We start from the raw sequence: 72,089 nt of genomic DNA on the forward strand, positions 1-72,089 counted from the left end.
GTGGTCGACCAGATCGAATGCTGCAGAAAGGTCGAGTAGGAGGAGGAGGGCAGGTTTGCCTGTGTCCATTATTTTAGTAATTTGATTTTTTAAATCTAGAAGAGCAGATTCAGTCCCATGGCCTTTGCGGAAACCTGACTGTCTTTTGCCTAGGATGGTGTTGGTTTCCAGGAAGTGTTGGATTTGATTGTGTGCGGCTTTGTCTAGGATTTTAAGGAGAAAGGGGACGGTGGTGATGGGGCGATAGTTGTTAGGGGAGGAAGGATCGAGAGAGGGTTTTTTTAGGAGCGGGCGGACCCAGGCTTCTTTTAGGCATTGTGGTACACTTCCAGATGCGAAAGAGGCATTGATAAAAGCCGTGATGATGGGGGTGAGGTATTCTGCGCACTCTTTGATTACGGAGGGTGGGCAGATATCCCCTTTGCATGTGGAGGGTTTGATTTTTTTAAGGAGGTCCTAGACTTCCGTCTCTGAGACTTCTCTGAAGGCAAAAAGGGGTGTTTGTGAAGGAGAGTTGTAGGTGAGAGGTATGGGCGGGCAGGTGGGGGTGTTGAGAGCTTTGCGTTGGGAGGCTATTTTGTCTTGGAGTAATTTAACTTTGTTGAGGAGAGCAGCCTGGATGCCTGTACACCATGCTTCATCCTTGAAGATTTCGTCTGGGCTGGAGGCTGGTGTGGTGAGTTCTTTGAATATGGAGAAAATTTCTCTTGATTTGGAACTGGCATTAGTGATTCTCTGGTTGTAGGATTCGGATTTAGCAAGGAATATGGCTTTTTTGTAGGTCAGAGAGATCTCTTTAAAGTCATTAAGCGAGGATTGGTTAGGCGCTGCTTGCCACCTGGATAGGGCTTTGCGTTTCTTAGTGCGTAGGACGGATAGTTCTCAGTGAACCAGGAATTGCAGTGTATTGATTTTTTCCCTTTTTTTTCTTCTAGCGGGGCAATGAAATCGATGGCTTGAGTGAGTGTGCTGGAGTAGATGTTGGCTAGAGATGTAGGGTCAAGGGGGAATGGATGCTTGAGTTGCGGGGTATCAAGGAGAGGGGCGAGGTTGGCAGCAGTGAGTTTTTTGGAGCTTCTTACTTTAGCGGGTGGGGCATGAGTTAAGGTTTTATGAGTGGGCGTGGTAGGAATGGTGAATTGGATGAGGTGATGGTCCGTCCAAGGAAGGGCTGAGATGGAGGTAATTGCAGATGAGCAGTTGTGATCAGCTAGCGCTGTGAGTGGGTGCAGTAATTTTGTGTTCGAACCCCATGTTAGATAATTCTTTGGCTAAATTTGCGGCTGCTTTGTCCTTCAGGTCAGCTAAGCCAAGATTAATGTCCCCTAGAAGGATGCTTTTGGTGGTGCTTTTGAGGTTGTTGCCTATGTTTTGGAGGAGTTGCTTTTGGTAGTCAAGGGGAGATCCTGGTGGTCTGTAGGTGATAAAGAAGTTTATGGTGCAATTAGGTGAAAGGGCTACTTTGGCAGTGAGGAGATCGGGGTTATTGTCCCATTGTTGATTACACATTCTTATGGAGAGGGTGTCCTTAAAGATGAGGGCGACGCTGCCACCAATTTTTAAGTTTTTACGGTCCTGTCTAAGGATGGTATAGTTTTCAGGGAGAGCGAGGTGAATGGAAGGACTGGAGGCTTCATGGAGCCAGGTTTCGGAAATGGCAAGTATGTCGAGGTTGTGGGTGGTGATAAGGTCATTGATTTCAATGGCATGGGCATGGACAGAGCGCGCGTTGATGAGAGCGCATCTTAAGTTTGGATGTAGAGTGTGTGTGTTAGTGGTGCTGGGGGAGGGCGGTGTGAATTTGGGTGTGTGAGGCTTGGGCGTGGCACATGCAGTGTGATGCGAGCTAAGGTAGTGAGCGTGGTCAGGGAAGGAAGTCTGGGCGGCTGAAGTATGGATGCGAGAGCTGAGTCTGTAGTTCCTAAGGAGTGTGGAGTACTGCGGAGAGTAAGGAGGTGTTTGGTGCGAGTTCTTAGTCTACAGAGCCTGAGGTGGAGTGGGTGGTGTCCGACCGGATCGGTAAGGAGGTTGAATGTGGGATGGAGTGCATATGACGGTGTGTTGTGTATGAGATCAGATGGTGGGGTAGGGCAAAGGTGGGCATGTTGGTCTGGGTGCGCATGCAGCATGTTGCAGGTGGCCAGAAAGGAGAGGGATGTGAGAAAGATGGAAAAAGTGGAAGGGAGGTATTTAGGCGCTTTGGGGTGTGGGCTAGGGGGCTGCATTGGTAAACAAGAGATGTACAGGTAGGTGGGCAAAAACACTGTTGGTCAGATCACAAAGTAAATCAGGGCAGTTTGGGGCAGTCAATATCACAAAAGAGCAATTTGACCAAGGGGCACAACACTACTGAAATGTGGTCTGTGGGCAACCATAGGGCACAATGCAATTCTAAACTGGTCTGTAGGCGACCATAGGGCACAACACAACTGAAATGTGGTCTGTGGGCGACCATAGGGCACAATGCAATTCTAAACTGGTCTGTAGGCGACCATGGGGCACAACACAACTGAAATGTGGTCTGTGGGCGACCATAGGGCACAATGCAATTCTAAACTGGTCTGTAGGCGACCATGGGGCACAACACAACTGAAATGTGGTCTGTGGGCGACCATAGGGCACAATACAATTCTAAACTGGTCTGTAGGTGACCATGGGGCACAATTCACTTGTGGGTTACCGTGAGGCACAACACCAGGCATAGCATGAACCATATAACGATCAAAAAGCACAACATAGGACAATGGGTGTCTGATCCAGGGCATGGGGCATAGCACGTGACAGGGGTAACAGGGGAGCACTACTGTAGCTAGTTATAGCATAGCAGTTTAACAGTAACAGTACTCACGTGGATTAATGTCCAGTATATATACGATCATCCGCGTTCAGTGCATTAAAAAAGTTTTTCCTTAATGCAGAGTTTGCCTGTGAACTTTGCGTGGGGAATCAGGGGTCTATCAGTAACAGTAGCTCCCCGGAGCGAACAGGGGCAAACAGGGCAGACGGCCTTATGTTGGCCTTGGGTGGCTGCCGGCTTCCGCCTGCCGGCGGATGTGTGGGCTTAAAAGCAGCCTACACACCGTTGCTAGGCAACGTGTAATGCCAAGCCTCGCTTTCGGGCCGCATCGCGCCCGACATTTTGTTTTTTTTAAAAAATGTCGGCGCGCGTGTTTCTAGGGGCGCAGGAGGCGGTTGGGGCTTCTGTGCTGATTTGCCCAGGGGGAGCAAATGGCCAGATGCAGGGGGGTGCCCAGGGGGGGCAGATGGCAGAAATCTTCTGCGGATCCTGTGAGGGGAACACGCCGCCTCCGTCAAGTCGGGAGGTCTCCGCTGAGATCCTGGACGTCCTGCGGTCCTGGACGGTGGTAGGGGGCTCCTGCCCTCTCCACGTCGATGGGGGTCTGAGGGGGGCAAACAGGGCAGATGGCCTTATGTTGGCCTTGGGTGGCCGCCGGCTTCCGCCTGCCGGCGGATGTGTGGGCTTAAAAGCAGCCTACACACCATTGCTAGGCAACGTGTAATGCCAAGCCTCACTTCCGGGCCGCATCGCGCCCGACATTTTGTTTTTTTTAAAAAATGTCGGCGCGCGTGTTTCTAGGGGCGCAGGAGGCGGTTGGGGCTTCTGTGCTGATGTGCCCAGGGGGAGCAGATGGCCAGATGCAGGGGGTCCCCAGGGGGGGCAGATGGCAGCAATCTTCTGCGGATCCTGTGAGGGGAACACGCCGCCTCCGTCGAGTCGGGAGGTCTCCGCTGGGATCCTGGACGTCCTGCGGTCCTGGACGGTGGTGGGGGGCTCCTGCCCTCTCCACGTCGATGGGGGTCTCAGGGATCGGTCGGATGGCTGGCTCAGGCGTCTCTCTCGGCGTCGCCGTTGACCGTCTCCGCCTGCTGCTGTGAACGGCAACGTACGCACCCAGGTGGCAGGGTGAGGTCACTCAATGCTGGGGGGGCAGCGGCACTGTCGGCACTGGGCTGGCTGACGCAGTGCCAGTGGTGGCAGTGCAAGTTGCCTCTGGCTCTACCTGCGCCCTCTGGTTGTGTACCACAGTGCCACTGCAGCTGCCTGCAGACAGTGCGTGCCGGACCAGTGCCAATGCCCAGCCTGAGGCGGCAGGCCCAGACACTGCTCAACAAGCAGCAATAGCCAAGAACTTTGGTTTTCAGGCAGGGGTCGGGGGGGGCGCTGGCACTGCCTGCTGCGGACGGTGTGCGTTGAGGACAGTCTGCTGGACCGGCTTGGCTGCTGGGCTGGGCTTGCCTGCTGCTGCTTCACTCTGTGTCGACTTGAGTGGTTGTGGTGGGCTGGCCGGCTGGCCTTGCTGGCTGTGGCTGCTATGCTGCTGGCCCGAGTCGTCGTCGTGGGCCTCACCAAAAAAATGAGCGGGTCCACAAAATAGTGACGAGGTATGAAAGGAGTTAGTTGACGGAATGGGGCATTGGAGAGATCCATTTCAGAACTCCCTTTGCACAATGACAAGAGCGCAGCTGGAGTTGTGTAATGGATAAATTACAGAATAACTGCATACAATAATTATCCCATGTTTTGTTCAGTAGATGCAGGTTGCACTTCCCAAAACACGCAATTAAATAAATAATACACAGAAGTGCCTTTTAGTTTATGAAAAGTACAATACCACCCGACGTAGATATGCTTGCTGCCCTCTATTACCAGGACAAGGCAACTGTACAGGTCGAGAAGAATAGACAAGGCTGGAATATTCAAATTAACTCCCAGAACAGCCCAGACTCCTCGGGCCAAGAGTAGTCCACCTTCACACACTACTATAAGCATACCCAGAAATGCAATAGCAAGACTCAAGCACTACCAGGAAGCCCATCCTAGAGTGTTGCTAACAGAGGAGCCATGGAGCAAAGCTCACTGTCAAATTGATGTGCCCATATTTCCTCCAAGTTTTCACGTCTATAGAAACTGGCCCTTTGTGTAGCCATCCGGAACCTATCAGAAAAAGTAGAACGGTAAGTATAAGAGTTTTTTTCCTCCTGTTTTTGTATGCATGTGGTCGAAATATCCAGGCTCACAATGACACCTGGCGGGCGGGGGTTGACTTTAAATCCCTGACCACTGCTGGAACGGAGACATGCTCATGTCCTAAGGCTTAAACATTTTGCACAAATGACAAGCCTAGGTACTCTGAAACTACTACAGTGGTGATTTGTCGCAGTATTTTGTAACAGAACATAAAGAAAAAACAGAAAATGTTGGCAACATGAAAATGGAAAATGTTCACATTTTTAAGGCGGTTAAAAAAAAGGGAAATATACATTTCTGACATACAGATAATCCTGACTGTTGTTACTAAAAGGCCTTCTAAGGGTACAAGCTCACCAAATCACCATGTATCTTTCATGCAAGTCTGTTTTGGAGATTGGAGCACATCCGCTTCAGTTTTAGACACTTTCTCTGCACTTTGGCTGGCTGGGGTGTCCCTCCGAGATGATCTTTGCGTGCATTGGTGTTCATGTTGGTGGCTTGCAACATGCAATATTCCCTCCTTGCTCCTTGGTTCTGTGAGGAGACCTTATTGTAGTAATCAAAGCATTGAAACATAAAACCCCACAGGGTTGGTAAACTGGCACAGCACAGAGGCACCCTTTTTGTTGTACATAGACCTCAGCCTTTCACACAGTCTAATGAACACAGACTGCATGGTTAACTCACGGTGCATGTTGTCACTATAGATGTCTATGTACTACTACAGTTTGATAGCCTACTCACTCTGAAATAAAATAGAGCCTAGCATGACATGGCCAGGTTTATCATGCTAGCTTAACCTTATGTTACCAACAATATTCACACACACACGCACTATAATTGACTACACCCCTCAGAGTTACCATTCTGGATTTTTACATGGGGTACAACATATTTTATATTAGTTTATATGTTATTGTTTGAAGCATGGACCTAGTGTGAGTGCAGCAGACCGCTTAACAGTAGTGCAGCAGTGTGAGTTGCGGTCTATTCGTCAGTCTGTGTGTCCTTTGGGATTAGTCCTCGATTCGGTATTGTTGAAAAAGACACATTTTCAGAGATTTCTGAAATTGGAGAACTGTGCGGGCATTCCCAGCCGGTATCAGGATCGAGGTCCAGAGGATGGGTGCGTGACAAGAGAAGAGTTGTGTACGGGTCCTCCCTTTGCAGACGGGTTGTGGTTTGAGCCGGTTAATCGATTTGCTGGGCGAGGAGCGTGTGCACCAGATATGTGAAGCTTTATCCACTAGTTATGCTGGTGTGCTACTCACAACTGCTTTGTAGAGGAAACATGCAGGATTAGACACCATCCTGACTTGGATAGGAAGCCAGTGTAGCTTGCGTAGGACAATGGTTATTGGGTCAAATGTCCATGCTATCACTGCTTTTAGAGGAGCAAAGTGATCGTCTCAAAGCCCTGCAGGCAGGCAGTTTTAATTTTAAGAAAGATGGAGATTTGGAGCCAGGCCGTTCAGAGAGATTCCAGGGAAAATAAGCCACCAAACGTCAAGGATTTTCCAAGTACATTCCAGAGCCTCTGATGTATTCATTGAAAACACAGCCCAATTATCACTACGTATTAGGACAAATCTGTCTCCTCCTTTTCGCAAACTGAGGTCCAGCTCACAGGGCTGACATGCACTCATGTTATCACAAAATATTCCCCCCACCCCCTGCTGAATCCCTCCCTCCCTGTACTTGTAGCATCCCTCACTCCCTTTGCCATGCTTTATCTCCCCCTCACTGATTTTCTTTCCTCCAGCTGAGTCATGTCTGGCTACCCTGGGCAAAGTCACTGTAGGCCACCTGTCAGACATGCAAAGGTGCTATGAAACCACCAAGATGGTTACATGGTACAGAAGAAGAGCATATTAACATAGCTTAAGTCATGTCTCTGATAACAGAAAGACAATACAATGGTTTCCTGTGGCCTCTTGAAAGAACTTTAACATAGTCATAACAGTATAAATCAGAGTCTTCCTCAACTTTATCAACACAAATCTAAGTCGCATGACCCCACGTTGCTCATTTTCTCTGAACTAACTCAGTTTTCATGTTGTTAGGAAAGGAAACGGGGCTTCCAAATTCAGACAGGAATTATCTACACCACACGTTTATTGAAGTTAGCCAGGGGGTAACCTTGCTCATATTCTAAGAATTATCAGTGCCATCAAATACCCATAATTCAGAATCCGGTCTCCATCTTCTCGCGGGCTGTGACTTTCAACAGTTCCTGGAAACTTTGGTGCACTCATTCACGATGTGACAATTGGTGTCATATGTGATGTCCCCACTCGGGGTTTACCAACTAAATGGTGACAGGTGAAAAAAGGGAGGTCAGTACACTGGGTGCCCCTTCCTTACCAATCATGCAGACACCTGCAAAATGACTAATTTCTCTTTCTTAATGTTCAATACAAAAAAATATACAAGATACTTTTTTCAATGGATGCATATTTACTGTGAAAAATACATTTAACTAGGTATGTAGCAAGAATCTTCATTGTTTTTTTTATAACTCCGCAAGCATCTTCATTTTAACCAGATACTGTTTTCCTACAAGACTCATTAACATTCTGCTAAATGCACTCCCACAACTATGATTTGATTTTAATTAGCTTAGATGTGTTTCAGAATGATTCCCATCAACCTTTAAATGTCAATGAGCTTCCCAGAAGGAAAGCGGATGATGAGACGTATTATTATGATGTTTCTTTTGTTGGTCCAGCGTGCCAGTGGCAGACACAGTAATATGAACGCTCTTCATACACTGTGGTCAATAACGCTGCTCACAGTTGCACGTCTTTGCTCTAGCATAAACATTTTAAAAAACTATGAAAAATAACATTGTGTCTAACATTTGCTGCTGAGGACATCTGTAAAATGCATCTCAATGTCAAATTCAGCTTAAGAGGTTTAGGACATTTCGTAAAAAAAGGATGCCATACATGCACAGTAGTCTCTACCTACCCTGACCTTTTCTAGTGCATTGATGTTTTCCACCAGAGCACAATTAGCGGAAATTACGGCAAGGCCTGCTGGGAAAGGCCTGCTGATTTTCAGGCAGTAGAGTTCTATACATTTTTCCTTAGGGAGTGACTTGAGAAAAGACATGTTTTAAGGTATTTTTTAAATAACAGAAATATAATATCACGGTTTTCTTTAGTGCGTTATGTTGGATTGCCCTGTATCCAAGCACTGTTATAATAATTGTTATTATAAGTAATTTCAAGAATACTCAATATATTGACCTCGGAAGGCTAAAAAAGGGGATGGTCTCATTGCAGGAGATTTGATGAAGCTCAATCCCTTACATTTTCTGAGCCGGATTTTGCCGCAAATATATGTGGGGGTGGGCAAATGTAATAATTAAGGTGAGGAGTTTAAAAGGGGGCTCCAGAGGGGTTCTCGCCTATATTTGTGACCAATTGGCTTCAAAGAAAAAAGAATCTATGGATTTGGATTCAACCAAATCTCCTTGATGATATGACATTAAACCCTAAAACGCAGAATTGGACGAGCTGGTAGTCAAATTAACAAGGTAAGAGAAGAGAGCTTAACCTGGGTGCGTCATATCCAAATGTCAACAACGTTCTATCACAGTCCTAAATATTTCAACATATACTTCCCTTCTCTTCGAAAGTTAATTGGAAACAGGATGCTTGATTTGGCTTTTTAGTCACTTCACAAGCACACAGAAAATCCATTTAGGTCAATTTCATGAAAAGGACATTTAAAAAGGTATACATATAGTTAGATGATTGTATACTTATTAGTGCACAGAAGGTACTGCTAACATTCCGGAAAGCCCTATGCGAGATGTAGAATTAATAAACACTAAAACAACTGACATTAAATAGGAAGCATGATTCTTCATAATCAGACTGTTTGCTGCTGCAGTTTCATTTAAACACATATTTGGAGATCTCAAAAAAATGTGTTCTCTGGTATGACTAAAGACAAGAAGGAGTGATTTCGAAATCACCTACATTTAACCTGGTTATTACCCAGACACAGTTCAATGATAACTGAGTGTACGCGCACGTGTGCATTCTCAAATGCTTCATCTCTATTACTTTATGCCTGATGCAGAGTACTACTATCAGGGACGATATGAAGATCAATCACCACACTGCAACAAAGCGCTCAACAGATACTTTTTGTTCTTTCCCATTGTTTTGACCCACGAGCCGTCTTTCCAAGATGGTAGGCGGCTTACCAAGCACCCGAGTGCCTGGTGCTATGCCATCATTGGCTGAAGCCACTCATTCAGCAGCCAATCGACATGCCGACAGGCTTGGCCGGCCCTCCTCCAAAGGCCCTATCCTGGTCCCGTTCCACTATCCTTCTCCCTTCTTTCTCCTATGCTCCTGAGAGGAAGCAGCGTTGGAATGCCTCAGAACCTCGACCCTGGTCATCGGGTGACCCTGGTATCCCTCACTCTACCATTGAACGGAAGGTAATCCCCCCCCCCTGGGCACCTGAAGTTACGCTCTCAAATGCTTCATCTTCTATTACTTTATGCCTGATGCAAAATACTACTATCAGGGACTGGCGACATGGAGATCACCGTGCTGCAACAAAGCGCTCGCCAGATACTTTACGTTCTTTTCCATTGTTTTGACCCACAAGCCACCTTTCCAAGATGGCGACCCACCTACAGAGCACCGGAGTGCCAGGTGCTATGCAATCATTGGCCGAAGCCCTTTATTTAGCAGACAGTCCACATGCTGGAAGGCTTGGCCAGCCCTCCTCCAAAGGCCCAATCCTGGCCCCATTCCACTATCCTTCTCCCTTCTTTCTCCTATGCTCCTGAGAGGAAGCAGCAGTGAGCAGTGGGCTACCTCAACACCTCGACCCTAGCCATCGGGTGACCCTGGTATCCCTCACTCTACCATGGAACAGAAGGTAACCCCCCCCCCCCGGGCCCCTGAAGGTACGCACACGTGTGCGCTCTTAAATGCTTCATCTTCTATTACTTTATGCCTTATGCAAAGTACTACTAACAGGGACTGGCGACATGAGGATCACAACGTTGCAACAAAGCGCTCGCCAGATACTTTTCGTTCTTTCCCATTGTTTTGACCCACGAGCCACCTTTACAAGATGGTGGGCTGCTTACAGAGCACTGGAGTGCCTGGTGCTATGCCATCATTGGCTGAAGCCACTCATTTAGCAGCCGATCCACATGCCGGCAGGCTTGGCCGGTCCTCCTTCAAAGGCCCGATCCTAAGGCCCCTTTTTGCTCCCTGTCAACTACAGGTACGCTGGTGAGTGTTCCCCCCCACACCCCATTTGGTCGCCTGTGCTGCTGAATGTGCCCCCCCCACCCCCTTGCTTGCCTGTGCTGTTGAGTGTGCCTCACACCACCCTTTGGTCACCTGTGCTGTTGAGTGATCTCCCTACCCACCGTTTGGCTGCCTGTGCTGCTGAATGTGCCTCCACTCCCTCTTTGGTGTGCCCCCACCATCCCTGTGGTCACCTGTGCTGCTGAATGTGCCCCCACCCACCCTTTGGTTGCCTGTGCTCTTGAGTGTGTCCCCAACCCCCCTTTGGGTTGCATGTGCTGCTGAATTTGCCCCCACAACCTTGATCGCCGGTGCTGCTGAATATACCCCTTTTGGTCGCCTGTGCTGCTGAATGTGCCCCCACCCCACTTTGGTCACCTGTGCTGCTGAATGTGCCCCCCCTTGGTCGCCTGTGCTGCTGAATGTGCCCCCCACTCCCATTTGGTCACCTCAGATGTTAAGTGTCCCCCCATTGGTCACCTGTGCTGCTGAATGTGCCCCCCTTGGGTGCCTGTGCTGCTGAATGTGCTGCTCCCTTGGTCACCTGTGCTGCTGAATGTGTCCCCCTTTGGTTGCCTGTGTTGTTGAGTTTGCCCCCCCTTTGGTTGCCTGTGCTGTTGAGTGTGCCCCCCAAACTCCTTTGGTTACCTGTGCTGCTGAATGTGCCCCCCCTTGGTCGACTGTGCTAATGAATGTGCCCCCCACACCCTTTCGGTCACCTGTGCTGCTGGGTGTGCCCCTACCCCTTCTTACTGCTCTCGCTGCCCTCCCACACTCCCCTCCTCCCTCTCTTCTTGCCTGATTATGCATTCTTGTTAATTGTTGTATTGTATCTACTTTCTGTTGTCGCCCTGAAGCATGCGTAGGCACCATGCATTTGCCCACTTATTTGACTTTACAGCTGAGTGATGCTGCCACCCTGCAACATGGGGTAGGCACCATGTACTTGCCCACTGATTTAACTTTACATCTGCGTGATGATGCCACCCTGCAACATGGGGTAGGCACCATGTATTTGCCTATTGCTGGACTTCTTCGCATTTGTGTGCTGCTTCCGCCCTGCAACATGGGGTAGGCACCATATACTCGGCCATTGATTTGACTTTTTGCACTGTGAGATGCTGCTGCCCTGCAACATGGGTAGGCAACATCTATTTTTCTATGGCAATGAATGTGATCACCCTGTACCTATCTTTTGCACTTTGCATATGATGTATTACCCCTGCATGCTCCACGATGTTGTAATTCATCACTCACACTTCCTTTACTGTAACCTGAAGCATTGAAACTAAGTTCAAGTGCCTAGATACCTCAGGGTGTTGCACACTATACAAATAAACAAACAAACAAACTGCATGTTTGACATGGAAACACGTTTTAGTCTTGTTGAAGGGAATATTTTCTCTCATGCATATACGCAAAGAATGAGTAACACCAGGGGATGCATTCTTAGGTTTATGTGTTTTGGACGACCCTCCAAATGGTTGATTTTTTTCCCAATTACATTTTACCATTTTTTACCACCAAAAATTGAACGTGGGTTGGGATCAAGCAATATTGGGTGGGGTAGGGTGGTGGTGGTGGTGTGGGGATGCAGGGGATCTCCTTCATCACCCGCATTATGTGGTAAAAAATTCTAGGATACAAAAAGTGAACATAAAATGGGCCAGTTAAAATTCGATTAAAACACATAAAACCACACCCACACAAGATCCTTTTGAGCGTGCATTTTAATCTTTCGTATTAATTGGCTATACACCATAGCACTTAGCATTATCATGCTATTAGTCTATATAGTCATAATGGACAGATACACTGTACACACATTACAGGAGTTCCGAAGCATTTGAGCTCAAATGCAGGGCATTGTGGTGGCCCGCCTCCGGTCACCGGGGCAGGCCACTGATGGTGTCCGGATCACTCGACCGGTCAGACACCCTGGGGGCATACAGCGAACCTCGGGTAGGGGACACCCTGCAATGTCCGGATCACCGGACCAGAACTCACCAGTTCGGGGTTCACCCCAGTGCTGGAAGCCGCGGCTGCCAGTGCATGTGGCCCGCGCTGCTGAATCACGCCGCGATCACGCGGCAACAGTCACACAAAGAACTGACACAGACACGAGTTGCCACTTCCTAGGGCTCTGCTGCACTGCCTTGTCGTGCCAGCAGAGCCCCTTTTATTAGAGAGGTGTCATGACGATGTCATGACGCTCTCTCGTGTGAAAACACTAGACCCACACATAACATTCCTCCTTTATTATAACAGCAAAAATTACAAGATTCTACAAAACAGCAACCCTATACGGGGTATAAACATGGCGCATTCCAATCCGTGCACCAATTCTAATCCTACAGAACCACGGCAAGCATTGGGTGCATTCCAGTTCGGGCACCACCTCCTAACTAGTTAGCCCTGCAACTTTAAACACTGCAACAACAGGTGTGTTCCAGTCGTCACGCCACGGGCCCGACAGCGGGCTGTTTCCACCTCCAACTATTCCAGGATCGAACTGTCTGTCAGCGCCGCCGCAGGAAAAGAAGAATACGTTCTCTTCATCCTCCTCCTCTGTGAGATCATACCACCCCCTCGTCTGGTCTTTAGCCACTTGGACAGCTGACACTTGGGATCTTCTTCCCTGCGATCCCCTTCAACTCACATCCCCTTGGTGTCCCCCCATGCTGGCCGGCATCGGGGTGAGGCACACCCGTGCAAAGTGATCCACCTTCCTGCACCTCCTCCAGATGTGTCCCTTAGCTGGGCAGTCCTGCGGATATGAAAGGTCCAGCCCGCACTGAGGGCATATGGTGGCGCCGGGGTCTCTCTGTGGCCAATCCCCTCTCCTCATCGGCCTACCTTCTTGTCACTTGCCAACTGCTGCCACCTCCTCCAGCTTGATCCATTGCATGGGGGCCTCCAACTTGAGGTGTTGCCTGGAGAAGTCCATGGCCGATGCCCGCATCTCCGCCAGCTCCTGGGCCCGTCCAAGTGCCAATATGCGTTTGAGGGTTAGCGCTGGGTACCTCAGGACTTGTTTGCACAGCTTTGAAGAGCTGCAGCCGTAGATGATCTGCGACCTGATCTCATCCTCCTCAAAGTTGGCCAGCGCACAGGACACAGCAATGCCCCACAGTTTTCCTTGAAATGCATCGAGACTCTCCCGTTCCTTCTGTTTCGCGCACCTCAACCGGAATCGTTTGTAGTCCCTGTTGACCATGAGTCTGAAATATTCATTCAGGGCTGCAACGGCCACGCCATAGGACTGGTCAACAGACTGTAGGATCCTAAACAGCCTCTGGACAGGTCCTAAACTGGCGGGAGCACCCACCACGTCAAACTGAGGTAATGGCGCCAGCTGCACTCCTTGTCGACGTGCCACCCCGTTTTCGTCGTCTGACATGATGAGTGCTTACTAACTGCCGGTGGCTCTCAGGCTATCTGCCCCCTTGCGGATGTCTTTGAGGGCACACAAGCACTCGTGGTTGGAGCCGCTGCCCTTGGCGTCTGGGCAGATGCAGAACCCCAGAGGGGTTAATGACAGACCTTTGTGGAAGGGAGAAAAAAAAACAACCGTTGTTCTCCCCTCCCCCTTCATTTTCTGTTGGCCTATTGTGGAAATGGAGAGAATAGGATCAAATGTTATTAATATTTTTTTCTCTCTCCCTTGCTGTCATGCATGGGCTGCCCTTTGTACCTTCTCAGCCGGGGCCAGCTTCCTCATATGTTCAATGCAGTTCACTGCTGCGGCCCAGATCCACAGGCCACACCCCTTTACTTTGTCTCTGGGGCTTGCAATGATGAGGCCACGCCCACTGCAGGCCACACTATGGGCAAGATGAGATTATTTGAATTATCCACTCCTTTTGCTGTTTTCACCCATTGCAGCCCGGGTCTTGATGTTGTGTGCTCACCTCTCCACACTCCGGCGGGATGCTGACACAAACACTCCTTTGTCTCCCCTCGTCGGGGAAAGCCGCTGAGGCCACGCCTCCCTTTCAGGCCCAAACTCGGCCCAGAGCAAAGCGTCACCCCGAGCAGCCCGGGTCTTGATGGGGTCCGCCTGCTCTTTGCGGAGTCTTGCAGGTGATGATTTCCGCCCCCTTTCTTTGCCTTGGGGCTGGGTGGTGGCTAATGCTGCAGGCCCTTGTCGCAGATCACGCCACAGCCTCTTCTCTGCTGCAGGTAATGCTCTCTCTTCATTACCTTTCCGGCAGCCCGCCTCGCTGTGCGGCCCACGCTGCCTGGCTGTAGGTGCACACGTGGCTCTTTCGCTGTGCCTCTTCCCCACGAGGGAAAAGAAAAACCTCGGGGGGCTGCACACAGACGTGCACAGGGCGAGACTCCTCATCACCAATGAGGTGGGGCACCCAGCGTACCTCGAGCAGGGGACACCTTGCAATGTCCAGATCACCGGACCAGAACTCACCAGTTCGGGGTACACCCCAGTGCTGGCAGCCGCGGCTCCCCGTGCACGTGGGATGTGCTGCTGAATCAGGCCGCGATCACACCTCAACAGTCACCCAAAGAACTGACTCAGACACAAGTTGCCGCTTCCTGGGGCTCTGCTGCACTGCCTTGTGCGTGCCAGCAGAGCCCCTTTTATTAGAGAGGCGTTATGACGATGTCATGACGCTCTCTCGTGTGAAAACACTAGACCCACACATAACAGGCATGCAGAATATCAGTTGTGATATATGCACACTCTTTTTAAAGCACGAATGTTCAAGGTATCAGATTGTATGATGGAAGTGGGTAGTAATTTGTCAAAATCATTAGGTCATTAGGTTTATAGGCATTCAGCATTTCCTCCTCAGCACTTACTGCCCATGCCCATTATTATTGCGCGGCAGAGAAAAAAGATGCCACACTGCCAAGCAATAGAATGTTTGTGAAGATTGTATGTTCTGGCCTCTGAAAGTACAACTGCAAAACCCATGCACCTTCTATTGGCACCGGTCTCGGACATGCACCACCGCCCCCCAATTCTTTTGGATCTGCTGTTCTGTGGACACACTCTGCCAGCTTCCTCTTCTTTGGGATACCACAACACATGTTCTCTTCTAGGGTCTGCTCCTCCTCTCTCTGATGTGGTGATGGTGGGAAGAGGCATTTCAGACCCTCGTCCCCCGCTAGCACTTCATCAGCCATTAGTAAGCTGTGGAAGGAAAAGGATGGATCCGTTTCAGTACTTGCCCTCTGATCTCAGAAAAAGGGGTTGCAAGGGCAGTACCTGGTGTGCCAATAGAGTAACCTGGGGTCCTGGCTGTTCCTTCTGACTGCACACAAAGGAAGTAGCCTACTTGTGACGTCTGAACTTGACAGGAGATGATTATGCTAATGCAGACTGAAATGGACATTCTGAGGGTTGTTCTCTTCTTCTCCCCAACTATCGTGAAATGTGGAGTTTCTAAGAAAATGTCACACTAGGATTAAGATCCAGTGAAATTCTGTTCGATGGTTGATCTTAGATGAAAAGTAAACATCCTTTAATGTTTGTTGACTTCATATTTTTCCAAAAATGTCAGTCAAGGACCAGGTTGACTGCAAAGAATTCCTAAATCTGGGAATTCGAAATATGCAATTATTGGAGTTTAATAATGTGTTCTTTGATTTGAACTATAGAAAGAGATTCTGCGTGTGAACATATTAATGTTGTTATAGTAATCAAACAGATTGTCTGAATCGACACCATGCCATATGTGGCAGTACTGTCTACATTTAAAGGTTAATTTGGTGTTTGTGAATCACCAGGTGTGTGCCATTTGGAGCCACCTGGCACATATGGAAAAAACATAACTGGGATTTCAAATGGCTGTCCCATCTTCAATGGCGTCTGTAAACAAGCATGAATGTATTTATGTATGAAGGTATGTGATTTATTCCAGCTAGACGGCAACAGAACAATGTACACAAAAAGGGTGGAAAATGCATGACAGACAGACAAGGTCAGCAGTGCGAGGGGTGGTTGAACAGGGGAGGGAACATGCTTTCGAATTATCTCCAGCCAGTCCCAATTCTCACGCTGAAGAGTAATACAGTATGAATGTATGACAAGCTGCACAGCCTAGACGTTTGAAGGAGTTTGTTCCCAGACTAAAAGCCATTTGAAACCTGATAGCATCATGTGGGGTTGTGACATGTACTGCACCCATGTGTCTAGTCTGCAGGTGCCCCAGAGTAGCCCTCGTAAAAGGAATCACTGGATTCTGGAATGTCCTCTGAAGTCCGTGTCTGTTCTCATTCTCAAATATTGGGCCAGCAGAGATGGTGCGGCCTCCAGCAGAGATGATGCATGCTACTGACACTTCCTGGTTCATCTTGAGGGGCTGAGCACATTGTATTTATGTATTTATTTACATACAGGAGGAACAATGCTCTTTTGATATTTATTTATAATAGATAAGAAATCAGATGTGACAGGAAGCAGAGAGCTTCTTACAATGGGGTAGGTTTGGGGACATTCTGACCAGGTTGGGTTGGGGAGCAAATGGCACAGTCAGCGATGACATTACATACATGGACATAAATGGATTAAGGACAACCAATAATGGACATATATAAGTGCAGTTAGGTGGTACGGCCAGCTGCGTTCAGGATGTAACCATCATGGGTGAAGTGCTAGATTGAAGACAGAGGAAGCGAGAGGCTGAGGCGGGCAGAGGCGAGGGAAACATGCAAGCTAGTAGGCAGATGAGAGGTTAGTTAAGAGGGTAACTCATAGGGGAGGAGGTAGGCTTTTAGTATGCTTTTGGGCACATCTGTGTGGACTGTTTCTCTAGGTCCAGGGGAAGAGAATTCCATGCAAGTGGAGCAAGAAGAGAGAAAGAGTGGAAGCGAGAAGATGCACAAGGAGGGCAAGGAGCCACAAGGGTAGTCGAGGAGGTTTAGCAGAGATTACGAGAAAGCTTATAGAGTTGGATAAAGAAGACTAGATAAAGTGGTGCCTTACTGTGGATAGATTTGTGAACCAGGGCAAGAAATGTAAATCTGGGCTTATTTTGTACCATCAGACATCCATCCTGGTGATAGTACGAGAAAGTAGGTGTAAAGTGAGGGAGTTCAAAAAGAGTCATTGTAGTGAAGGCAATGATCTTGTCGAGAGGACAGAAAGCATAGTTAAGGAGACCAAAGAGGTTGCTGGCACAGTAGTCCAGTTTAGAGAAGAAAAGAGTGGTTACGAGATGCTTGGTGGTGTTGAAAGTAAAGAGGTGCCTGATTTATCTAATATTTAGGAGGTTGAGGCGAGATGTTGTTCCAGTTTTGGAGATAAAAGTAGGGAAGGTGTAAGAACGGTCATAGATGATGCCGACGTTTCTAGCTGAATTAGAACATGAGAACCCCTACCAAACCTGCTTTCAATATGTTGTCCCTTATAAATGGACTTAAACTGATTTCCCGTTATGTTGACTGCTGAGTTCACCAACATATTTTTTGCACAGATCCAGGACACATAGTTGGAAGATGCTCAGCATGGAAGCAGAGTACAGCAACAGAAAATGTTCTGTCTAGGTACAAGTAACAGCATAAGGAAATTAACTCTGTTTCAGTTGAGGTGGTCACATCAGAATGAAGTTAACTCTGATTCAGGTTCAGAAGAGGTGTTTTGTCTGGGAGCACTGTACAGGTACAGATGGCATTGTAGTTGATTTCCCACGAGTCTTACGCTAAAGAGGACATGGCGTTAAAGCACATAGGGCACATAGTGTGTCATCACTCATATCAGAGATGGCTGTTGAATTTTGTAACTTGCGGGGCAATCATACTTTTGTCAATATGCCACTTCACACTGATGCAGGAATTGTCAAATGGCACTTAACATTGCACAACGTCTAGAACCATTATAACGCCCCCAGAATTTCTGCACAGCTCTTTATCTTCAAAACAGTCCCATATGCCAGCTACCCTTCAGGTCATTGTGCATTACCTCAGATCATTGTACAATACAAGGTACTCCTTTTCCACTTTACTGTAAATTGCCTTAGAAGTGTCTTATGTCACATTACATTAAACATGTAATTGGCAATGCCATTTAGCATTGCTTCCGAAAGTGTCACATGCTATTTTAGCTTTCTACCAGAAGCATACTGCACTTTTCTGGAAATATGCCTGACCCATGCATGAGTGATTGTAGATTCTTTCAAAATGCAATGGCAAAACAATGCGACATATGTTTGATTAGAGTGCAAGAGAAACCTGAAACCTCTGGTTATGTGTACAAACAGATTTGCACAGGACATACACATTTCCTCAGGCATATTTAAGAGGTAGGGCTTGTAACTCAAAATGGTAGACTATGCACGTTTGATGTCACCTGGTGACACTGTACTACAACATTTCACATGAGGATGGAAAGGATGGAATAGATGCAGGCCCGATATTCCTGCAAACTGCAACAGCAAGACAGACACCCTATCCAGAGCCCTGACACATCTCATGAGGTACTTAGTTACATACAACAATGTCTGCTTCAATGTAAAAGACCAGAATGACCATGAGCACAGCAATTGAACCCCATTATGCAAACATTTTCATGGAAGACCTCGAGCATAATATTTTAAAGCAGCAACTTCAGAAACCATTAATGTACAATCGAAGACAATTTCATGATTTGGCTAGACGGAGAGGATTCACTGTAACAGTTCTATGAATCCATTAATGGATTCACTGTTCACCATTTCTGTTTTACAACCCAGGCAAGTGGGAACATCAAGAGTCTGCAATATTCTGCCGAGTAAGATCCACCCCTTTGCTCCCAAATCCCTCACAGGCAATCTACTTCTGTATTGGGAAAGTCTTCTGCATTTGGCTTCCTCTTGAAAAGGCCTTATTAAAGAGATTCTTCATCAGATATATCCAGGTGGATCCCTACTCAGCACTTCTCCTGTTACTGTCAGGCAAGTGCCCCTATTCTGCAGTTTTCCCAAGAACTCACATATCGTCCTGTGTGTTTGGATTTAAATGTTTGACTAGGCTCAACCATGCAGCAAATTGGAATTAAAAAACAATTATATATATTTGTATATATTATTTTATTTTTTCAGTAAAAAAATCTTAATTAAAGGGACGTTATGGTTAAGTTGCTCTACTAAAAAGCTATGAAATTCACACAAAAAAAACTTTGTTAACGGGACGTTATGGTTCGAAGTAAAACCAAAAAAACCTTGAAATTCGCCAGCTATGGTAAGCTAAGCAACCATAACTCGCGCCACCACCGTGCACTGCTAAGACTAACACCCAGGACATCAAAGATGACATCACAAATGTCTTAGATGACATCACTAATGACATCACATGTCTGGCTCCCCCTTTTCCTTTACTGACATATCTAGGCCACATGGTTTTTTTCAGTAACAGTCAGGACTTTTAAATTGAAAAGGTACTATATTTGTACACTTATCCTTCAAGTATGTTCTTACAGTAATTCCCTTAGGGTCCAGTCAAATTTTGTGATACATATGCATAAGGTAATCAGTTAGGTTATGAACACTTTCTGCTACTACTGCTCCTTTTTTCCTTACTTCAATTTGCTTGTATATACTCATATTTGTATGTGTTGTTGTCTCTTTTTTGTCTATAATAATGCAATTATGTAGTAAGTGGGTTTTATTACATACTTATCACATGGTTCACAGTACTCAAAACTATAATAAGAAAACAGTTATCATTTCACTATTCAACATGGCAAGCTTATAAATATTGCACCTCCATCATGTATGCTGCACACAATGCCTATGTTTCTACATGAGTACCTTAGTTTACTGGATAGAACTTCATAATAGAATGCTATTTATATCAACGCATTGCTGAATGCACTAATTAGCACTTGATATTTATTCCAATGATCCTTGACACTTTTTGGTCAACATTATAATAAGAATACCTTTTACAGAGTTTTCATGAAAAGTAAATGTACATGTGATGTCATCAGTGATGTCATCAATGACATTTGTGATGTCATCTTTGATGTCCTGGGTGTTAGTCTTAGCAGTGCACGGTGGTGGCACGAGTTATGGTTGCTTAGCTTACCATAACTGGTGAATTTCAAGGGTTTTTTGGTTTTACTTCGAACCGTAACGTCCCGTTAACAACGTTTGTTTGTTTGAATTTCATAGGTTTTTAGTAGCGCAACTTAACCATAACGTCCCTTTAATAAAGTTTTTTTTACTGAATTTGATAGGTTTTTAGTAACACAACTTAACCATAACGTCCCTTTAACAAAGTTTTTGTACTGAAGTTCATCGGTTTCTAGTAGTGGCACGTAACCATAGTGTAAACTAACATCTGACTTCATTGCACACCTTGCGGAGAATGCCACATGACCATATGCTGGCGCACAGCACGGTGACGTGTCTGAGAATCCGTACACACTTACCAATAAAATCTATGCCTCGTGCACAGTGTGGAAATACATTTTTTACTGATGTTGCAACTTCCACCTTCAACATTTCCCTTGCACAGCTCCAACACCTATTTGTACTCAGCCATTATCAAAGTAGTACACAGCACATACTTTTAGCAAAAGTACTATTTATCTGAAAACGACATGAGCTAAGGCCATCCCTCCTCCCCAAGAAACAGCACCACTGCTGTAATGAAGGAGCATGAAAAACACTGCCCCTACCTTACAAATAACACATGGACAACATTTTCCCCCGTCCACCTACCCCCCCATATTACTATTTGGTGCCTCTTTGCTCATTTCCGTCTGCAACTTTCCTTCTTAGCTGTCCTTCCCAAAAAAAAAAAGCCATCCATAAACAAAGTAAATGTTCCTTGTAACGCTCACCTGATTTCCACGGAGGCACTGGGCTGGACTGAGCTGTCGCCGTGTCTTCTAGTGTGACTCGTAGATCTCGGTCTTCTCCTAGGGCTGGTCCCCTTCTCACGATGTACCGGACGTGTAGAGTGAGGTGTCTGCAGATGGAAGAACAAGGATTTAGGAACTGGATTGACTGAACTTCTCCTTCCTCAGTCCTCTTATTCGAACCAAGGGCGTGGCTTGCTCACCTTAGATATATTTAGGCCGGGCTCTCCATCCTGCGTCTTTGCAGGGGCGCAAGTACCAGTTACTTCACTGGTTCACTGACAATCCTCTTGATTGCAGAGGTTGATGTTGGAAGATACCGCCGTTTACCGCACGAGCGGTTTCTTGATAGTTATTGGAGCACCCTTAATTTAGTCCCTTGCTCAGTCTCAGGGTGTCAAGACTGAAATTGTAGAGGAATGATGCGGCGAGCAGGTGAGTAGGAAAGATGACCGGTTGCTGTCACCCTTTCTAATGTCTCTCTTTGTCCTGCAGGTTTAGGTGCAAAGGACGCTGATGAATAAGTGCCCAGGATCGTGCAAGCGCGTATGTACGAAGAAGATGAAGCGCGGTGCACGTAAGTAAAATGACTGCTGTTTGTTTCAAAAGCACGCCTTAATGTCTCTTTTGTCCTTACAGATCCTGGATGCAGAGAGCGTTGCTAGATGGATGCCGGCGAACGTGCGAGCGCGTAAGTAGAAAGTTTATGGTTGGTTTAGAATGCGCCTTAAAATGTCTCCCTTTGTTTTGCAGATGCCGGCATGCAGCACTTCTTGAAGTTCAGAACGTGCGGAGCGCAGGTAAGCAATTCAAGAATGCAATGCTTAATCAAGTTCTTTTCTTTGCAGATGTCGATGGGGAGCCGAAGAAAGCGGCGGAAGGCTTTGGAAGATGCCGCCGTATTTGGTAAGTAAGAGCGCTGCTCTCGAATTGAATTCTGCTAACCTGTTGTTTTGTCTTGGCAGGTGCAGCTGAGGATCGGATCTCTAGCAGGTAAGGAATTCGTTTTCACAGGAACTGGAGCTGAAGAATCTCAGGAAGACTGGAGCTGACACGGTGAGCGTTCTGCTGCAGATGCAGAATAACGCGAAGCACGTTTCATCAATCGGGTGTGGTTTAAATAGCCTTCTGTAGTGCTTAGGCGTCGTCTTCCACAGCCTCGCCCAGGTAAGAAAAGAGTTCCTGTGTTCTGATTCCAGGGAGTGGCTCCTGCCCCACCCAGACAGGAAAAGTAGTTCCAGGCAGAGAAGGATCAGAAGACCATCGAGCTGGTAAGTAAGCAGCATGGTCTGCTGCAGGTAGGTCCACCCAAGCACTCTTAAGCATTATGAGCCCGGCGATCCAGCGCCGGGACCGGTCATCTTTATGAGCCTGGTGCCACTGGCGCCAAGACAAGGTCCAAAACGTCCCGATAGGGACTGGCTGGTACCCAGGATCAAGGTTATGGGCCTGCTTCCAAGGATGTAAGGCAAGTCCTGACCCCTTGGAAGCAGGGATCATGACATCCTTTAAGAACCACCTTTCACAGTTTAAAAATATTTTTTTAAAAATCGCCTACACTCCATCAACTTTATATTTCTCAGTAAAGGACATAGACGCAATAAGATGTTTCAACATTTCCAATTGCAGTTTGTGTGATGCTAATCGGAATATTGTAGCCTTCGTCCTCCAAGTTATCAGGCCAATCGAAGCGAGAGTGCATAAAGTGATCTCTGGATCATTACCCCCCCTTCAATGCGGGATGAATGCCATTAACAATCTAGATTTGCAAAGCAGTAATGTGTGCTACTAAAAGAAAGGATTTGTCTTTCTAACCCGGGACGCCTGTGGTGTCCTGGATTAGAAAACAAAATCCTTTTCCAAGATGGCCATCATAGAAAGGGAAGGCGGTTGTCCATACATGGCTCCTCTTCCCTTTCCAGCCTGCAAAAAGCAAAAAGGAAACCCTATTAACATATTACCACAAGCACTTTTTTCTTCCCTTTCAAATGTATCCTAATGTCGAACAACTTTACCACAAAGCCAGTCCCAGGTGGACATGGTCACTGTAATCCTATCTTTTCACCCTTCTGGTCATGGCCAGTAACCACATTATGCGGATCATGACCTTATACCATGACCCCGACATTCTGCCCACTCCCCATGGCTGCAGCCTACCCCTCAGTCAATAATCGTATACTGCTACATTTTTTAACTACATTATGACACTTGTGTAGTACGGAAACACCCCCACATCTCGTCACATAACCAACCCTAATGATATTGTACACCTTTTTTGGATGACGTTCCTTTCCAGCGTAGCCAAATGCACCCATAAGCACTTATGTGCCGTGGCGCAGAAGCTGAAAATGAACACACAGCAACGTACAATGCAGTAAGTTACATTTTGAAATAATAAACTGCTTTTTAAAAGAAAACATTAACATTTTAGAATTTGTAAAGTACTTTTATTTCACAATAAACTGTCCGAGACCATTGGCCTATTCCCAATTTAAATCAAATAGTAACTTTGTTTGTTCGGCCGTCATCGAAAATGTTAATCGTGAGGCACACGTTGTTCTTTTCGCATACACAAAGTATTCGTTTTCGATAAAGCAACCACTTCGGGCGAACAGTTATTTCCAGGATGTCGGCATGAACTTCGGCCTACACCACCATAAAAGATGTTATGTTACTCCTAATGGCCACTGCAGCGTATGGACATATGGGTCCTGGCTGATCGTCCCACAAAACAATGACGGTTAGGCAGCCGGTCACGAGTACGTGCATCTGGCATGCAAAGAAGCCATCACTTGGCATCTGGAATCCTTGGCAATCACAGTACGGCAGAATTTAGCTGTTCAGAAAACGTAACAGAAAATACATATCAATACCCAACCTTTACCAAACAATTTCAAAAAAGACAAAAAGACCATGGAAACTGATACCCAAATCGATGTGGTCATACATGACATTTTAAGGAAATATTACCTTTCAACATGGGTGAATCTAGTGATAGCCTGCAAACACAGAGAATCTGCACTCTTCATAAGTAAAAAAAAATGACAACTACACAGAAAGGTAGTACTTCAGTTACAATGCCAAAAATAATGTTCAGGTAATAAAAAATGTAATCTCATGATTTCAAAAAAGACAAAAAGAACGCGGAAACTGATACACAAATTGATTTGGTCATACATGACATTTTAAAGAAATATTAGCGTTGAACATGGGTGAATCTAGTGATAGCCTACAAACGCCGAGAATCTGCACTCTCAATAAGTAAAAAATAAAATGACAACTAAAGGAACTTGCCACCAACCAAACAAAACCCCCTAACCAATTTAGCTTTAGAGCCATCTCTACTGCAGAAACTAAGAACATCATCTTGTCCTTGAAACCGTCCCGATGCCTTGGGGACACCTGTCCAGCTCCAATTATTAAAGAGACTGCACATGAACTAGCCCCCTTCGTCACATCATTCATTAACTCCTCATTTAAATCATGCTCTGTGCCAATAAACCTTAAAGACGCATGGATGCTACCTCTACTAAAAAAAGTTAACCTGGACCCCAACGTCCCAACGAACTATAGGCCCATAACAACTGTCCCGTTCCTCCTTAAAATCTTAGATAAAGCTGCATATCGTCAGATCCAAGATTATCTGCAGAGCAACAATCTACTATGGACAAGACAATTAGGATTTAGGCCAAGACATGGAACCGAAACAGCTCTCCTTGATCTTAAAAACCAGCTAGACGAGCGCAAAGACAGAGGAGATGTGTCTATTCTCCTACTCCTAGACCTATCAGCTGCTTTCGACCTGGTAGATCACAAGGTACTGTGCAATCACCTCAAATCGGCAGCCAACTTCTCTTCAAAAGCCCCTGCATGGATAAATTCATTCCTGGACCAGAGAACCATAAGAGTTTTCTCACCCTCATCAGCAGCGGATCCAGTCCCCATCACCTGTGGAGTCCCTCAAGGGTCATGTGTCTCCCCCACGCTATACAATATTTTTACAAAGCCTCTCTTTGATATATTGGACAAACTAGGGGTCTCATATACCAACTACGCCGATGATACCCAGATCCTTATCCCAATCCAAGGTGATTATGAAAAAGACACCATATTCATAAACAAAATTTACCAAATCATCCAAACCTGGATGGCCACTCATAGCTTATGTCTTAACGACGATAAGACCGAGCTCTTAATCATTGGTTCTACCAATAAACTGAACAAACTACCCCAGCTTTACAACTCTATCATGATCGATGGCATCAAAATCAAGGTAGCTAAGGAAGTTAAAACCTTAGGTTTCTACTTAGACTCAGCTCTCACCCTTGACAAGCAAGTAAATGCTACAGCCTCAGCAACCAGTTACACCTGCAAACTCATCCACGCCTGCAAACCATACCTTTCCACAGACAGCTGCACCACCATAGCGCGAGCCCTCATCCTCTCTAAATTAGACTACTGCAATGCACTGTACCTAGGCACCAGTAAACATAACACTAACAAACTCCAAACCCTGCAGAACAATGCCCTCAGAACAGCCCTAAGCATCCCCAAAGGGCAACACATATCTTCCCATAAAAGAGCCATCAACTGGCTGGCCATCAATGACCATATCAAACTCAAAACCCTGAACATTACACACGATTGTCTGAACAACAAAGCTCCTGCATACCTGACAGAAAAATTCACTAAGCACACCTCTGAACGTCCCATCAGAAAGGCCCTCTCAAATAGCATCAAAGTCCCTAACTTTAAACTGAAAAGAACTGGTGGGTCCAGCTTCCCAGTTCTAGCAGCGCAGCTCTGGAACTCCATCCCATATGCACTTAGAGCCACCCCCACCTTCCATGTGTTCAAAGCCAACGCTAAACTCTGGCTTAAAACTAACAACTGCTAAATGCCCCAACTGTATCAATTACTCTGTATATTTATTGTAAACACTGTAACTGTAACTTATCTTTACTGTAAGTCATCCGACAGTGGAACACAAAAAGATTTTGATATATGTAACATACCCCTCTTGTAAGTAAGAAATGCTTGATATATGAGCTTGTAATATATGATCCTGTAACCGAAGAAATGTAGTAACTACTCTCTTGTAAGTAAGAAATGCCTGACATATGAGCTTGTAATATATGATCCTGTAACCTAAGAAATGTGACATATTCATGTACCTGTAACCCAAGACTTATTTTCTGCAAGCGGCCAGTTACTTAATGGCCAGGCGTGCTCTATAAATAAATAAACAATACAATACAACAATACACAGAAAGATAGTACTTCAGTTACATTGCCAAAATTATTCTACTGGTAATAAAAAATGAAAACTCGTTCCAGTGTAGAGTCGTCAAAAGTAAACTTACACGATTTTTACCGTCTCCATTGTCTTCAATAAACTCAGACAGCAATGTACTTGCACCACAGAATCCTCTTGAACTGATATTACATTTGTCTTGCAAACGTTTTGAATACATAACCTTATCAAATGGTATTTTTTGCAAACTGTCACTCCCTGCATTCTTACTGAATTTTCCCTTTCGCTCAAGGTCAAAAAACAATTGACCCTTATGGGTTCAGTCGGATGCGTGGGCCTACTGAGCTCGCAACCAAAATATGAAAGCAAGTGACCTTCACTCAGAATGAAATTCATTCTGACTTTGCAACAACATATCTGAATGCATTCATGAGAACTGCTACTCCAATACACTTGCAGACCCGCTGTTTCCATCAAACAGTGAAGGTGGCTGCCTCAGATTTCAAACTCTAGGACGCCAGTCTGACAGCAATATTATTTTAAATACATTGTAACACAGACGCAGTAAATCTTCACCTATACTTAATGGACACTATATTGAAGAGCAACTTCCAATTTAACGTATGACTTTGGTGACAAGAAAACACCACTTTTTGACTTCCTGCTGCCACATCCCATTCCAGCCTCATTAACCCTCACCTTCCGAAACAGTATTTCATAAGTTTAACAAGTGCAATGGTGTGTTGTTTTATATGTGTTAGCGGCGATGTCCGCGTACACCAAAACATGAATGAAAGACGGCGGGCGCTGCGAAAGAATCTGAAGCACTTCACGCTGTTCAACATCCAATCAGTGAACACGTCACATGTCCGCGGACATGACGCTACGCATTAGCCAATCGGTATTGTGTGCGCGGAGCGAACATGGAAGTGTGTTCGCGAAGCGGACATAGATATCACTAGATTTTTGAAACATACTTTTTGGTAGTTTTAAAGAAAACTACTGGACGGATTAGCACCAAATTTACAAAAGCACGCTTTCGGGACCAAGATTCTGCCACAAATCTGGTAAAAATCCATCCAGCGGTTTGGGCTGTAGGTGTGCGTAAAGGTTTCCCCCCATTCAGTCAATGGGAAAAAAGACGTTTTGGGACCCCCCCCTATAACTTTTCGCCCCCGGACCAAACATCACATGTCTGGCTCAATCTTTTTTCCTTTACTGAGATATCTAGGCCAGTAACAGTCAGGAACTAAACATTCACTATACTACAGTACAAAGTACCATATTTGTAGACTTATACTTCAAATATGTTCTTTCAGTAATTCACTTAGGGTCCACTCAAAGCATATGAAACATATACAAAGGGGAAAACAAAGACTTGGAAGACAGCAATTCTTTCTATGTATGAAGATGATTAGTAAGGTTATCAACACTGTCTTATAGTTCTGTTTTTTTATTACTGTACTTTCTCTGGATATGCTCATATTTGTACACATTGCACTTACTTTCCCTGGATATGCTCATATTTGTACACATTGCACTTACACTACTTTCCTTAGGGTCTAGTCACAATATGTGATAGTTATACATAGGGAAGTAGTAGCTTTGAAGCAGAGCAATCATTTCTGTGCATGAAGATAATCAGTTCAGTTATGAAGATTGTCGGGTAATACTGCTGTTTTTTTGCTTATTTCACTTTCCCTGTATATGCTCTATTTGTATGTGTTGTTGTCTGTTTGTGTTTTGTATGCAGTAATGCAATAATGTAGTAAGTGGGTTGATTAGGTAAGTATTAAATGTTTCACAGTTTGCAAGACTCTAATAAGAAAGCATTTATAATTTTTGTATTTAAATTGGCAAGGTTATTAATATCACATCTCCATCATGTCTGCTGCACACTATGCCTATGTTACTACATGTGTACCTTAATATATTGGACAAAACTTCATAATACAATGCTATTTGGATTAATGCATTACTTAATGCACTACGTACCTCATGATATTTATTCCAATGATCCTTGACACTTTTTTTATTAACATTACAATAAGAAGCCCTTGTACAGACTTTTCATGGGGGGTAAATGCACATGTGGATGTCATCAGTGATGTCATCAATGACATTTGTGATGTCATCTTTGATGTCCTGGGTGTTAGTCTTAGCAGTGCACGGTGGTGGCGCGAGTTATGGTTGCTTAGCTTACCATAACTGGTGAATTTCAGGGTTTTTTCTGTTTTACTTGGAACCATAACGTCCCTTTAACAAAGGTTGTTCACTGAATTTCATAGGTTTTTAGTAGCGCAATTTAACCATAACTTCCCTTTAACAAAGTTTTTTCATTGAATTACAAAGGTTTTTATTAGTGCAACTTAATCATAACGTCCCTTTAAGAAAGTTTTTTCAGTGAATTTCATTGGTTTTTATTAGTGCAACTTAACCATAACGTCCCCTTAACAAAGTTTTTTCATTGAATTTCATAGGTTTTTACAAGTGCATGCAATTTTCCTACAACATACTAATATCATACTTACCCAATATAGCGATATTTGTGTCTAATTTCCAAAGTTTCACCTTAAAACTCTGCCATTTCCCACCATCTGGAATAATGTTTAACACTTCTATAAACTTCTTGCAACTATTTCAACTAGTTTGCATCTGTAGACGTCTACTTCATACCGGACCTTCCGGACAGTGCCACATGACCATACGCTGGCGCGCGGCATGATGACGTGTCTAATAACCCGTCCGCACTTCAAGATAAGATCTCTGCTTGGCAGACAGTTTGGAACTGCATTTTCTACTGATCTAGGAACTTTCAACTTCAAAATGTCCATTGCACAGCTCCAACACCTATTCCTACTCATTATCCATTAACAATCTTGTACACAGTACATACTTTTAGCAAAACTGCTATTCATCTTAAAATGACATGAGCTAATGCCATCCCTCCTCCCCAAGAGCCACCACACTGCTGCAATCAAGAAGCATGAGAAACAGTGCCCCCTAACTTAGAAATAACACACACGCAACATTTTCCCTTGTCCATCTACCTCTCTGTATTAGTGTTTGTTTGCTCTTCCCTCATTTCCCTCCCCACCTTTCGTTCTCAGCTCTCCTGGCAAAAAAATACAACCAAAATAACAAACAACATATTTCTATAGGAACCATCTTTCACAGTTAAAAAATAGAACTAAAAAAAAAATGGATATACTCCATCTACTTTATATTCCTCAGTAAAGTACATAGACTCAATAAGAGTGTCCAATATTTCCATTTGCATTTTGCTTCATGCTAATGGGAATATTGTGGCATTCATCCTCCGTTCCAGGGACTGGAACGGTGGATAGCGGCCTGTCAGCACAAGTTATCAGACCAAGCAAAGCGAGGGTGGATAACAAGGTCTCTGGGCCTTTCTTGGGTGGTTGGGAGTGGTTGGCAGGGCTGGCTATATGTGGCCTGTGATAAGTGTTGATGGTTGTGCTGCTGTGTGTCTCATTGCACTTTGACCATGTGTGCTGAATGACACTTCACATATCTTGCAATGTGTGTGGGGTAATGGTTCTATGACACCTTTGGCCTCTCTTGCTTAGGGTTCTCCAATTATGCTTAGCAGCCCCAGTTATGAGCCAAAACCATAGAACAATTGATGCACATTTTTGGGATTCTATGTTATGAACCATTAAGTTGTGCAGTGTTGTTGTTTTTACATGCATGTCCAATGCATGCTGCACCATGGTGTTTTAAGCTTCATGTTCACCACAGCTGTGTGCATGGTACTGCTGCATTCAATTGAATTCACAATTGGACCATTGAAGTCTGCTTTGACCTTGCACTTTTACTTGGCATCCTATGTTTAGCAATGAAGTCTGCATTTATCCTTGCTTGCAGTATCACATAGCTGTGTCTTGTCTGCTTATGACTTCCATGGCAGTTGCCTCAGTGGCCAGCCTTCCAGTATGATGTCGGCCTCTGTGAATTGCTGCATCAAGCATGATCCTGCCTGGAGTGCAAGAGGTGAGAATTTGTATACTTGCATTCTTGTGCTTTGCATCATGGGTTCCCATGACTGTGTTCAGTGCACTGTCCCAATACTACACAGGTGATGGCATGTCTTGTAATGTCCTTGAAAGTATTCCAGGGTGTCCGTGCTTTTTTTGGGGTCTCAATTATCTGCATATGTGATGTCTTCTCATTTTCATGCAGCATGTTGACTGATGTGTGCATTGTGAATGTGCCATCCTCTTGTGAATGGGGATATTTGACATGCACATTTGCTGTATGTCATTCAGGGGAGCAGGCAGTGTGGGCGGTGTTGTTCTTCAGTGTGTGTGTGTTTTGTTAGTTTCATTTGCATGCAGTGTGCAGGTGTTGCTGCATGTGTGCTGGGACACATGTCGATGGTTATCTTGTGAGTTGTTGTTTTCATGTGTTGTATGTCACTAAGGGGGGCCCGTGGGACTTGAGTTTTTGGGTGCATGGATGTGTTAACTGCACTCTGTTTCATTTTGTTCATTGTCTGCAGATCCTTCCGTCAGGGAATGATGGCTTTTTCATGGGATGAAATTTGACTGTCGACTGCATGCCAAGGGCACAGGTAAGATGTGCACTTATCTTGATCATTTTGGAATGGCTACATTAGTTGCTGCATGGCTGGATGTGGCCATTCTGGTGTGTGACCCTCTTTGTCAAAATTGTCAATTACCTCTTATTAATTTTGTTTTTAGGATGGCGTTAATTGTGGTCATGTTGCCAGATTGTGTCACAATGGATTGATGCTGCACTGCTTTTCTACACCCCACAATAGAGACATGCTTGTGCATATCATGCACATTCTAGGACATTTATCCAGCAATATGCCATTGTGCTTGTTGTATTTTGTGTCCATGTTAACTTTTGAGGCCATGTATTGCTTGCCGATCAGACATGTTTCAGGATTTATCGCTGCTTACAAATTTGAGAGGTATGTTAGTTATGTAAGTGTTTTCAATCTGGCATACACCCAAGTCACGCCCAGCATGTAGTGCACAAATGAAACCCTTATTTATTTTTATCTATAAGTTCAATATTCTGAAAGATATATCACTCGTATCACACCCTTTTCCCCCCGCTCACACTGAACCAGGTATCAGGCTAGTTTGCAAAGGTAAATATTTATTTATGTATTTAAAATGTAATCACAATATCTTTTAATAGGTAAAGAACAATCACTAATGGGGTGACAGACACTGGATAGTATCTTTAATACACTAGGAATCAAGGAATGAGCACAAAAACAAATGCAGCACAGAAAGGAATACTTTTGATTTGGTGTAGAACAGATGGCACTATGGTTAGGAGATCCCCCTGCAGGAGAGAGCAGGTATCCAGGAATAGCACAAATCAAACAGAATATCAGTCACACCTTCCCCCTTCAAACACAAGAGAAAAACAGAATTGACTTTTCAGCTGTTAGTATGGCTTTGAAATTGTCTTTGGAATTGATTGAGCAAAAACACCAAAGGTGGTCAAAAATACTTCATTTGTTATAAATTCCTATGGGAGCCGCTTTGAACAGTTTCAAACAATCACAAGCAATGATTTAGTCAGAAGAACACTTTTGAAATCTCAAAGTCCAAGTGGGAAATACATTAAAGCTATTTCACACATGTAAAATGTCTCAGAATGTAAAATTGTGGCAAACCCTTCCTTATGCGATATTCGCTATAACGGGAGAATCATACTGTTTTGGGTTCTATGGATAGCTGAGGATGGTAGGTACAAGTAGGAGTTGAAATTGTGTTTCGATCATAAAAACGGAGGGAGTTATAGAGGTTTTAGTAAAGGTCGTTTTTGTAAATTAGGTGCTGGAATGGAAAACAGAAAGGCACTTTGAAAATGAAAGATGGGTTGAGTACAATAGATTATGACTATGAAAAAGTGAATGCCACAGATGGATCTTACAGTCAAGTGATCAGCGTAACAAGCCTGTTGTTGATACTCTACTTCTTCAGATGAGAAAAGAGTCAGCACAAAGATAGTTTTAGCAACACTATGGTTCTGAATAAAAAATGGGATGGGTTTGAGATTGGGATCAGACAATGCAGATATATTAGGGTCACTTTTCTTCCTATTAATACTCACAGAATAAGTTATTAAATTGGACAGTCATTTATGGTCATGAATTGGATCTGGTCTAGGAAGAACAGCACATCAGGCATGGTACTGATCAGCTATGCCGGCCACTGGATTTGTACGGATCTGCCGTCCTTGTTTGTGCATATTTCAATCAGCTGGATAGCGAGTTCCTCAGGCATGCCTAGTGGTTGCAAGCCAGAGAATTTCAGGATACTAGTTCAAAAGGCCTTCTCACACCACAACGCTTCACTTGGTTTCAAGAATAGGCTTGAGGATTAGGACTTGCAGAAAGTCAATAGTTCTCTACTGTTTGCAAGAGTCTTGGCATCTGGATCTGGAAGGATGTTAAAGCTGGATGTAGAATGCTGGATCAGAGTGCTTTGCCGGAATCAGGAAAGAGGGTGAATCAGTGAGTCCCTATGTGGTGTCAGCTGTCTCTATTTATCCTTTAAAATGACATCACAAAATGGGAGTTTGGGCTGGCTTAGCCAAGCTTGTGCCTGTGAGCTGGGATTGGATCAAAAATTCATCTCCGCCTTGCATTTGAGTGATTGGATCAAGGCCGGATGATGTCACATTTGCTTTACAGTTCTCAGAGTCCTCCCTTTAGCTACTGGTCTAAAAATCAGATTTTATACTAAATACACATTTCTACATTGGTTACTTTTACACAAATCACACACAAAGATGCCATATTTTATGTAGTAGCTGTTCATCAAAATCTTGCAGCTGTAGGATCCTGTTGCAACTTTTTACAGAACGGTGTCCTTTTTGCACGAAACACGGTTCTGCCGGCTCTTAAAACGTGCAGCCAAAAAATAGACTAACAGATATGTCCTTGGTGTAATTTTCACCATTTTGAATCACAAGTTATGAGTCTTTCAAAATTGTTCTTTGTTCATGCTTAACAGAAAATGGTACGCCCCTTTTTCTCTCCCTTTAGTCCAGGAGCATCCCCCTCCTGGTTTTTTCCTTCCAGGAGCCATTTATGACCATCTCACACCTCAGTTTCCTGGGCTGAAGGGCCTGCTATTGTTCATTCTCTTTCTGTAGACAAGAGTCCGGGTTAACCCACAATTAGAACCTCCCATGAGTTTCAGCTGAGAGGATATACCTCCCCCTGGGAGAAACCTGTTTGTCCACTTCCAAAGGGTTGCAGCTCAGCCAAGCTAATTTATTCTTAATTCAAATACAGCAAAAAACACATTTGTTGCATCAAACATAAATACATTACTTTCTTTGCTTTAACTCTGTGGGATAAAAAGCAACTGAGATCTGTATACTTTTTAGCCACAATCCTTTTTATGTTTGCTGATCTGGCAGACCTTTTAGTTTAGATCACTTTAAAGTTTCATCAGTAACTCATCTGACAGCTGTCATTCAGGTATCCCAGGGTACTGCACCCAGATTTTGACAGGGCTGTCAGTTCACAGACAATCCAGTGTTTTCTGAAGAAATGTTTTGCTCTTCACACTAGGACTTTGTATGTTCGCAATGCTTCATTAGATTACATACATTTTAGCACCAAGCACAGTTTTGGATGTTGAGAAGTGTTGTTTTATAGGCATTTTGGAGTTTTAAGCACCAAAGCAAATGTCATTTGTAGGCACATTTTGGAGTTTTATTTACAAAGCGCTGCTTCTCTCTCTGCACTTTGTTTGCTGGTCATGGAACCCACTGGCACATTTCCTGCAGGGTGTGTGCTATTCCACCACACATGCACCCTGGGTGGTTGGTTGTGCATCCCTCTCTTTTGTGTGTTGCAGGACGCGGTTTTTGGAGGATTTTGGCGCGCAAAGAGTTTTGCTGCCATTGTTGCAGTTTCTTTCACAATAACTAGCAGGGTGATGCTGCATAGCACAGCAGAGTGGGTCAATACATCCGACAGTTAGTAATATGTGATTTTTGGTGCAAAAGGGGTGATTTAATTAAATGGTTGGCATAGATGGCATGGTGATAGTGGTGTCCTCCCTCTTCAATGTGTTTCTTTGGGAAACACAATTTGAAATGTCTTTTTAATTCTAAGGGATGCACACAAATTCGCACTTTCAAGGGCACATTCTCAGGGTGGTTTTGTGGGCACAGTGGATGGCCCATTGTCTTCATTGAATGTCACCTGGTATTTAGAGGGATTGTGTGCACTCCACAGGGGAAGGATTTTAGGTGAAAAAAAGATAGCACAAACTGGGTACGTGCATCCTCTCCACATGCCCTTTGCACCGCCATAAACAAGCAGTGTGCCTGTGGGTGTGGAGCTGTGTTGCAACATTGTGCAGGACACATGCTGTCACAATGATCCTATAGTCTACTGGTGGTGCATATAGGAACACACCACCAGAGTGGTCAAGGGAGCAGAACTGTGACTTGAGCACTCCGAATGTGCGCTCGACTATGCCCCGAGTTGTAATATGGGCAGTGTTGTACCTTACCCCGGCAGGTGTGTTGCGGTTGTGTATGGGTGTCATCATGTATGTGCTCAGTTGGTAGGCACTGTCCCTGTAGAGGTGAGAATGGTTGTCATTGTCATTTGTTTACAGTGTCTATTGGTCTGTGTGCAACATGCAGGCATGTGCATGGCTATTCATACTCACCAATAAGCCATGTATTGCCATTCTTCCCTGCACATGGCCCTACGAAGGCCGTAGGACATAGGCCATGCACCCAACAGTCTAGGCTAAGGTCTTCACCACAGCCACCACAACATAATGCAGCAATACTGTTGTAACTCTGCATGTCTTCCAAGGTGGGGACCTTTACACAATCGTTGTGGAGGACATTGTAGACTTGGTAGAATAGCAGAAGGGAGCTGCTATGCGTACATTAGCAAATGATGTAGATAATTGCATGTGCTGCACATTATGGAGTCACATTTGACCATTTGCATTTGCTAGGGTTTGTCCTTTATAAGACCATTTGAATTTTGCATTGCATGCATGGCTGGAGCCCTTGCATCGACAAGTACGTTGACTGGTTGCAAGTAGGTTTGCCATTGTTGCTTTGTGTGTGTGATTTGTATACATTACATACATTGTTGGTTCCATGGGTGTGGTGATTGTTAGAACATCTTACATTTGTCAGTGCATGGCTGGAGATGCTGCAGTGAGCAGTGCTGCAGCATGTCCAGTGGGTGCAGTGTTGGAATACAGTCCGTATGGAAGAGGATATGGTTGCAGTGGATGCAATATGTGCTTAGGTAGTTTGCATTGAGCAGATTAGTAAGTATTGTAGTGCACTCTGCACTATTGCTTGTATGAAGTTACTTCTTACAGTTGTGGCTGCATGGGTGGAGATAATGCAGTGAGCAGTTGTGCAGCGTGTCCACAGGTTAAAGTGATCGATTAGTGTCCATATAGAAGAGGGTACGCTTGAACTGGTTCTTATATCTGTTTCGGTAGTCTGCATTGTGCAGGTTAGTAAGTGTTGTCGTGCACTATGCAGTATTGGTTCTATAACTTACTAGAGTGTTGGAAGAAGGATCAATGTTGTCACAAATTTGTTGTTGGGTTGGCAGTAATAGAATGCTTTGTGAATGGAAGTGGGTAAGGGTGCCAACCAGTGTGTTATGTGTGTGGATTATGGTAACTGTAACATGTTTACATGCACCGCTGTATTATGGGGCGGCGGTTGGGTAGAAGAAGTGCCAGTGCCTATGTTGACTTTGTGAATTCTGGAACCTGGCTACATGTTCGCCTGCATGACTCTGTTATGTTGTGGTGGGTGCGGCCGAGGCCTAGACTGTTAGGTGCATGTTCAAAGGCCATAGGACGTATGACATGAACCCAACAGTCTAGCCCTTCACCACAGCCACCACTACACAATGCAGGCATGCAGTTGTAACTCTGCATGTATTTGAAGTTAGTGACTTTTACACAATGGTTGTGGAGGACATTGTAGACTTGGTAAAACAACAGGAGTGAGCTGCTATGCGTAGATTAGCATATGGTGTACATATGTGGGATGTTTCAACCCACGCATCCAAGCCATACAACATCATTGTGCATTACTGACATGGGAAACATCATAATGGCCACCGGAAAGGATGCTGCTGGCCAGAAATCACCAGGAAGTGCACAGCGTAAACCTGACGGAGAGGCCACCATCCACTTTTGCCTCTGTCAGTGTTAATACAGGAGACCATTTCCAGCCCCATCCTTTGGCTGCCCACAGAACAAAAACAGACAAAGGAATAGAGAGCTGTTCATCAATTCATTTTCTTGATTGTCAAAATTGCTAAAATCATGGGCATGAAACCACCAAAAAAATCCTGGTTGGGTGTTCTACATTACTCTACTGCAGAATCCACATCAATACAGTGTTAGCAAGGATCATATGCTATCAAGTAAAATCCCCTTTTTGAAAAGTATTAATTTAAGGCAGCTGTCAAAAATGGGTGCAATACTGGTTTCCGCCATTGACCGGTGCTAGCGATCTAAATTCTGACAGGAGACTTGTATTTCAGGAGCTAAACAGTGAACCTGAGTTAGATGGGACTTTTGTCCATGAGAAATCTTCACACCTGGTCATCTCAGCAAGAAGACAGGAAATCACGAGGTTCTGTTAATCAAATGGAGAGTGGCACCCTGGACTGATGCCCTGCTAGCAGGAAAAACCAGACAAAGGATTCCTTCAGCTGAATAGGGTATGCTGATTTTGGGTGTGAACTGTCAACACTGCTCTGGGGGAAGGCAAGACATCTGATCTCTGAGTCAAGCCAAGTTTCTAGGGGCGGGGACAAATCAATGGGTGTACTGCAGTGGAGGCAAATGTATGTTTTATTAAATTGCTTATAAAATATTGTATCAAGTTGACAGAAATGTACAATTTGGGGATTCTTAATATGAAAAATGCACCCACGATTTGAGACTCAGCTGGACGTTGTGGGATGTTCTAAGGCCAAGCCCTGTAATTATTAATATTGTAACGTCTGTGTTTATGCTAGAGACCTCAAAACTTACTGTAATATGCCCAGAGAGGGTGTGTACCTCCGTGTCAGATTTGATGAAAAACCAATATGGCAGAACCCACTAAAAGCGCAAAATGTTGTCATTTCTGAACCCAAGCTCTTTGAAAGAGCAGGTTTGAACAGAGGCCTCTCTTAATTAATTTGTGAAGTGTACATGTAATTTCAACAACTTGTGTATCTGGGAAGCATGTTTGCTTATGAGAAATTGTTTTCTAAGTAAATGCAAGGGGGAGTGTTTTTTCAGCCAAGCCATAAACATAGCATCACTCTGACTCATTCTGACTCACAATTCCCTTCTCCAGTCAGGTCACAGTAAATCCTTTAACCTATCAGGATCCTCAGAGGGTTGGGCATAGAAAGTCAGCCTTCCCACCCACTTTCAAAAGACATAAAAAGAACCACTGAGACCCAGATAGGGACATTCATTTTCCACTCTTTAATCGATTTCTGCACAGCACGCTGCCTGACCATATCCAGAACTTAGACTCCAGATAGACTCCAGAACTTGAAGCAGAGAGGCCTGAACCAAAAGCTGAATCATTCTCAGCAGGCCTCAGAATCCAGCAACCTAACCAAACTATTCAACAGCCGGGCAAGCTGTTTGATTCTGGCTAGAACCATATTCAGACCCAGAAAGCAGAGCTGTATCCAGACCCAGAAAGCAGAGCTGTATCCAGACCCAGAGAGGACCGCTGTGCAGTGCCGATAGCAGACCAGAGGCCCCGCTGTGAGCAGAACCAGTGCCAGAGACTGTCCTGTGGCGAGAGAACCACAGCCCAAACCTGACCCGATCTGTGTCGAGGTCCATTCCCTTCCAAAACTAGGAGTGAGTATCTCAAACTGTCCAGAACCCATCTCTTAGTTTAAAGTAATCTTATTCAAACCATTTCAACCTGTCCAGAACTGCATAGAAATCGTGTGTCCATTCTGTGATTTCAAAGCTGCAAAAGTGTCATCTGTCATTCTGAAATCTTGACTTAATTTCTGAAAATCTACCTCCACAAAAACGTCTGTATCTTTTGAACCGTATGTCCTAGAAGCGAGCTTTAACTTTCATTGTAAAGCTAAGAACCTAAGCTTTCCAACAAACAAATCGATCGATGCACTCGGAAAAAGTGCCGCGAATTGCAAACTAGCTCAATTTCACCACTTGTAAAAATAGCTGCTTCTTGCTTTCCACTGCTGAAATTCGTTTTGACTCTGATAATCATTCATGAATCATTGCTAGTGTTGACCTGAACTACTTCAAAGTAGATATCACCTACCCTGAATCTCCTGTAGGGAATTAAAATCATTTTTAGCATCTTTTTCACTTCATTGCAATCACATTTAAAAGTATTTGGCTTGTGTCTTAAAATCATCCCTGTTTCTCTAAGCTTGTTGGGGGGAACGGGAACTGAACTGCTTCTGATTGTATTCCTGAAAACTTTGTACTCTTCTTTCCATCTCTTCATATTGCATAGGGGGGGAGTGAGTTGTCACAAAGGAAAAAGTGATCAGATTATCTCTTGTTGAAACCATATCCAGTTTATATCTGTGCTGTATTCTTTCCATCATTGATTTTCCTTGAAACCATACAAAGTATTCTCTGCTACCTTATCCTTTCTATACCAACTCCTAAGAAATTAAGGAATTGTGCAACTGTAATATTATCCATTGTTGATCACTGTTCATACTCATAACTGTGCTATCAAATATTAATGTATTCATAAGTGTGATATATATATAGTGTTTAATTTTTCCAATAAACCTTTTAATTTGCAAAACAAACCTACTTCATGGCTCAGTGAGGTCAGGGGGATTCAAAGAGAGGGACGTTATATAAGGGTTCATCATCCAGATTTTAGGACTTGACATAAAAATATATGAATAAGGGCTTCCATTGGGAATCCCAGACTAGGCATTGACTTAGTTGGAGCACTTGATTGAAGTCACTTACACATCATTGCACCTGTTGCACAATAGGGAGCCACATGTGACCATTTGTGTTTGCTGTGGTTAGGTCTTTATAAAACCCTTGCTTTAGGAAGTGCTGTAAGATATTGAGGCATGAAAGGAAGTGCTCAGCACCACACATGTAAAATATGGCCAATGTACACAGGCACCTACATATCGTTCAGCACACCCGGCGCAATGTTATGTAGCCATGCATGCAAACATGTGGGTAGGGTGAAAGCTGGCAGGCTCAATTGCAGATGGGGAGTGAATTGCCCATTACATGAGCATTTAATCATAAGGTGTACTATGGTGTGTTCTCTGTGGTGAGGGCCTAGTGCCTTCGATGCATGGCTGGAGTGGAAAGGGAAGAAGGACTGTCCCTGCTTTACTGGGGCACAGCCTTCACTGTCTGAGAAAGTGCACATGCCACATCCTGCACTTTTAAGCATGGTGGGCATGGAAATGGAACTATGGGAATTAGCCAATCAGGTGTTGAGGGTGGGCCTCACAGGAAGGGTCGGTACTATTTTTCCCCATCAGTCTGTGCAGTGAGCGCGGCAGGCAGCGATGGAGTGGCACATAGTCCTAGTATTGGGTGATACCTTTGTGCAAGATCTGTACATATATCCTGTGGAAAGAGGCATGGCTGCTAGTTTTGCGTTGGAGGAGTGGAGGCTTTCTGGGGCACTGTCTATGAGGGTAGTTTCAGCGGTATGGTTGATATTTGCAGATGTGTGGCTTTTGTCGGTACTGTTGATGTTGTCGTACTGCATTATGGAGCTGTACATTTGGAGTACGTGTCATGTGGACATTTGCTCTGTTGCCGAAAGAAGTTGATGGAAGAAGTGATGCAGATTTTTCCCACTGCCAAGGTGGTCTCAAGCATACCACCAAGAGGAGCATGGGACCATGCCAGTGTAATTTGTACCCAGCCAGAGGTCAGAAGGTGTTTCATTAACAGAAGCATGTGTCAATTTTTGTCCACTGCTGGGATGTTCTTCACAGATTATGAATTCATTAATGATCGAAATTTGCACTGGTTCCATGCAAATGGCAATTTTTTGACCAACATTGGCAATGCTGTTTTGTTGAGGACAATCTTGTAACAGTGCTAGGAGGCAACCAAAAGAGAAACTCAAATAAACAATAAACAGCAAAAACAAAAAAAGTTCTTTGTAAGCAGGTAAAAAAATAAAAAAAAAATAAAACATCTTTTCCAAGTGAACAATACAGACCCAATCCCCTAACCTGTTTCACACTTCTTGCCTCCACACCCCCTTCCTAGCACGATAAAGTAAGGCGGATTCCCCGGTACTTTAAGGATTACACGTGCCACATCTACCCCTTTTCAGGATGGTAGCCATGGAAATGGGACTGCGGAGGCAAAGGGATTGCTCAATAAGGTTTCTGGTTGTAGTGTGTATGGTAAAACTGTGGCAGAAGGTCTCTTTGTACAGAGAAATGCAGAAGACTATGGTGGAAGTGTGCAAGCTAAGGGGCAGGCATTCTGTTTGTATGCATGCACTGTATGTGCCTGTTTACAGCCCTTAACATATGCTTAGTGTTGCTTTTCTGCAATCATATTTCATAAGTTTGCAGTAAGTGGGGTGCTGTGGATTTTTTTGTGTGAAGTGTACAAGGTAACTGGCAGGCATCCTGCTGCAATGCATGCAATGTGTGCATAATGTCATACAATGTGCTATTGTATGCTATGCCATTTGTACTGCACATTTACACACGTTTTAAGGTGCGCAGAGACAAGGGCTGGGGTACAGAGGGGAGACAGAGACAACAAACCAACTAGGACAGGTGACACTCAGATTGCCCAAGTGCATTGGGAGGGGGAGGAGAAAGTGCAGTACATGGGAAGAAGAAACAATGACAATTAGTAAAAATACGGCCCAATGTTGGCAAGTGTAAGGATAAGTGCAGACATCAGGTGGTGGTGCAACTGTTAGGGACACAGAAAAAAGTCCCCAAGTACAGGGTTTGCCAGAAAGGCAGTGCAGGGGTGCGACTGGTGGAGGGAGGTTACCAGGGCCCGAGATCAGAGGGTGGCCAGGTAACCAATGCAGAATCAGGTTCAGCCAGGAAGTCAGCAGGAGATAGGAAAGGAAAAAGCAGACGCAAAGAGAAAGGTTTTGAAGTGCTTCCGGAACTGGCAATGGCTCTCATCACGTTTCAGGGATGCAGGGAGGCTGTTGCAGAGGGAGGCCCCAGCCGAAGAAAGAGATCTACCACCAACGGATTGCTTGCTGAAGCGAGTGATGCTGAAGGAGTTGGAGGCGGATGAGGGAAGAGCTTGAGCAAAGTGAAATTTAGGAAGTGATAGTTGCAGGTATTGAGGCCCCAGGGCCCAGAAGGCCTTGTGCATAATGCAGACGGTTTTGACCTTATTCTTCGCTGCTACTGGGAACCAATGGAGATATTTCAGTCCTGGAGAGATATGATCCCTGGGCTTGAGGTGAAGCACAAGGCACGCAGTCTTCTTCTGGATGAATTGCAGAGGGAAGAGAGTACAATCAGGCAGATTTAGAAAGAGCCTGTTGCAATAGTTTAGCCTAGAGCGATCCACAGCTGTGGAGAAAGTGAGTTTTTCAGACGTTGCTTTATGTTGGTAACATACATTCAGTAATGGTTTTGGTGGCATATTTTTACGATTTATGTAGGAGATGCATAAGTGGGGAAACAAATTTGTAGTATTGTCGGAAGGAAAGAAGAGAGTTCTTATTTCGATATTACATTGGGTGATACGGGTAAATGGAAACGTTGCAAGCATATACAATTGAAGTGCCTCTTGACGATAGTGGATGGGAGAAAAAAACTAACATTTTTAAGAACGTAATGGACGCTCACTGGCTGATACTGTGCGCACAGGCACTTATTACGGAGTTTTAAACATGCTGCAGAAACAGTTTTCATACCTCCACTTTGTGGTTATGGGTGCTCATGTGGATCAATGTTGATGCACAAATCTTGCATTCTTTTACTCAACTTTCTACTGGACATGCTTTCCGATGACACGACACTTGGAGGCTCAATGTGCAATGGTACATATGCAGTGTTGTACAGAATTGACAGTGTTAGATGCTAACGTCTTGGATGCCATTGGTGGATGTGGATGACTATTTAACAGTACCCAAGGAGGTAGTTATGGACAAAAAGTTGTGGAAAGTGAAGAAGGACTGCTCCTGCTTTAACAAGGCAAGGCCCTCACAATACTTGGGGAAGCACACGTGCCACCTTCTGCGATTCTCACCATGCTGGCCAATGGAAATAGGACTGTGGGAATTGTCCAATCAGGTGCTCGGGGTGTGCATCACAGGAAAGGGTTTTTGGGGGAGTTCTAAATACATTGATTGAATGTGAATGGAAAACACTGAGCAGTGGCTGCTCATTTTGGATTCTATCATGTGGATGTGTACTGCTATGGAGTACCTACAATGAAGTGCTGATTTTGGTTTGTCTGTGTGAGACTTTGGTGACACACAATCATGCAGACATTATTGTTCTTCATTGTGGAGGGAAAATTGCACAGCATGTTACACAAGTTTCAGTGCCGTTTAGGATGATGGAGACACATGCTCAGGTCAAGCGTCTATTTCCAATCTCCTGCATAATTGTTTATCACATTATGCAGACACTGATGAGGCTGCAATATTTTTCATTTGGTCTGCAAATGGAGAAAGTGCGGTACATTGTGAAGAAGTCTATTTGTTCCATTTTATGACATGTGCCAATGGCGTACTTCAAAAATGGGAATATGACATTTCAAAGCATGAAGAGTTTTTCCCACCAATAACATTCATCTTAATATGCCTGCCATCCCGATTTCTCCACGCCCTATCCAAATGACCTTGCTGCCCTTCTTGAAAGTACAGGAAGAATTTTTGTAGTAAGTGTTGCACCCTTAAACTCTTCAAAACACACTGCAAGACATAAACAAACCTCTTTCTACAGCGAGCTCTTTCTACCCAATTCCACTGTAGTGTTTTCCACAGTGCCACGCCTCCCTTTATTTAGCGCACATTCTGTGGAGAGTATACGGTGCGCAGCACCCTGCATCCGTTCATTGGCAACTCATTGTTCAACTCTGAAAGGAGCTTCCTTTAATTAATTTTGTTCCTTTCCCAATTCATTTCTATTTATTTTGGTCTTGTAACACATGCCACAGAATGGCAAGGGCCGATACGGAAGGGGCAGCACCTGCAGGGATAACATAGAGGATGTGCAGAGAGAGGGAAATGTTGGGTGGCCCTCACCTAAATAGGCGCCAGTCATTATCATGCTCCCGGACGCACCCTTCCCATGCCTTCCAAGTAGCTTCCCTCTGTAGACTAGCACTTGGCAGTACATGCACAATACAATGCCCTTTGCCAGGTAAGGGTCTGTAGCACAGCATATGGTCTGCAAGGATGTTTTAAAGCTCTGCTGCCCTACAGGAGTGCCCCTGTTGTTGGCCGCAGCAGATGTGGTAAATGCTGTACATGAAATTACCCTACTGCATTGGTACCCTGACCACTGGTCCCTTGTGCTTCCATTTTAGTTATCGTCACATGCAGTATGGACACTTCATGGTACGGAATTCGCCATAGGACGAGCATTCATCGAGATGAATACATTCTGAAATACAAGAATGCTTACAACAACGAGAAACGCAGCTTCATTACGTGGAGCAGGAAGATAATTTTTCAGCGAGACCCATGTGGCTACAGTACATTTCTAACCACCACTGACATTCTTTGTGCTCTGAAGAATCTGCTGTTTGCTTACTACTAATTACATGTACTAGTATGTGCGTGACTAAGCCGCACCAGCTTTGCCATTTTTCAGACTCACTACAAACTGTCACACCTGCAGTTAAATGTTTTCTTCAACTCTATGACCCAAAGGTGAACCCTTGACACTTTCCGTCACAGTGCTCAGTGCAGAGATGGTGTGTCTGTTTCACAGGTCATGGAAAGGCAAGCAGCACATCAATCAAATTAATTTGACATTTAACATGCCCACCTTACAGTGGAGGTTGCTGTTCCTTGTTTTCCAATGGGCCTCATACAGCCAGGTGTGCTGCAGCCATAAATTGGTAGGTTTGCACAGCAACCCATGTAGTCACCAGGACTACTTCAAATGCGGTAGCCTACCGTATGAATCTGTAGGGCTGGTGACAGGAGCCGTTACCAGCACACAGAGGATGCCCTATGCATGCACATAGCTGTACAACGGATACACGTGTGCTCCCACAACTAATTATAAGTGTATTAGAAGATGTGGCTAGTACTGTAGTCCTGTGGATACCTGGAGTGTGATTGCACATACGCCGGCCATGTGCAGTCTCCGTAGGAAACCTCCATATTGCTTACCTGCAGTTATCTCGGAGAGTACTGTGTGGCACAGATTCATCATGCAATGTTAACACAAAAAGAAAAACCACTCACACACTCACCAACACTTAACATGTACACCTTTAATATCTAAGATATACCGACACTATTAGGAAAGGGAAGGGGTAGCACAAATGGATAGATACACAGGAGAATTTGGGCTTTCTACAAGTTTGTTATGAGGGTAGCAAAGGAATTAGTAACAAAACGTTGTTAACAGGACGTTATGGTTCAGTTGCGGTTCCAAAAACCTATCACCTTTACAGAAAACACTATGCTAAAGCAACGTTCCAGTTACAGTGCCATACTAAAAACCTATGAAATTCACCAACAAAAAAACATTGTAAAAGGGACGTTACGGTTAAGTTGCCCTAAGAACAACCTAGAAACTTAAAACCTTTGTTACAGGGAAGTTACAGTTACTTTGCACAACCTATCAAACTATGGCTACAAGTAAAACCGAATACCCCCAGAAATTCACCAGTTATGGTAAGCTAAGCAACCATAACTCATGCCACCACTGTGCACTGCTAAGACTAACACCCATGACATCAAAGATGACATCACAAATGTCATTGATGACTAAATATATAGTTCAGAATATTACTAAACATTCTATTTGCACTTCTGCCCCTTCTTTACAATTCTGATATCACCAATGCTTATGCCATCTGCTATGGCTAATGCAAAATGCCCTCCAGCCACATGCCTTCCTTACCACCAGATCCTTTAGGTGTGCTTGGGTCATGTTGCCACTCACGATAGACATTTTATTTGAAGCCTCTTTTTGCTGAGCGCTGTGTTGGGTTTTACCTTATCTAGTTGGTTCTGATATGTGTGTCTGAGTTTAGAGTGTTGAGTATGGAGTGTTGGCTGTGTAGAATGTTATTATGTAAAGCTGCAATGATTCCAGAGAGTCAGTTGGGAACTGAAGCTTGTGCACAGGGGGACCGGTGGATGTCTCTCTTAGTAAGGGCTTGTCTACTCCTATTGTACTTACCTGTAACCTACACACCCAGTAATCTGCACTACCCTATATCTTCAATGTAACACACTTCCAGTCACAGAAATGGGAGCATATGGGTAACACTCATTTGCAAAAATGAATGTTAAGCTACTGCCTGGAACCAACAATATGTTTTTTGTAATCCGTAGTGTGAGAAATATTTTAGTCAATATAATATTAGCGTGGAGTCCCGAGGAGAGTCCCAGTCTACCCCAGTCTCTTTATGAGTGAGGAGTTGCAGCGACATGCTATACTTGTTTTTCATTTACTGTTACTTTAACTGAGGTCTCTTCCTCCGGGTGACTCCACCTTAAAAGGTGCACGTGTGTGCAGTGCGCCGCGCAGACTCCCGAGGAGAGTCCCAGTCTACCCTAGTCCACCCTAGGCCCACAGGCCCGGCAGGACGGCAGTGGGGCCCCCTTTGAGTGGAAGCAGCATGGGTCCGCAAACACGGCTGAAGCAGAAAACCAGGCTTGAGTCTGAACGGCTGGGCTCCTCCTCTCAAGTGCCGTTGAGCAGCTCTGACCCTGACACAGCTGCGGCGAACAGCGAAGATGACGAGGTAAGATCTGGCTCGTCGTTCCTGCTACCTCAGCCTCCTCAGTCTCAGTCTCAGGTTATATACTCTGAACAAGCGCTCTCAGCGACAACGAAACATAATGTGTCAACTCTATTTACCATGACTAAAACTTTCATTTTAGAAAAAAAGCTGCTTGATGGCTATGGATTAAATCCTGAACTTGGCGCTTGTCGGCGTACTAAATTCTAATAGCCTGTTTATTATGCTCGGCGACTCGACCTGAAGTCCTATCATAGTGCGCGGCATATAGTACAAATGTTCTAGCGTATGAAGGTCATGATGCCTCCGATTCGGAATCCATGACACTGTCTACTCATTGTAAAAAATGCAAAAAGACACAAGCACAGACCTGTAACCTCCCGATAGCTTTACCGACAATGGACATGGAAATGCATCTGGAGGCAAACGTGATAGAGGTAAATACCTCCTCGTTTCAGTCTCCATTTGATGTCACAGACACTGAGCTATTGCAGATTCAAGTGTCCGTTGACAATTCAAATGAGGATATTTCATATTTGTGCCTCCTATTATTTTAAATGAGAGTGTGCAACACGAGAATAAATCAACTAAGCTTCAGGAGCCAGAATGCAGACTAGTAACAAATGAAGGTCTGCAGCCTAATGTGCTGTCTACATCTACCCATCGACACAAGACAATGGGGAAACCACAGGTTCTTCCAGTGAATTCAAGTGCTTGTCTTGATGCCCGAAGTGCAACCCCAGAAAAGCTCAACCTGTTACTCCTACCCAGCAAGAAAATTATGGGCAGCAGTGGAAAAGCACACGGGGTGCGAACGCAGGTTAAATTCACAAACTATGCATTGCCTCAGCCTCAATACATACAAAAAGGAAAAAAGTCATACATGCCATCTGGCAATTCCCCAAGAGTCCTTGACCTCGTCGGACGTGAGGCTCGCCTGACCAAGCGGCTAACTGCAGACTTTCTTTCTATCAAAGAAAAGCTCATATAAAGCTTTGGGGACACGCCTAACGAGAAACCTTCAAAGACAGCGTTGAATGGACGCATTAAAGTGGAAACGCCTTGCTGGACAAAGTTTGGTTTTCCTGCGACGCTGTCGGCTCCATTACTAAATTCATCGCAGCATTGAATAGAAAATCAGAGTAGCGCTACAGCTAGTGACAATGTGCTGTATGCCTCTGAAGCAGTGAGACCAAAACACACGCACAAGAGCGTCTTAGTGGATGCGATTCTATCACAAGAAGGCATGAGGCAAGAGCCATCGGGTGAACAGCAGCATGAAATAATGCTGCCCTTAGCATCTGCAAAGTCAGCACAGGAACAACGGGACAAAACGAACCTGTCAGTGGCTGCGGGTATTCAAATTCACAATAACATTTTACCAGCCACCTCTCTAGCCCTTATACCTTTCGTGAAATTATACGAAAGTTTAAATGAGTCCATAAAAGATCAGGGCGCATTAATAAACAACCTTATTTCCAAAGTGGACATGATGGAGCACCTGAATGGTGTCCTTACTCAAAGACTCGAAAGAGAATCAGAGACCTCATCACAATGGCAATATCGCCTTCGAGACTTAACGACAAATACCTGTGAGGACAATTTGACTCTTATGGCTGCTACGTTGGAATGTATGAAATGGATGAGACACAATATCCAGTCCAATAGGGAACCGGTTTACAATCAACAAACCGGTAAATCGGCTGGTATTAAGAACAGTGATCCGCTGAAAATTACCAGATCTGTGCTAGCTCCAGCGCAATCTCCATCGAAGTTGCCCCAGTCGGATCTCTCTATTGGATTTTGGGAAAGTGAAGACCCCCAAGGAATCCCTGCTTTGACAAGGGCCTTGAAGAGTGTTTCCACAGCTTCGCTGCTTCCTTCAGCTACAAATAATGGTGGGGATACTACAAAGAATATTATCCCTGTAACTGTTCCTATACAAGTGCTGCAGGAAATTGATATAGTCAAAGCTGCATCACACGCCAAAAATGTCACAAGTGAACCAATACACATGCCTGAAGTATCGACCATGGTTCAGCTGCATTGGCTTCCCCGGCAACTGGGACAAAAACGTCTTTTGATATATTCACAGGCACGGATATATTCACCTGTCAGTAGGGAAATGGTATCAAAGGTGACCACTAAAAAATCTCGATCCGGACCAAAAAAAACAGCAAATAATTTAACCAAAAAACATTCCACGAATGTCAAACAATTTGTTAGGAATTTATCAACTCCTCAAAAGCTTTCTCTATTTGAACGCGCACCCCAAAGCCAACCATCAAATAAATCAGCTATTGCACATCAGAAAGAGCCTCAAAGGCAGTCCGATTGTGTAAAGTCATCTTTAAATCAGAAGCAAAATCCAAACAAGAGGTCAAGAACAAATGGAAGACGATCCGACGTCTGTGGATCTATGCGATCTCTCTACATATTCCAGCGATTCCAATGATTCACCTGTCTCGAATGGAGAGTCAAGAAGTGTAGCCCTGCCACAAGGCAGGAAGGCGTCCAAATCTAGAGAAAGCTCGGTTGAACAAACAACCAACCAACCAAAGCTGCGTGACACAAGAAAAGTCACTATGTTTCCCTCAGTTGAGTCCAGCAAGGGCCCTTTACCTAAACAGCCTAATGCTAAGCAGACTACACCCTCAAAGAGAGGCTGTAAATCGCCTCACATTTTTAACCCTAAAATGACTGCCGTACAGTGGAACAAACAGAAATTAACAAGCACCAAGGTACATGAAAATCACCAGGCTAAGTCAGCACAAAAAGCCTGGAAAATAAGAGTGGAAAATTTGTTCCCTGACGACAGTGATGTAAATCTAAATAGAAGTAACGTGATGAAATTACTTCATAGCATTCCATTACTACGTACCATTATCACAAAATATATATTAATTGTCGAATACATCTCGGAAAAGTCGGCTGACAGGGTTTACCTGCATATTAGATCAGTCGCAGTGGAAAAAACTCTTCTAGCGGCAAAGGATGAGTTATTATCCTATGGCTTCGAAGTGCGATAAGAGAGAATTTCTAAATATTCTCCCAAAACTAAGGAGTCTAATACATCAAATGAAGATCGACGTGATGAGCTGAGAAGTGACTTCTCTATAAAAGAGTCTGGGTCTGTAACAAAATCTACTCAGAAAGACTCAGAGGAAATTGTAAGACGAGTTGTATCTCACAAAGCCCTACAAGCATAATCATCAGCAAATCCAGGTTTAGTGACATGTGGGATACTATCCTGGAACACCAGAGGTTTTTACCATCTGTTTAATGACTTTCCAACGCCCATATCAAATAAATTCATAATCTGTCTCCAAGAGACGTGGCTCCGAGAGACTCCGACAAAAGATGGATATACCATTGTGCTAAACAAAGCTGGGAAAAATCAGCGTGGGAGACCTTTTTCCAGCCTGATCACAATGATAAATAATGCCTATGGTTGGGAATTAGTACAATCATTCACTCCGAATATTTTTGTACAAGGTTCACTATTTCAGTTAAGATCTACTGTCAAGGAACGTCCCCCTTATTTACTAGTCATTAACCTCTATTGGAATCCGGCAATGATTTCATCAGCAAGTTTTGTTAAATCGGTGACGGCAATCATGGACCTATGTCTAACATCTTACCATGATATAACAATTCTAATATGTGGGGACTTTAACTTCTCATGGGTTGAGACCTCACGTAGAAAAAGATCACAATCCAGTGCGACATCCACGAGAGGAGACAAATGGATGGATGCAATGAAAATGAGAAATTGCGAGATGGTCAATGGCAACATCCGCGGGGGCATTCCCCCAAGACCCACCTGGCAACGTAATACAATTCAAAAAACACTGGATTACATCTGGATTTCCTCATCATTCTGGCCGAAAGTGAAAAGCATGTCTATAATCGAAACACTTGTTATCGATCATAACCTAATAGAATTAATCTGTTCACTGGAACGGTTACCAGCATCGCATCAATATAGCTGTCCACTTGAGGTGAATGAGGGACTGAACCATCTTCAAATTAAAGACCAGCATATCTGTCAGCTGAGCGATCGTCTAAAAGATGATGTAACACCCCTTATCGAAGAAGTAAATTATGCACCTTTATTGATACAATTTGGCTCTAAAAGCAGAATAACAAACAAGAGCCAGCAACAACAGAAAAAATATGTGTTAAGTGCCCAGATAATTCAGCGAAAGAAACAAATGCATAAGAACATCAGACAAATAAAAAGGAAAGATAGCACAATTATCGATAAAAAAGGAGCCATCAACTGTTGTAAAATGAAATATTGAAATTGGCTAAAATCCTTTAAAATAATTAGAGACCAAGAACGCGCAGAATTAATTCTTGGTCTTATTATTCAATGTAAATCCAGAGACATATGGAAGATCTTAAATAAAAATCTGTCTGGCAAATGGTATTTCCATATTAACCTGGGAAAATCATTTCAGAAAAGTCTTTGCAGACACATCGTCACACGTCAAACTAGAGCCTATGATATCAACAGAACCGTGGGATGTGTGCGAATCTAGAGTTAATATCATTTCGCACATAAAACAACTAAAGAACTCATGCGCAGCAGGCACTGATGGGCTCACAAACATAATGATAAAAGAGAAAATGGAGCTCTGGGCTGACTTCATTGTGAAACTATTCAAAGTAATCTCAGTAGCCACGGCAATTCTGAGCTCTTGGAAGGCTGTGGTTATTGTGCCTATTTTCAAGAAGGGCAATAGGGACAATCCTGCCAACTATCGCCCCATTGCCCTCTTGGATATAATAGGCAAAATATTTGCCACCTGTTTACAATCGAAACTTGCCACATGGGCGACAACTAAGAACTTACTAGACAACCGGCAAACTGGCTTTACAAAGGATGTTGGAACCGAAGTTAACCTTCTCATAGTGAACACATTAAAGCTCGAAACCCTGATGCGAAAGAAACATTTTTTTGTGGCCTTCATAGATATGCGTCAAGCTTTTGACCAAATTAATCGCACAATACTATGGAGGAAACTAACAGCATTGTCCTGTCCATCGACTTTACTTCAGCCACTCATGGCCCTCCACAATGGAACATCAATAAAAGTGCACATTGACAACATTGGCACCTTGACGAACGAGGTTCTGACTTCTCAAGGAGTCAAGCAAGGCTGCCCGTTAGCAGAGTTGCTCTTTAAACTGAATATCTCTGACTTCCATGAGGCGTTATATAACATCCGCTGTTTTCCTCCGAAACTAAATAAACAATCGATAAATTATGCAATATACGCCGGCGATATCGTCCTATTTGACCAAACTGAAATTGGTCTGCAACAGCTCTTACAGGCCTTGGTCTCATATCTACAAGCAAACGACCTTGAAATCAATGCCGGTAAATCAAAGATCATGTCTTTTGGCACAGCACATAAAATATCGCACAAGAGCTTTGGATGGTCAGCCGCAGGTGAAAAGATTGACTCTGCACAAACGATACAATATTTGGGGGTCCAAATAAATAAATCGATCAGAGAACAGGCCTCGATTGTAGACTTGAAGCAGCGTATGTCAGCATTCACCCTAGAAGGCAAACGTTTGCATAATGAATACAGCAAATTTACTCTGATCCCTATCATGACCTTCTATCGGCAGAAAGTCATTTCAGCTCTGACGTATGGGGCGGAGGCAGGCTTGAATATTGACGACCACATTTGGGCAACCTTAGAAGGACAATTCTGGAGAGGAGTCCTGGTGCTACCGATGTAGGTCTCTATGGTGGCAATAAGGCATGAACGCGGCTTAGAGCCATTAGCCGGCTTGATCCAATGGAAATCTATCACCCTTTTACGCAAAATGAACCTGAACAGCATTGCACCGGCATACGAAATACTGAAAGAATCTGGTGAACAACATTATGTAGGAATCCTAGCTATTTGGGCAACGAAAATTAAAAAGCTATTAGCAATCACTGATATTTATTGGGCAACAGTACGAGAAACCCCACAGATTTCAAAAAAGAAGTTTAGAAGATGGCTTTGGATAAAAAACAGCGGAATGCGCGAGGCTATGCCAACTTCACTCAATCTGGGTTTAACATGCAATAATCTAGATAAGCTGCCCAAATATTTAGCAAGATTTCCGTCAAGACCCCATCGAAATAAACTAAGACTAAGGCTACGACTTAACATCTACCAAACAAAAGAGATGATGTACTTGAGACACCAAAAAGAAATAACAGATATCAGATGCAGGTTCTGCGAAAACGTAACAGAATCGCTCAAACATTTAATCACTGAATGCAGCCAGGTGTCCACCCAGCGATCATTTTTTCTTCAGCACTTAACATCAACTTTCCAACAAACTGAAAATCTGTGGTATACATTAATACCTGGAAACAATGTCATATTAACTTGCGCTGTGATGGATTTTCTCGAAAATATTTTAGAAACAGAAGCTTGCTAATATGAACTTTAATTCGGAGGAATTTTAAAAAAAAATCTAAATTTAATCTATTGAAGAGGGAACAAGTTCTCGGTTTGGAGAAGTCAATGAAGAACCTGTTCAACGTGTGCTGCAAACTATCATCTCAGAACAGGTTATCATGCCATGTTCTTTCTGGAGAGGAGTGCCTGCTACCTTTTTTGACAAATTACACTTATAATTACATTTTGCAACTGATTCAAAAACGTTACTTTCCCCAATGATATCAGCAATTTATAAAATCAGAGAACTGTTGCATTTCCTAAATTTCATCATAAAAATGTGGTTCTGAAGATTACACCATGCTTACTTAAACCGCTGCAGATTTTTGGGTTAAGGAAATAATGTTTTCAATATAAAATGTACACAATTTCACTTCCCCAACAAAAACAGGAAGAATGTTTTAAATTTTATTGAACAAATATAAGCCCTCTCCCTTTCCCCTTAACAAAGGTATCCCCCAGTGCGGTTTTGGAATAAGGGGCTGTCTGGGCTTACATGTATCACTATATTTCAGGGTACAGACATGGTTCCTCTTAACTTGATCTCAATGTTGAATTTATTTTAATTAACAATGGCCTTCAGAAAAACATATCATTAAGCATATGCTCATCAAGCCATGGCACAAGCGCGCTTCGAACCGTGTTCTAATTTTGACTATATCTGTAATAGCGCTGAGGGTACTTTTTAAATATCATTAATTCATGTTAAACTGTCAACACAGTGAATTGTTCCCTGTTATCCAGTGCTCTCATGAAAGAGAATACACTTTTTTTATGTACATTCTCCCTCAACCTTGAATATAATTAAATCAGGATGAAACTCACCCAAGCAAACAGAAATATACTATTACCTTTCCCTAAATACAATGTTATCAATTCCTCAGACAATGCGCCCGATTCATGGAAATGTGCGCAGAAATCCAGCAAGGGCTGCGCACCGAGTAGGACACTGCACGAGCTGGCAGGCAGAAAACAAAATGCACGCCCCACGTATTCATTGAAATTACTGCGCAAAGTAACCATATTCTCAAGTCGCGCCGGGAATGCCACTGACACGCCCACACGCAAAGCATCAACAGCCAGAACAGCCTCCTTTGCGTGCTCCCCGGGTGCGGATACACGCACCCTTCAAACAGTGTGTCGGATCTCCAACAAGCAGGCCTGAATCTCGGGGACCCCGCACAGGGTCCACCGTAACTGATGCTGGCACCCCAACCACATGTGTATGAAAAATCGTAACTCATTCTAAACTCGGAAAATCTGCATGCAAACTCACCTAAACCATTCCTGCACCCCGCCACACTGCTTACACACATCCCTAAGTTAGACTGGAACCCCAGTTGCGTACATGAACCCCTAAATCCGACATGCAATCCCACCTCTGCGCTGCAAATCCAATGTGCAAGTTTGCTTACGCCTGCCTCTGGGTGGGATAGTGATCGAGGGATTTGCGTGGACATTCCTATGCTGAGAGGCTCCGTGGGTGTTTCCCTGAATATGTGTTGTTTGGTGCAAATGTGGGCGTGTGAGGGACTGCCTCTTGGCAGTCCCTCATAAAGCCCATTTTTTTGCATGTTCTTCCCAATTTTCTGAGTTCCATCCCCTTACCAGCATGATGCAAGCCATGCCCACACTATGCGTGGTATCTCACGCAAGGTGCTCGATGGCTTGCACAGATGTTCTGGGCCTGCCCAAACTCTGCAAGTCCCAAGAACATCCCGTGCAATCAGTTCCATTAATTGATGAACGTGGATTTGTGCTCAATCTGGACTGCAAGTCCCCTATTTCCCAAAGAAATAATTCCATGAATCGGGCCCTATATGCAGGAATTACATGTTTTATATACACAATCAAGTCTCATTACGCTTTCAAAATAATGAGAAGCATTGTTGCAGTTCACACAAAATATTAGGATTTTTCTATTTGGAAAGTGTGTCCGCTAGTGACAATCACCACCCCAATCCATTTGCACCCCAGGTCCCAATCAGGGCAATCATTCTAGGAGATTTATCAACTTATTTTGGGGAGTTGTCATGCTCACCAGTAACTCATTTCTCATTGCATGGGCCTAGCACAAACCCTCATGTGTTCCCAGGGAGTCTGGGTCAGCAAGCCCCGCTTTGCCCCTTCCATGGAGACAGGACTGCCACAAGTTAAGTTGGTTCCATCCCCTCCTGAACAAGGACTCATTCTCCAGATGATATCCAGGTTCAGCACTTCTCAACTAATGGGGACAGTTGTTCCTCTTCTCTGCAGCCCTGCCCAGTGTCACAATCCCCTGCTCTGTGCTCAAACTTGTTTAAAGTTTCCAGAATTCACGGGCTATGTCCTAATTATGTCACACTATATGATTGGCCTGGTGCTTGCATTCGCTTCAATATTTAACAGAGTCAGACACGTCTATTGAATAGACTCTTGAATCTCAATTGGATGATTATGATTTTTCTTTTTCATCGTTGTGGTTAGAAAAGGATGGGATAAAACAGCTGCGCGTTCTTATGACTGCAAATTCATTTTGCCTTTAATTTCCAACAGCAATATGCTTGCTAAATTAATGAAAACAATATCATCAAGTATCTATGCTTAGAGATGTATACTTCAACATGCACCACAACTCTTGCATATTTGTTTATGAAGTTATCCATTTTCATAATTTGTATTAACTATTCATAATCATGAAAAATGCATATTTAGTGTCACATTAAAGAAAACACGTTAATCTATGAACATAATTGGTTTCAGGTTCCTACATCCTATCATTGAAAAGTTATTCATATTATTAGCAATTTCATTTTGTGTCATTGTCACCATGGGCCGGATTACAGAAACTTTGCACCGGTGGAAGTGCACAGTTGCATGGTATTAGCACTAGGGCAAAGGTTGCCCTATTTTTAAAAACACTGGGACACATTAGAAAACTATTGCACCATGACAAGTGCAGTTTGGCATTGTAGAAGCATGTGAAGTTTGGCATGGTATGAATGTTGTACAATAAGAAACAGACACAGAATGCTACTCTTCTGTCTCCAACCAACTCTGGAAACATGCCAGGAGTGTGGCTGTCATGCAAGCTGGCCATTTGGATTGCCTTTGCCATAGTACTAGTCACAAGAAGATAGCAGGTTTGTTATCAACTAAACTACAGCGACTGGTTTTAATACCCTGCCTTCATGTAACTCTGCAACCGCCTCCTTCCAAGTCACTGAAAGAAATCTCACATGGAAGTATGCCATCCAAAGGGGGCACTGGTGTTCTTTCATTCCTACAAATAGGAGGGCACACATGTTTCACACTCAGTAATCACCACTGAAATCCAAGATCCTACCTCAAATTAACTCTATGATTTCCCCCTTTGTCACTGAAAAGAACTCTTAAGTGTGGGTGTATCTTGCAAGTAAGGTAGTAGGAGTCTCTGCACCCTAGTACTATTCTCAGAAATGTGGCGTACGTGTTATACACTCAGTTAAGGGCACTGAATGGTAAGACTATGCCTTGAACCAACTCTAGCGTGTTTTTCTCCCTAGTCACTGGCAAGGAATATCATGCACACGCCTGTCATGCTAGGTGGTTACTGGGTTCCTCTCCTTCCTATTCACTCACAAGAAATTTGACCTCCATGTAAATCATGCAAGGTTGTCACTGGAACGCTCTTCTCAATTGAAATAGCCACAATACGATGGCACTTCAGTTGCACACTCAGATCTAATGGAGCCACGTGATATATATTGACCTACCTCAAACTCAATCTGTTCTCCTCCCCAGTAATCAGTGATCTTTCCGTCACACAGGGATGGCACATTTAGTTACACCCAATGGGAATTTCTATGCCATTATCAATGGCAAGAAATATAATGTGCACATATGCCAAGCAATATGATGACCGGCATTTTGCTTTCCATAGCCATCACATAAACATGTCACACTCAATCACAGTTATAGAATGGCAATCTCCTGTCTGAATGCAGCACATTCTGGAATAAAAAAAAAAGGAAAACCAATGCCATATTAATGTTCTTCCTTTCCATGTAGTTCAGAGAGTCAGCTGGGCATACGACCCTCTCTTTAGTGCTTTGTGTGGCCGTTTCATGAACTCACAGCATGACCTTTTTAAGTCTCCATGTTGCCAGTGATGTGGTTAATAATGATGTATGAGGAACTCTCTATAATTTTGCTAGTATGGGCCTCATTACACGGATGGCGGTAAGGATTTACCGGTACCGGTAAAATACCGGTACCGGTAAATCCTTACCGCCTTACTACGAGGTCACTTTGCGGGTTGGGGGATTGAACGCCTGCTTTTTGCAGGCGTTAAAATCCAACCCGCAAAGGGACCTCGGAGCTAATTACGGCACCGCAAAATTGCGCCTTCCCCATTCCCATAGAGCCCTATCGGACAGAAATGGGAATGGGGAAGGGCAATGTTGGAAGGGGGATTTACCGCCCCTCCAACCTTGGAATGGGGCGGTAAATCCCCTTTCCACCAAGGCGGTGCTGGTATTTTACCGGCATGAGCCATGGCGCTAATAGCGCCATGGCTCACCGCCTACCGTGTAATGAGGCCCTATGTATCTCAATGTCATTCAAATTATGTGATTCAACGGAGGACATCATGACTGCAACTGCATGTCCTGTACAAAATGCCTGCTGGTTTGGGCTAATAGTAACTTTACATGTGCCTTGGAATTGTCAGAGTTTTGCTCAATCATCTGAGAAGTGAGCAGCTTCTGTGCTGTGGGTTAAAACCTCACCACATAGTGTCTCTTGTTATTTATTAGACTACCACATTGTTGATGATTAATTATACATTTTTGCATTCTCAGTATGCCCTAACGATTGTTCGGGAGATGTTTGGACAATACCTTTCATAGCATACTAGGGTTTGTTGAATTTCATTTGAAACTATCTGCTGATGTAACAGCATCTCCATAATGGAAAATGTTGGGATATAATTCACATGTATGATGCAAGGTGATGTATGGCATTTCTACTGTCTCCTGAATAGGATCCCTGTCATTCTCTTTATTTTATTTATGCCTTAACCACCACCAGCTGATTTCCAGTGCTGACTAGCCATGACATGTCAGCAAATTGCTATTCTGACCCTTCCCTACAGCAACCACTGATGGCATTTGGTATTTGCAATAGATCCCCCCAAGCAGACAATGATGGTTTGGTTGAAATCCACAGCTTCAAGAGGATACCCCCAAAAGCTTGCATTCTCTGCAAAAGCAAATACATTTACATGGCAGCATTTCTGTTTCTGCATATATTCAGCCACTTCATGAGATATAAAACCAGACATGCAGTCAGGGGCAGGGTGTTAGCAGTTTATGAGATTTGGGTGAAGCTGCAGATTGCCATTTGCCTAAAGTCATTGTTAAGGCAGAATTCCTACTTTTGGTGATTCTAGAGCCACCTTTTGTGCCTCCCAACATTTTGCTTTTCTCCTATCGTTTGGGATCCCAGACTTCTTTTTAGTAGCCACAGATGAATCTCGTGAAGCACCCCTTTTATTGCAACCATGTTAACCTTGCTTATGGTGTTTAGTATTGGGTATTGGGTTGCCCTTAAGGCATCCAGTCCCACAGGTGCCTCACAGGCACCCCATGTTTTCCTTAGGTTGATTATGTTGTCTACAGTGCTTTTAGGAAGTAGGTTGGTAGAACATGTACTTTAGATGTGACTTCAGCAGAAGCTATCCCATTTGTTAGTCCAAGTGCCTGTTTGGCAGCCATTGGGGCAGTAGGACATTTATTTAAAATCCTGCTCTCAGCTATTTTGTATTTCCCCTGAGCTCTTCCTCTGACTACCTGTGGGGGTGGTTTTGACCTACATACCAAGAGTGGTTGGTCATCTGACACTTTGACCTTTACCCTTTAGTATATGGCGGGCTGCCTCTTGGCCTGCCCCTTTTTGCAGAGGTCTTAATGCACTTCCTGATCTCTGCTTCTTTCTCTTGGTTTCCTTTTCTGCTGCTCAGAAAAAGCAGGCCTGCTGATTCCCAGCATGTTTCCATTTCAATATATTACTTGTCCATACTGCATAGGTATAGTTCCATGGACATATTCCAGTTTTTTGTTTTGTTTTGCCTCTGGGTGCCCAGACTGGGTTTCCTGAAGAATCCTCCTCATGTACTGGGTTCACCCCACTGCAGCACTCCACCAGATCCTCTTCATAGAACAACCCAGGGTGCATCCTGCCATTGTCTACAACATGGAACTGTTTCCTGCTGTGCTACCTTCATCCTTTGTCCACCAAACGGCTGGGCACCTTCTTTACAGATTCTCTCACCTTCCTTGAGTCTCCCTCACTGAAAACATCACTTCAGGCTTAAAGGTCAATGTTGTAGGAAGGTGCTTTGTTCCTTTTCTGGGCTGTGCGGGTCGTCACTGGCTCCTGGTGCAACCACCTGGATACGGGATCATGCAAATTGCACCTGAAAACGAATCCTGTTTGTTGCAGGATGTTTTGCCATACTGGAGACATTGGGCCTCATTACAACCCAGGCGTTAAGGGTTTAACGGCGCCGTCGGCGCCGTTAACCCTTAACGCCTGATTACCATTTTAAGGCCTGCTTTTAGCAGGCGTTAAAATGCAAGGCGCTAACCCGCCTTGGTGCTAATCACAGCACCGTAATTTACGGTGCCGTAATTAGCACCTTCCCCACTCCCATTATGCCCTATGGGGCAAAAATGGGAATGGGGAAGGGTAAATGGGGAATGGGGATTTACCGCCCCACTCACCTTGGAATGGGGCGGTAAATCCGCCATCCACCATGGTGTAAACGCAGTTTACACCATGGTGGTAAAGTAGGGAATTTACCGCCTGGGTTGTAATGAGGCCCATTGTTGCCAAAACAGTTGATGCAAGTACATGGCTTCAGGTCCTGGGTGCTTATTCATATTAGGTCCTATGATTATATATGATATTCTCCCTCAAGGTTCATTCTGTTCCTGGGTTGAGATTCTTTGAAATAGAGTCTCAACCACATCTCCAATATACTTTTATTGAAGGACCTCCTGCTCAACTGCATCTTCCTCTTGAGCTTCTGCTGCAAACATTGCCCCCTTCACTTCTTGTTTAGGGTCTTTTCTGGCCATACCCACGGTTGATCACCAAGGAATATGTGCATGTGGAGTTGATCACCAAGGAATCTGCACATGTGGGGTAAAACTGACTTCCCACATTAAAGCAGAAGGCCCATTAACTCTAACTAATTGATTCTTGTGGAACTTCAACCTGCGATGGAACCCTCCTTAATCGATTCTGCGGCTGCTTACCTGCCAATAGATATTTTCCCTGTAACTGCAAGTTATTCAGTGTGAAGTGGACCAAGATCTAGCATTTTGATACTTACGTCAGATTTTATATACATTTTTATAAAGTCATGCTCTGCATTTTTGCAATGGTTTATGAATTTTAACAACATAGTTAATTTTGCTGACACTGTAAATATTCTTCCATGTATTGGGTAGGGGATTTTACCTCCGTGTTGGGTTATGTGGTACTCTTGTTCTCCCAGCATCTTTTAATTTATATTGCGTCCCAACCTGTTATAATGTCATTCATGTGTAAAGTGAAAAGTACAGTGTGGAAAGGTGGAAAACAAAACATACTTTAAATGTTACATTTGTGAATGAAACAGCATCATATGCTAGAAAGTAAAATGGAAATTTCTCCAGCAACAGGGCTGAGGGATGACTTTCCCATGAGAAAAGTGTAAGCTCAGACTTTGAAGCTGGACTATATACATTATGACTCTACCTAGATCACTAAAGGACCAACTGTTTGCTTCTTTCTCGGAACAGGCCTTGCAAGGAAATCGACATGCTACTCCATTTACAGTTCAGTCTACTGAAAAATACCACAAAATATAGCAATATATTATGAGATTTGGCCTGTCATAGTCTCCCTCATAAGAATTGCTCATCAACTAGGCCTTCCAAGCAGGATGCAATTCACACCTGCAGTGACCTGGAGCCTGGAATTAGTGTCGCTCAAGGGACAGGGAACTGTGTCAACAAATGGCCACAAGCAGCTTAATTTCAAAGATCCTTCAGAGGCTGGTCCCATGACAACCACTCTCTCAAGGATCAAAAATGACCCATCTCTGTACCTCAACGGAACTGCTACCATTTGAATGTTTACATACCAGGAAAGGAGGATGCAATTTAATATTTTGTTAAATAAGAACCAAAAGGATCTTTACATTTTACATTTCTGAAATATCTACATTTAGAAATGATGTAGAAACATACTTTTAGAAAAGAAATGTTCAGGGTAATAAAATCTTTCAGCTGAATCTAAAGCGCGATTTCATTGATAATGTCAGGTCAATGATTGAAATATCCTGATGTATGTGCTTCCTAGGGTTATTCTGAGATGGGAATAGGATTGTGGAGTGAAAGTATTAGAAAGCGAAAATCAAATATCTCTCACATACATCATATGTTGTGCCGAGATGGAAATCGCATTATTTGATTTGCATGAGTGAGAGCAATCTGTCAAGCTAAATAGTAACTTAATCACAAGTGGGGAACATAATGTTTTTGAAAATCATAAATGTTTAATGTTGACATCTCCAAGTAAACTACAACGAGCAATTCAGTTCATAGGCTTGGGCCAAAGTCAATGGTTCAGAGTCTTTGTATAGGATAGCACAGTTCTGGTAGTAAACGGTTAAGTCTTTGCCACAGATTTTAGAAGAATTTGTCTAGGCGAAAAGTTAGGGAAGGACACGCCTTTGAAATAGGGAAAGTTTCATAAACTTTCTCAGTGGCAGAAAAGATTTCCGGACCGCGTTTGCACACTACCTTTAACGTGAATAAGATCTGTAGCCGACGCAGTTGTTCCTGGCAGTTCGAGCAGATCTTGCTGTTCCTGAGCTTCCGTCATGGGGACAAGAACGAGGACATCGAGAGGTTCCTGCACTGCCCAGGGAAGAGGCCACAAGCTTGGCAAAACGTCGGTTTAAGGTGTGAGTGCCTTAAAGTCCACTAACTGGTTTACTTTCCACTGGCTATCCGGTTTTTCAACAGCACTCTGAAGAAAATTCGACCAGGATGAGAACGGTGTCCAGGTGGCTTGTGAGTTAGTTGTTCCCACCAAACTCAAGGGAAGAAGATAACCTTGAAGGACTTCTCTGTCGATGGAGTTTCAGGCAATTCAGACCTGCAGCAGGGCTTCACCGGTCATCCAGGAGTTTCAGCATTCCCCTTCATTCAGCTCTTCTTCAGTTCTTTCATTCCAGTGGTCGACTCTGCTTTCCAAGTCTCAGATACTTGCTTTTAAACAGTTTTTCCCCCTTCATTCCAGCCTGGCTGTCACTCACACAGCAGGGTGGCTGTCCTTGCTGGACAGCCAGCTGGCTATTCATGCCAGAGTGCATTCAGGTCTCCTGGGAGACTAAGCAATAGAAGTATCGGGCACCTCCCTCACATCCTGTCCACCCCAGTCACCTTGGCGCCAGAGTAGGGCTTCAGCACTGAAGCCCGCCAAAGGCCAACGAATAAAGGGACCAAACCTGGTTTGGCGCGTAGAGACAAACACAAGAAGGAGCTTTCCTAAAAGAAATGGCAAATTAAGTTGACCAGAGTCTGTTTTTACAGATAGGGCTTGGGCTCCATACTGAAAAACATGGCTGACCCGATTTTTAGCTACCGTTGTTCACGGTCGGGAAAAATCATGGTAGTTTGATCTAAACCACTGCCACCAGCCATTTAAAGTAGGAAAGGGTAACATTTGACTGTTATGTAAGTTGCTTGACTCTGGGGAAACTAAGTAACCCGTCCAGCACTCTATAGGAAGATAGTGTGTGCTGGGTCTGTAAATTCTAAGAGACTAGTAAATTCAATTTAACTTTACATGCTCTGGGAGACAGTAGTCAGTCCCAGAGAATGTATTTAAACCTTGAGAAGTCTGAAAGACATCCCTGTGTCACAGCACTGAAGGTGCTGTGTAACCCATAGAAAAGGATGATGCCTATGGAGTTGTTTTAAAACTCCATAACCAAAGAACACGAAAGTAAAACACACATCAAAATACATGGAATATTGGGGAAAAAGGCTCACACTCTTCCCAGGAAAAAAAATCAAATCCTAGAAATCCAGCAAAGTTGCTGGGGGTCTCAAAAGGTAAGGGAAATTAGCACATGTTGAGAATTCTCCCTAACAGAGACTAAGTAGGAAGAAGGAGATAGAAAGAACAATTGACAACAATAGCAGGTATAATAGAATAGCTTGCTGTCCTTTAGACTCATTTTCTATTGCCAGCATACCACTGTGAAATAGGCTTATATGGAATTGAACCCCAGGCCTCCCTTGGTGAAAAGGAAAGCAGACAGGCCCAATGCAGAAGGAGAGAAACCAGGCTGTGGAGGAAGTTAGCCCCTTTTATGCATGATGCCCACCTGTTCCTAGAGCGGGAGAGTTTGGCCAGTCTTTAAGAGGGTGCCCACGTGTGTGTGAGACCGTCAAAAGAAAATCTTATGTGAATATAATGCCAGGAGACATGTAATTGTATGTAGAAGTGTACTTTAAAGGAGAATAGATTAAATCCCAGCCCCTCTATTTGTGAAAGTACTGGGTTGGGTATATACATTTACTGTACATCCTGGGATATAAATAAATATTTCAGAAGTGTTTGTGCTTCTGGAAACTTTGGATTTGATGAAATAGACATAAATGCTGTGTAGATTGGGAGATCCTTTACTCGTTTTCTCTTTAATGGTCAACTGCAGAATCTAAGCCATATAATATCTCACTTTGAAAATGCCTAGGAAAATATTGTAATGTAAGCATTTCCCTGATATATTGGCCCTGAACTACTCAAGGCAAAATTAGGAGGATGTGTAACTGTCAGCCATTTCCCCATTTTAAAAACCCATTGAAAGTTAACACATGTACACATTTTACTTATTAATTTAGTAGAAATACCTTTGAAGGGAATCTAGTAAACATACAAATCAACTATGCATATTTCTTTTTGCAAGCAATTTACATGTAGGAATGTCAAGTAACCTGTCTTTGCATGATCTTCCCAGAATGCTGTTTGAGACACTGACATGCCTATTCAGCAGGGGAGTGGTGTTAACTTCTCCTACATGATAAGTTGAGGGATTTAGATAGGCTTCAATGTTCTGATTTAATTTTGTTTTCAATAAAATGAAAGCTGTGTCCTGAATCCTCATTCATTTTTTTTAATGCGAGGTGAATATGCGATCAGGGTAAACCAATTATCGATATGGTGATGTGTGTGTTTTTCAAAATTCTGCTTGCAAGCTCAATGCAGCAGTAACAATTAATCTTACAATTGTGTTGATCATTCTTCAGCATTGTTCAGTGTAGTAACCACTGACATTGGAATTTCATTGAAAATGTTGTGTGTACTTTGCTTATATTTTGAATCGTTTTTATTATTTCTAGTTTTGCATAGATAGACCTTCTCTGCAACCGTGTGTGTTTCTTGGCCCGAAATGGGTGGCAGGCTGTTTGGAATAAATATTGTTAAACTGTTGTATACCAGGTTCATAAAAAGAGCTTTTGTTAATAAATAAAATAATTTAATTCCTCTGATTTGGGGTGGGTGGAAAGTACCCCTACACTAGATGTTGCCCAATTCAAAGTTCCAACAGTCAATACATGGCAATAAAATAAGTTTCTGAAAAAACAGTAAAATAATGTGGGCCAGATCTCAAATACTATGTTGGCGCAAGTGAGAAGATGTGCCAGCACATCTGCTCACTTGCACCAACAAAAGCAAAACCCACATTCTCAGTGGGCCTCTGAATGAGCATACGTGGCATTATTCCATGGTGCTATTACCGGGGTGTCTATGATGTTTCCAAATTGTACAATATCAGTGAGCAATTTCAGAAAGATCAAGTGTTAGATTACTTTGGTACCTTTGGATAGTGTGAACCTTACATCAGGGTGCACTTTAAGCAGCCAGAGGTGTGGATCACTCGCTGGATGACTCCAAGTAGACAAGTGCAAACCTTAACAAAAAAAGCAACAGTGACAGCACAGTTTAACAGAAGATTTCATGCAAGTGAGAGTCCAAAATAAAACATAGCTTTTTGAAGTGAATCAACAAAGTCGCAAAGCTTTCATTTACATTGAACCTATGCCAGAAAAGCACTGTAATGAGGCCATGGGGTCAAAGCATGGACGTGATTATGAAGTGTTGTTTGTGTGAGAGCAGGAGCTTGCAGTACTAATGCCATACAACTCACTTTAAGGGTACAGCATGCCAGGTTACCAGTCATCCCTGCATGATTCTATGAACGTTGAACACAGGAGTATTCATTCATATTATTATTATTATTATTATTATTATTATTATTATTATTATTATTAGTTTGGTAAGCCCACTCCATTTGAATAGGCTCGAGGGCTGTTAGGGGGTAATTCTGTGCAACTGATCTATTGTGGCTACTCACTGCTCATCTGTCTCCTCCTTTACCCCCAAATGACCCTATGGCGCATTGGTACCATTTTTAAAGTCCTTATCCTTTGTATCATAAACACAAATATTCTGGGATGTGCTCTCATTATTAATTTGAGTTCACTTTTGATATATCTACAGTCTCTGCTTTTTTAACAGTTTCCTGTACAATTTAGTGAAAACATATTAAATAGGGAGGCTTTTCTCTAAAGCAAGGTTTCAGGATTTTGATTCTGCAGGATGTGAGCATTGCTCACGTACAACTCAAAACAAAGTGGATCTAGGGAAAGTTGAAAAGTGCACGCATAAAATGTTCCACACAATTCTGGTGGTTTGTAAAATTCAGCAGGTTCACACACTGACCTATTTATTGACAGTCTTTGGCTTGAGTGTTTTATGACCCATAGACCGATAGTCTTTCTTGGTGATTTACTGCTTCGTTCTCAGTATTGGATTTAATGGGTTACACAGCATTCTTCCATCATCTTATCAGGATCAATTTGTTAGGGAGAATTCTCTTATAAGGCTAATTTCCCAAACCTAGTGAGTCCCCCAGCAGCTTTGCTGGATTTTTTTTTTCTCCTAAGAGTGAGACTCTTTTCCTCTCACTTCTAGGCATGATTTGAGGTATGTCTTTGACTCTTTGGGCCTCATTACACGGAAGGCGGTGAACCATGGCGCTATTAGCGCCATGGTTCATACCGATAAAATACTGGCACTGCCTTGGTGGAAAGGGGAATTACCGCCCCATTCCAAGGTTGGCGGGGCGGTAATTCCCCCTTCCACCATTGCCCTTCACCATTCCCATTTTTGCCCCATAGAGCTCTATGGGAATGGGGAAAGGCGCTAATTACGGTACCGCAAATTGCGGTACCGTAATTAGCTCCACTGGTCCCTTTGCGGGTTGGTTTTTAACGCCTGCAAAAAGCAGGCGTTATATTCCCCAACCCGCAAAGGGACCTCGTAGTAAGGCGGTAAGGATTTACCGGTACCGGTAAAATACCGGTACCGGTAAACCCTTACCGCCTACCGTGTAATGAGGCCCTTTGTGTGCTTATGGGCCAGTGGCGTTGCTAGGGGGGGCTAAGAGGGCTATAGCCCCTGATCTTTTGGTTGTAGCCCCGGATAGAATCTCAGGAGCTACAGCCAAAAGACTAGCTAGCCTCCAGTCCCAACAGTTCCGACATCAGCGTAGACCCGGGCCTTTTCCAGACCTAGCAACTCCCCTGTTATGGGCTATGGGGTTTTCTTTTTACTCCATAGGGTATCATCTATTTTTTATGTTTGTGTTACACAGCACCCTCAGTGCAGTAACCCAGGGGTGTCATAGTGACCCCCAAACATAGGCTCCATACCCTGGGACTGACTACTGTCTCCCAGGGCATGTAAAGTCACCATTGACTTTACTAGTCCTAAATTGTGCACAGAACCAGTACAAACCATCATATTGTGGAAGTACTGGAAGGGGTTAATTATATTGCCCCTGGGTCTGTTTTCAAGGGGGCACTGTCCAGTCCCCCCTTGTTGAGTTTCTGGCTGGTGGCAGTGGTTACCACGCAAAATATTCCACCGGAATATTCTCTATGGGATTTTCCCATTGATTTTAAACGCACCACTTTTTGGTGCAATGTTAAAGATACCGTTGGTTTATTTATTTAATATTAAATCAACGGTTGGGTCTTTTTTGCCAGAACTCTTTTCTAAAATGGCGTTCATGTCCGTCTCTGTAACTCTAACCAAGGTCGAGTCCTTAGTTCCACTTTTTCGCGGGCTTCTCCACAGAAGCCCTCCAAATGGTGCCACTCTGTCTGGGTTCCACAGGATGTGTGGGGAGGGGAATTGGCACCCTGGAATGCGTTGCCTTAGCAACCCAAGTCACACTCTATTCTGATTGGCCCAGTGGTGACCCGCCCGGCTCACCACTTAGCATGTTTGAGTGACAGCTAGGCTGTTGAATTGGGGTTTTTCTGCATAAAAGCAGGGCCTTTGGGACTGGAACTTCAGAAGTCGCCACAGGACCTAAGAATCCGAAGAGGGAAGAAGCTGAGCCATCTGTAATGACGACACCACCGGTGAAGCCCTGCTGCAACTAGCTCACCACTTTTCCGACATAAGAGAAGATCTTCTGCTGGACGAGTCATCTTCCTCTGAGCTGGTGGCACCAACCAGTTCACCCCTTTCACCTTCCAAAGACGTCTCTTGGTTGAATCGCCCGTGTCAAGCACCCCGGCGGCTGGATAGCCAAGCTTCACCACTTTGACCGCAAATAAAAGGAACGCACCTTTTACCAACGAACTCCGCGGCTGGTTTCATCCCTGTGCAGTGCAACGACTCCACGTTTCCTCCTCGACGAGATCGTCTCTTCCCCTGGTCGAAACCACGAACTGCAACCACTGCCAGGAACAACTGCCACCGCTGGAGCTTCCTCTCTCTTTAAGGTACTGTGTCATGCCTGCCCTCCCTTTCTTCGGTTTGCCCAAGGTGACCCTTAAATCCTTGGCTTTCCAACTGGGTTGGCCCCAGACCTTCTAACTTTAGCTTCAAGAACCGCCCCAACCTCTTTTGAACATTCTGCAAAGACTTTTAGTGCATTTTAAACCGTGCTCCATTTAAAGTGGGCCTTGCCTATGAACTTTGGATCTAGAACCTCAGCCTGTGTCTACTGGACCTTTGTCAGGTCCCACACTAACTCCTGCATTCATTGAACTGGAAAAAATTAGACTTGAATTAGAGTTCAAAAGAATTAGTGCCCAATCTGAACAAAAGCACCAAGAACAAAGGCTCAGAGAAATTGAGCTCAAGCATGAGCTAGAGATGAAGAAATTGTCTGTTGAAAATACTTCTCTCCCCGGATCCCCTAGGAGTTCCAGTCCCAAAAGACCCTGGATGCCTAAAGAGATTGTGGGTATGTATGAACCTAAATTGGATGTGTTGGATTGGTTGGCTATGTTTGAATATAATCATGGGCTCCAGGACATCACAGGGAATCAGTGGCTTCCTTGGTTGTTTTCTAGGCTCCGCCGTGTTGCATCTGATGTGGTAATGGAGTTGGGGGAGGTGGATAGGGTGGACTTTGAATGTGTGAAGCTAGCTTTAATAGCTAGATTTGGGAAGAACCCTTCCCAGTACCTTAAGAGGTTTAGGGCCCTCAAAAAGCATGATGGTACCCCTGGGTGAGTGAAAGTTTGAAAAACATAGAGGGATGGATCAAGGGTTACAGAGTGAACACTTATGAGGGAATGAGAAATCTTGTTATGTTGGAGTCAATTTATGATGCCTGCTCTCCTGAGCTCAGACAGCACTTGACTGATTCAAAGGAAATAGATTCCAAGAAGCTAGCAAAGGCTGCTGACGTGTGGGTTGCCAACAGGGCTACTCACAAGGATTCTGGGATAACTCAGAAAAAGTATGAGGGAAAACAGCCTAAAAAGGACTCCAAAGAGAATCAAATAATTCCAATTCCAAAGAGGGCCCCAAACAGCACCATAAAGGTAAGCCACATGGGAAACCAAATCAGGCTAGTGTACCTTCTGGTCCCAGACCAGAAGGAGGTCAGAACAAGCCACCATTCCAGAAAGCATTTGGAACATGCTGTGTTTGTAAGGCTACTGACCATGTGAAAGGGGATCCCAGATTTAAGGGTAAGCCTTCAGGGGTCCACACTGTCTCCCTAGCCTTCGCTCCAGTGGAGGAAGTACCAATGACAAGTGGATACTTTCTACTACTGGCTGATGATCTCATTGGAGGCTCAGCCAGTGTTTCTTTAGTGTCCCTGGGGTTGTGGGAACAACATAATTTAGATGCCCATAATTATATCCCAGATAATACTAAAGAGTATTACAAGGACAGTGTCCAGGTGAATGGACAGGAGACTCCTGCCATTAGGGACACTGGGGCCAGCATAACTGTGGTGGATAAATCTTTTTTCAAGGCAGATGAGGTTGCTAGGGCACCCAAATGCCTCACCAAGTTAGCTGGAGGGCCTGTGCAGATGTGTCCCCAGCTACCAGTTCTCATCCAGTGCAATGATATGACTGTGAAGATACCTGTCAGTGTACAATGTGAGGTACCAGGAAGGGTTCTGTTGGGAAATGACCTACAAACTCCTGGAGTTGTGTCACATACCCCCAGACCTCCTAGTAAAAGGTTACAGGAACTAACCAGACCTGCAAGGGAGAAAACCTTGAGAGGTTCTCCTAAGGAGATGGTGGAAGAAGAAATCACTCCTACTCCACTGGAGCTACTTACTGCTATAGCTGAACAACCAGAAGCAAAGGGGGAACCCAAAACTTCTAGAAGGAAACCAGCAGCAAGCACTCCAGTGCTTCCAACAAGGACTTCCCCTAGGTTGTCCAAAGTTACACCTGTAACTCCACCTCCAGCTGAGGCTGAGAGGGAGGTACAACCCTGTGTGGTTGAACTAGACTCTGAAGAAGAGCTAGTTTAAGGCCAATAACTTATTGGAGATCTGGACCCTGCTGACCATCCTGAGCTGCAGTCTTTACTGGCAGAAGGTGGACCCAGCAGGTCAGCTTTTCGTAAAGGGACAAAGAGAATGTCCAACTCTGGAAGGTCTCTGCCACCAGGCAGCTTCTCAGGCTGATGGGCAAGAACCTGGGAAGTATGGGTTGCACTGGGAAGATGGCCTCTTCTACAGTGAACCGACTGAGTCTGCACCTGGAGACTACAAATGACCTGTAGTCCCTCAAGAAACAGACTGCAGTTCTTGCAGCTAGCCCATGAGATTCCTTTGGCTGGTCACTTGAGTTTCAAGAAGACCAAGGCAAGGCTCTCACTCTACTTTTATTGACCAAAGATGGGGGCTGAGGTAGATAGGCTCTGCAAGAGCTGTCACACTTTCCAAACTTCTGGTAAGAGTGGTTCCAAGAATGTGGCACCTTCAGTACCCCTCCCAGTAGTGGGAGTCCCATTTGAGAGGGTAGGGATTGAAATTGTTGGTCCCCTTGATCCCCCAACCTCCTCAGGCAACAGGTTTATCCTTGTTTTTGTATACCATGCTACTAAGTACCCTGAGGCAATTCCTATGAGGACTGTTACAGCTCAGGCTGTGGCTAAGGCCATCCTTGGTATTTTTACCAGGGTTAGGTTTCCTAAGGAGGTAATCTCTGACAGGGTCAAATTTTAGGTCCCACTACATGAAAGCTATGTGGAAAAACTGTGGAGTTACCTACACGTTCTCTACCGCCTACCACCCACAGACAAATGGATTGGTTGAAAGGTTTAATAGAACAATGAAGAGCATGATAGGTGCTTTAGAGGAACCCCTTGAAAGAAAGTAGGACCTTCTACTGCTCTGCCTTCTATTTGCTTATAGAGAAGTCCCTCAGGAAGGAGTAGGTTGTAGTCCCTTTGTACTTCTTTATGGCCATCCAGTCAGAGGTCCATTGGCCCTGATTAAGGAGGGGTTGGAGAGTGCTCCTACCCCCAAGCCAGTCAGAGTGACTGACTACGTGATAGGACTCCGGAGGAGAATGTCACAGATGATGGCCCAAGCTAGTGATAACTTGAAGGCTGGTCAAGCTTTGGTCAAGCATTGGCATGACCAAAAGGCTAGCATGGTTGAGTTCACTCAACCACAAGCTAGTTCGTGTTATGATTCCAACAAGAAAGATGGCCTTGCAAGACAAATGGATGGGACCCTTCAAGGTTGTTGGAAAACTTGGAGAGGTGAACTATCTGGTGGACTTGGGCAATCCCAAGGAGGCTCCCAGAGTCTTCCACACCAACAGACTAAAAGTGTATGTCTCCAGACCTGAAGTAGGAGCCTTGCTTCTAGCTTCAGCAGAAGATGAAGAAGAGAGTGAACCTCTCCCTGATCTCCTCAGAGGCTTACCTTTGGATGAAAAGATTGAAGGAGTTAATCTCTCTTCAAATCTGACACCTGAGCAACAAGAGGAGTGCAAATCTATGTTAAATCAGTTTGCCTCCCTGTTCTCACTTTCACCAGGCTTGACGCCTTGGGGGCAGCATGATATACTCACTGGTGACTGCCAGTAAAAAGCAGAGGATACCGAATGCCAGAGAATGTAAGAACCCCCATCAAAGGAGAGGTCATCAAGATGCTTGACCTCCGGGTAATAGAGCCCTCTACTAGTCCATGGTCTAGCCCAGTTGTGTTAGTACCAAAGGCAGGATCCAAAGAATTGAGATTCTGTGTGGACTATAGAGTTCTTAATGCAGTCACCAAGACTGATGCCCATCCTTTTCCGAGGACAGATGAGTTGGTGGATAGACTTGGTTCAGTCATGTACTTCAGCACATTTTATCTGATGTCAGGCTATTGGCAAATAGCCCTGACAGACCATGCCAAGGAGAAAACTGCATTTTCTACCCCAGTTGGCTTATACCAATTTAAGGTTATGCCTTTTGGACTGAGAAATGCACCTGCTACATTCCAAAGGATGGTAAATCAGGTTCTGACTGGGATGGAGGACTTCTGCATGGCATACTTGGATGACATTGCAGTATTCAGCCACATCTGGGAAGAGCATGTTGACCACCTAGAACATGTTTTGAAGGCTCTAAAGCAGGCCAATCTGACCATAAAGGCAAGTAAATGCCAGATTGGACAGAGTAAAGTGGTGTACCTTGGACATGAGGTAGGAGGTGGAGAAATAAGTCCTCTGCCCAGCAAGATTGAAGCTGTGCAAAATTGGACAACACCTACTACTCAGACCCAGATGAGAGCCTTCCTAGGCCTCACTGGGTACTACAGGAATTTCATAGAGAACTATGGGACCATAGCTTCTCCACTGAATGTGATCTCCTCTCCTAAATTCCCTAAAAAGGTCAGATGGAATGAGGAGTGCAATCAGGCTTTTGAAAACCTGAAGAAAGCCCTTTGTCAAGCT

This window comes from Ambystoma mexicanum, chromosome 4p (assembly GCF_040938575.1).
Source record: "Ambystoma mexicanum isolate Mex_15411 chromosome 4p, UKY_AmexF1_1, whole genome shotgun sequence".
In the NCBI taxonomy this organism is placed as follows: Eukaryota; Metazoa; Chordata; class Amphibia; order Caudata; family Ambystomatidae; genus Ambystoma; species Ambystoma mexicanum.